We start from the raw sequence: 66,571 nt of genomic DNA, 5'->3' as shown, positions 1-66,571 counted from the left end.
ATGCAAAGAAATGAGAGATTGTGATCAAAAAAGATAAAATCCAGCAAACCAACATCCAATTGAATGTACACTACCTTCGGAATAGGAATTTGTTAGGAATTTTAAGTTGAATAATACTTTCCTATTGAAATCAATTGATCTGATTAATTTCACAAGTCAACCAAATCATACTAGCAGATCAACAAAGTAATAAAGAACACCAGATTTACGTGGAAAACCCTCTCAACACGGAGGGTAAAAAACCACGGGGCAAAACCAACAGATTTCACTAATCAGTAAGAAACCGATACAATTGTTCTTCTCAACTTTAAACCTAAAGTTGAGGTATACATATAGAGAAACTAATTTCATTCAAACCCAAACAAATCTAGGTTTGAGAAAACATGAAATTCCCTTTACAAATAAGAGAGAAATGAACCTGAGGGTAATCAAGACAAAGAAGGTGATACTCTGTTCTCCTTCTCTTCTTCTTCCTCTATATCTTCTTCTCTTATTCTTCCTCTGTATTTTCTTCACTCTGTTTCTCTTGATCTCTTCACAGAACTCTCACTGAAAATTGTGGTAGAGAGAGAAACAAAATTAGGGTTTATTTGGTTTTTATATTGCCTAATTGGGCTGAACCCATAAGGCCCAACAATATCCCCCTCTAGCCCACGGAGAGAGGCACACCGATCTTCAAGTCATCACTTGGTATTCACGCCGAAAAGCCGACAACAAAGCTCAAACTTGTCTTTTGGAACTATCTTCGTAAACATGTCTGATGGATTCTTATCAGTGTGAATTTTCTTCAGCTTCATCTGCTGACTTTCTATTGCATCTCTTAACCAATGAAATCTCACATTAATATGCTTAGTTCTGGAATGATATGTAGCATTCTTGCTCAAATCTATAGCACTCTGGCTATCACAGAAAACAACTGCATCTTCTTGTTGCATACCAAGCTCCAAGAGAAATCTAATCAACCACAATAGCTCTTTACCAGCTTCAGTGGCTGCAATGTATTCTGCTTCTGTGGTTGACAAAGCCACACATTTCTGCAATTTGGATTGCCATGACACGGCTCCCCCTGCAAAAGTAAACACATAACCTGAAGTGGATTTTCTGTGATCCAGATCTCCAGCCATATCAGAATTAGTGTAACCTTCTAGCACATGTTCACCATTTCTAAAACTCAAACACAAATTGGAAGTGCCTCTTAGATATCTAAGAATCCATTTCACTACTTCCCAATGTTGTTTTCCTGGATTAGAAAGGAATCTGCTTACCACACCGACTGCATAAGCTATATCTGGCCTAGTGCAAACCATTGGATACATCAAACTCCCTACAGTTGAGGATTATGGCACACTTGACATTTCATCCTTTTCTTTTTCTGTTGATGGACACAACTTCTTGCTCAATTTCAAATGGCTAGGAAGTGGACAACTTACTTTCTTTGCTCCTTGCATGTTGAATCTTTCAAGCACCCTTTCAATGTACTTCTCTTGTGACATCCAAAGTCTCTTAGCCTTTCTGTCACGAGTAATCTTCATGCCCAATATCTGGCGTGCTTGACCCATGTCTTTCATTTCAAATGTCTTGGACATCTCTTTCTTCAACATAGCTATAAACAGAGCATCCTATCCTGTAATCAATATATCATCAACATAAAGTAAAAGGATTACAAATTTTCCATTAGGAAATCTTTTGAAGAAAACACATGGATCTGCCTTGGTTTCTGGTACCCATGACTCATCATAAAGGAGTCAAATTTCTTGTACCATTGTCTCGGGGCTTGTTTCAAACCATATAGACTCTTCTTCAATTTGCAAACCATGTTCTCTTTTTCTTTCACTTCAAATCCCTCTGGTTGCACCATATAGATCTCTTCTTCAAGGTTACCATGAAGGAATGCAGTTTTTACATCAAGTTGTTCAAGTTCAAGATCTAGGCCAGATACTAGACCTAACACTGCACGAATGGAAGTCATCTTTACCACTGGTGAGAAAATTTCCTCAAAGTCGATGCCTTGTTTCTGTCCAAAACCCTTTACAACCAGTCGGGCTTTGTACTTCATAAGTTCTCCATTTTCATCTCTCTTTAGCTTGAACACCCATTTATTTCTCAAGGTCTTTCTGCCCTTAGGAAGCTCCACAAGCTCATATGTGTCATTTTCTTGCAATGACTTCATCTCGTCTTTCATTGTATCCTGCCACTTAACTTTGTCTTTATGAGCTTGTGCCTCCTGAAAACTTTCTGGCTCTCCTTCTTCTGTCAACAGGATATACTCTTAAGAAGGGTATCTTTTAGAAGGTTTGTGCTCTCTTTCTAATCTTCTTACTTGGGGCTCTTCTGGCTCCACTTGATGATGTTGCTCCATTTTGGATTTCCAAATTTGCCAGTTATTGTTTGTCAGCCTGATCATAGTGCTACTGCCTTCCATCTGAACCTGAGAAAAACACTCTTCAATAGAAAGTAAACCTAACAGCTCTGATACCACTTGTTAGGAATTTCAAGTTGAATAATACTTTCCTATTGAAATCAATTGATCTGATTAATTTCACAAGTCAACCAAATCATACTAGCAGATCAGCAAAGTAATAAAGAACATCAGATTTACGTGGAAAACCCTCTCAACACGGAGGGTAAAAAACCACGGGGCAAAACCAACAGATTTCACTAATTAGTAAGAAACCGATATAATTGTTCTTCTCAACTTTAAACCTAAAGTTGAGGTATACATACAGAGAAACTAATTTCATTCAAACCCAAACAAATCTAGGTTTGAGAAAACATGAAATTCCCTTTACAAATAAGAGAGAAATGAACCTGAGGGTAATCAAGACAAAGAAGGTGATACTCTGTTCTCCTTCTCTTCTTCTTCCTCTATATCTTCTTCTCTTCTTCTTCCTTTATATTTTCTTCACTCTGTTTCTCTTGATCTCTTCACAGAACTCTCACTGGAAATTGTGGTAGAGAAAAAAACAAAATTATGGTTTATTTGGTTTTTATATTGCCTAATTGGGTTGGGTATAACAAAAGAATAAATCTATTCGGACTTAAAAATTAAATCATAAAGTTACTAATGCATGCAAAGAAATGAGAGATTGTGATCAAAAAAGATAAAATCCAGCAAACCAACATCCAATTGAATGTACACTACCTTCGGAATAGGAATTTACTGAAGAAGGAATAATATGAAAAAGATAATTAACTGGTTTGTGAAAATAATGAGAGAGCTGATGAAGTCCCCAATCAAAGACCTATACTATCAAAATCAATTCCAACTGAAAGGTAAATAAAGAATGAAAAAAGAAAAGATCACGCATACTATTGGGATCGGTGTTAACAATAGAGATTGGGGTTTGACTATTATGAACAGCTTACGATAAACGATTCGATAATAATCATGTGAGGGATTAGTATATGTTTCTATTCTTCGCAAATCTTCACAAACTCTTGAAACAGATTCAAGTGCGGAACTGTTTGTTGGATTTAAAGCTTTAGACAAATGAATGCAAATGTCAGAAAGTAAAGAACACAAGGAGTTTTATGGATGTTCGGAGATAAAACTCCTACGTCACCCTTCTTCCACAACCGGAAGGATATCCACTAAGACTTAGATTCAGATACAACTCACTGAACTAGTTAACTCTCTGTTGAATAGAACAACCTCTGTTCAACTTACAACACTGAGGTTACTCACAAAAAAGACAGTATGCAATTACAATATGATCACAGCTAAGCAGTGAGAGATTTTTCTTTTGCTTAAAAGACTTTCTTGAAGCGAATGTGTGAAGCAAAAAGTCAATAGGTGTCACGGGCAGTTTGAAAAACCTATGTTCAAAAAAGTTTTGTTCGACCTTTTTCCTTTGGCTTCTATATATGGTTAAAGTGCACTAACGATCGAATATTCTTTGTCGACACGTGGTATGTGTCCGTTGGACGGCCTCCTATAGTATGAGAGTACAACAGACTCTGAGTATTTGGATCGTGATTGTACCGAACAGGTAGTGCGTCGAATATCCTCTAATCTTGTCTTGTATTGGGAATGCAATTGAGAGATATCCGCGTACGTGGCAATTATTCAATTGATAGAATCAGCTAGCTTGTTAGATTGCTGAAGACAGGACAGTTGAGTGAACGTGGTTAGACGGATGCTTCCTTCAGACGGCTGATAAAGCAAGACATCAGACGTTCTTCTTTAGACAACATCTAAATGAGTTAGACAACCTTGTCTAACTACGCTTCCCTTTAGATTGCGTCTAAAGGATTTAGACATCCTCATCTTAACTATGTTTCCCTTTAGACTGCGTCTAAAGGAGATAGACGTCCTCGTCTAACTACAATTCCCTTTAGACTGCGTTTAAAGGAGTTAGACGACCTCGTCTAACTACGCTTCCCTTTACATCGCGTCTAAATGAGTTAGACGTCCTTGTCTAACCACGCTTCCCTTTAGACCGCGTCTAAAGGAATTATATGACCTCGTCTAACTACGCTTCCCTTTAAACTGCGTCTAAAGGAGTTAGACGTCCTCGGCTAACTACGCTTCCCTTTAAACTGCGTCTAAAGGAGTTAAACGTCCTTGTTTAACTACGCTTCTCTTTAGACTGCGTCTAAAGAAGTTAGATGTCCTTGTCTAACTACGCTTCCCTTTAGACTGCGTTTAAAGGAGTTAGACATCCTCGTCTAACTACGATTCCCTTTAGACCGCGTCTAAAGGAGTTAGACGTCCTCGTCTAACTACGCTTCCCTTTAGACCGTGTCTAAAGGAGTTAGACGTCCTCGTCTAACTACGCTTCCCTTTAGATCGCGTCTAAAGGAGTTAGACGTCCTCGTCTAACTATGCTTCCCTTTAGATCGCGTCTAAAGGAGTTAGACGTACTCGTCTAACTACGTTTCCGTTTAGACCGCATCTAAAGGAGTTAGATGATCTCGTCTAACTACGCTTCCCTTTAAACAACGTCTAAAAGAGTTAGACGTCCTCATCTAACTACGTAAGCCGTCTATGATTGCCTGCTTCAGAGTGCGTCTAAAGTAGCAAAGTCTTTTAGATTTGTGCATACACAAAACAAGTAGACAACTTAGTCTTATTCAAACTACATCATCAAAATTACCTTTCCCAATTTGGGTTACTTATCATTAAACAAGGAAGTACTTTTACTTTATTTTTAATTTTTTTAATTGAATTTGTATGATGACTTGACCATGGTTTTGGTTTTTTCTTCAGCCTATCATATAAGATTGATGTATCTTCTGTTAGTTTTTATAGTACAGAGCCACATAATTGAGGCTGCCTAAAAATCTTTGTAACTGTGTTTTATCAGTGATTATATTCGGGAATTTTTCCGCAAATTCTATATTTCTATTAATAGAAATAATGTTTCTCTTTTCAATGATATGACCTAAAAACCTTATTCTTGTTTTGAAAAGATCCATTTTTGGTTTAAAAATTACTAATACATTCTGAGTTATTATTCTTTTAAACATATTTAAATGTTTAAAGTGAGTTTCAATTGTTTTTGAATAGACAAGTATATCATCAATGTAAACAATTATAAATGTGCTATAAGAATTGAAGATATTATTCATAATTTTTAAAAATTCGGATGGAGCATTTTTTAATCCAAATGACATCACATTCCATTCATAATGTCCTATAGGGACATTGAATGTTGTTTTATATCTATCAGATTTTTCAATCTGAATTTGCCAATATCCCGATTTCAAGTCAAACTTTGAGAATATTAAACTATCATATAGTCTATCTAATAGATCATTTTTATTAGGAATTGGATGTCTAATCCATTTTAATACATTGTTGAGGGGTTTATAGTTGATTACTAACCTTGGTACGCCTCTTTCGATTTCTAAATTTTTATTTACATAGAAAGCCGTACATGACCAGGTGATTGTGATGGACTTATTAACCCCTTCTGTAATAGAATGTCTATCTCCTTTTTGTATAATTCTAGATATTCTGAATTCATTTAGCAAGGTCTTGCCTTTGTAGGAATATTCTTTTCATTAAAAGATTCCTCATAGGGTAGTGAAACTATATGTTTCTTTCTATCCCAGAATGCATTAGGATGTTCATTACAAATATCTATTGAAAGTTGGTCTCTTAGTAGAGCCATTTTTTCTTGTAATTTGAGATTTTCTAGTTGTTCATCTATTGTTATAAGACTTATTTCTTATTTTAGAAAATATATTTGATCTTGTTTTGCTTTGATATTATCATATATACTATGTAACATTTTAGTAAGTGGCTCCACAATAAATTCTAGAAAAATATCATGTTTATGAAAAGTTTCTGTAATACCTTTATTATCAATCACCTTAATTGGGTAAATGATGTTTAAAAATGGGGTTCCAAGTATGACATGATTTGATATATCTTTAGCAAGTATAAAACTTTGAGGAATGCACTTATTATCAGTGCATATGTAGGCTTTTGGAAGCTTATATTGGATTTGGATTTTATCTCCACCTGCATGCCACAGGGTATGGCTCGTTTTATGAAAATACCTAGTGGGAATTAGTCCTTCTTGAATAACATTTAAATTTGCTCCGCTATCAACAAGAGTAGTAAATGACCTTGTATAATGATTATCTATTAGGAGATATATTCTTATGTGCTAATTTTAGGATTTAACCATTTCTATTGTGGATAAAAAAAATTCTAAGAAGATATTTTCTTCAATTTCTGTTTTGTTGTCATTAGATTGATTATTTTCGTGCGGTTTATCCCCAAGCTTAGTTATTCTTGATTCTTGTATAATATTCTTCCTTTTCAATATCTTAATTTCTTCTTTTAAATTATTAATTTCTTTGTAAAGATTTTTGAGAGTTGTATTCTCCTCTTTGTTTTGACTTTGTGCATAAGTTGGTTCATTACTTCACTCATAGTATAAGATTTATTATAATTTAATCTCTTATCCTCTGCTTCTTCTTCTTTAGAGGATGAAGTTTCTTCTTCAGAATTGAACTGATCTATGACCTGCATTCTTAATTCTGGGTCTCTAATGGCTTTTAATAATTCAAAAGCATTATTTGAGGTTAAACATTAACTTTCATATCTGAGATATGAGATATGATTTTATATAATTCTGATTTGTCAATATTTTGATTTTGATCTAGGTTATTTGTTTTTTTTAGGACAATTTAATCCTGATAGACAAGGCTCACATTCAGCGTCTTCTGAGCTTAATTCAAAAATGTTTTCATTATTTAGATCATCTATTTCAGAATTACTACTTATTGAATATAAATCAAGTTCTTCAGATTCTGAGTTTTGTAAAGTTTGGATTATTAATCTTTTTGTGTCTTCTGGGATTTCAAGATTATTAATTTTTTTCTTTACCCAACAGTATTTTGATGCGTGTCCAAATTTTCCACAGTTGTGGCATTACATATTATTTTTGAAATTTTTTGACTTGATTTTATATTTTTCTTCCCTCCTCTTATTTTTCATGTCTGAGTATTTTTTGGATGTTTTTCTATATTTATGAAACTTATTATATTTTACCCTTCTCTCCTTTCTAGATGTTGGGTTATCTATACCAAATTGTTGGCAGAATTGACCTAATTTTTGTCTTTCGCTTTGACTTTGTCTTTTAATTTGTTGGTTTAGCCTTATTTTATTACATAAGGCTACCCCTTCTTGTATACAAGTATCTATTAATACACCATATGTATAGGTTTCATATGGTATCATTGAATGACTCTTGTTGAGATTCCTTCTAACTCTTTCAGCAAACAGGCTAGGAAGGCCGTCAATAAATTTTAATTTCCAATGTACATTATTGCATTCTGGGAGTTCCATAACTCTACTTAGAAAGGTATCTTTATACCATCTAAAATCTGAAAGCGTTTTACACCTTAGATTTTGTAATAATATTCTAATTGTATCACTATTATCACTGAACCTTCCCGTGAAGTGTTCAATAATATTTATCGCTAGTGTATAAACCGCATGTTCAGTTAGACTATTTTTTTTCTTGTTTTACAGTGTTAAGAATAGAATCTATATCATCTTGGGAAAAATAATTATCCCACCAACCCTTTAATTGGTCAGTAAACCCAGCAACAATCATTATTACTATTGTTTTATCAGTATTTTTACTATTTTTACAAACTGTTGAGTACATCAACATTCTATGTACTATATTATAAATTTGTTTGTTTGAATATCCATCAATATTCTATTCATATATTTTGTTTCCTGAATAACTAATATCAATTGTATTTGTGTATTCTTCATGTAAAACATCCATTGGTGTTGGTCTGTTATAGTAAAATTTACTTTATATAGGTTTATCAACCCATTTATTAATTTTATTAATCTGGTCTTTGTTTTCATTCCACTGGAATTCTTTGTCTAAGGTTTTGATACTTAGTTTGCTAAAATTTTCTTCAAGAATTTTTTCAAATTCTTGCATTGGCCTTAGTTTGAAGTCAGATATTATCAGAGGTGGTTGGAAGCTTGGTGAAGCTTCTTTTTCTTTTGGAATTATTTTTAATGCACCTGGTTTAATTTCATTTATTGATTTTATTAATTTTTCAATTTTGTTTTCTATGAATTGTAATTATTCTCCTAGAATATTTAGGAACAGACTTGTGTAATTTTGTTGTTCAAATATATTATTAATATGTTTGCAAGTTATTGGGAGTGTATCATTTTCAACTAATGTTCTTTATGGCGTGAAATTTATTATTTTTCCACCTTTTTCAATATGGAAGGGTTGTTGAGGTGGATATGTTCCTAGATAGGTTTTCCCTATTTCTAACCTTAAATTTCTTTCAATTACAGATATATAATTTTTTACATAAATGCTTATGAACCATGAGGTGAAAGGGATTAAAACATTTTTTTCTTTGCAGAATTTATAAAATTCTTTTTCAAATTGTTTTATTTCTGAAATGCAAAAATTTTCAAAAAACCATTTTCTGAATTGGGTATAACCTGGATTTTTAAATTCATTGGAAATTATTTTTCTAGCTGGAGAACCGGTATTGAAATCTATTTTGGGTGTACTATTCATCTAAATAGAAAAGTCCATTTCCGACATTGTCGGTTCTATTCCATTTAGGGTTTGTGTATTATTTTCCATAACAATATTTTGTCTATTAATATATAATTTTTTTATAATTGGAGTTGAATCTTTTGAAAACGTTGTTTCCCTTATTTGAGAGGTGGATGCCCTTGAAGGGTATTCGACTTTGTAGTCTAATGGTGAGATATATGATCTAACAGAGTTATGTCTTTGTGATATCTTTAGGCTCGTGTCAAATCTTACTTCGACACTTCCCTCATCATTTTGAGAAATATCTAATATATTATTATAATTCTTGACCTGTGGTTGTACAGGTACAACTTGTTCTATTTTCCAGTTATCTGGGAATGATATTTCTTCCCATTTAATTAGTCGTAATGTTTGATTTAGCAAAATTTGTTTGTATTAGAATTTTTTCATTATTGGGTTTATCCATTTTCCTACATAGTGGATTTAAAGTGAATAAGGGTTTATAGTATATTCTATAACAAACACACATTACTTCCGATCCGAGAGCATAATTATATCCATGTGTTTTAACATATAATGTTAGGGAGTCAGTTATATTAACATCAAATAAAGATAATTGTAAGTTTGGGAAAACATTAAAATAAACTGGTCCCTGAGCTAAACTAGATTGTATTATTTCCATTAGGGATTGTTTCCAATTTAGATTTCTTCCATCTCTTAAAATTGCCATAAAACTTTCTGGTAAACCCTCTAAAGTAAAAGGTTTAAATGCAACATGTAGTAGTCCTATATGTAGAAATTTATAGGTTTGTTTATAATATGCTATATCCATATCCGATAGCAATTTTATTATTATATCACTATTATCTAGTGAAACTGACTCTTCAATAGTTTTTACTACTTGTTTTAGACTCATTTTTTCAAATGTCTAGTTGATATATTAATCTAGGTTCCACTTTTGGAATTGTCCACTTATTTAGGAGATCTAAGTCTTTTGGAATATCATATTCCTCTTTTTTAATATTCTTTATGTTATTTCTTTTTGAGATCATGTTCATTATATTCATGATTAGTATGGTGTGTTCACTTAGCACAACTTATACCATTTTTTTATAGAGAGTATATATATATATATATATATATATATATATATATATATATATACTCTCTATAAAGTAATAATCAGGAATGACAACGGGTACCTTACTCGACGGGTAGTTAAGTACCCATCCCCAAATCCGATTTTTATTTGACTACCCGACCCTGACCCTGAACCCGATGGGTATCTCTATCTATCCCCATCCCCGATTCGTCGGGTACTCGATCCCCGACGAATACCCCATTACCTGATTAAAAAATATAAAGATTGAAAAAAAACACAACTTTAATAAATAATTTTAAAATTAGTAATATATAAATGTTAAGAATACAAATAAAAATATTACTTGCCTACATACTTATAAAATCTTGAAAAGATAAACTAGAGTGGAGAAAAATTAGAATGAAAATCGAAAAATAATTGAAATTGAACATGAGATAAGTAATATTTTGTTATTAAAATAAAAGTTGAAGATTAATATAAAAAATATTCTTTTGGGGAATATAAAAAATTTTAAAGTTGAAATGTAGTGTATTTATGACGATGTGGATAAGATCAAATTAAATGATAATGATATAATTGTAATGATAAAGCATTTGAAAAGTCACACATTAAACTTTAATAAAAAAAAATTAATATTAATATAATCGGGTATTGGGTTTGGGTTTCGCACACTCCTCATCCTTGACCCCGTACCCGACCGGGTATCTTCTCGCCCTCCACATGTCCGACCCCGAACTCGATTTATAATACCCGAACCTGACTATCGGGTACCCACGGGTATCAGACATACGGGTACCCATTGTCATCTTTAGTAATAACATTGGGCCAGCTAAAAAATTTATTTATTGAAATATAATTTATTTATTGAAATATTAATCGATAAAATAATAATTTATTATTTTACATGTATAATAATAAAATATAATTTTATTGAATGTTGTTAAATTTTAAAATTCAAATTCTATATAGTGGGGTTCATTTATTGTATAAGTTGTTAAAGTATAATCAATAGTAAAACCTTTTCTATTCTCAAAGTCATTTAATATGTATTGTAAATGGTGTAATATCCTATGTTGTAAGATGATTTTCATCTCAAAAAATTTATCTTTAAGTACATACAAACAATACACAATCTTCTACTACTCTTCTTTCTTCTCTTCTTCTCTAATCAATCTTATACTACTCTTTTCTTTCTTGTTGTATTAATCTCTAATGTTTTCACATCTCAAAGGGGTGAATAATACAACCATGACATGTGAAATGCGTAAAGCATTGTGAGAGTATGAAAGCGAAGAATCCAGCTTCGCCTCAAAAAGAGCTACAAAAATGGATTTCTGAAAAATTTAACATCTAGATTAGTCGAACGACAATATCGAATATAATTAAGCGGTCATGAGAATATCTCTCGGCTGATTTGACGAAACCTGATGTCAAAAACCAAAAATCCGCAAAGTTTCCAAATCTAGGAAAGACTTTGTATCAGTGCTGGACCTGAGATTTCGAGGCCTGAGGCGAGCACAAAACTTGGTGCCCTCAAAGCTTAATATTCATACATATATTTTTATCGATTTAAATATAATAGTATCTGTAACATGAATTCTATAAATAAAATATCATCAAAACAATATGTCATAAGTAAATACTAAAAAAACAAAAAAGATAAAAAAAAATATAAAATTCATGTTCCGAACTAGTACATAGTCACTTGAATATTACTCTTCTCGCATTTTTTGAAGCGAAATTATTGATCAAGTTTGCATAATCAACTTTCTCAATATTTTTTTCTCGATAGATAACATAGCTAACCCATTTAGTCTTTCTTGAGACATAGTTGATCGAAGATAAGTTTTAATCAACTTTAATTTGGAAAAACTTCTTTCTGCAGATACAACAGTAACTGGTATAGTCAGCAAAACTCGATATGTGATATAGGAATTTGGATAACAACCATCCATTGTTTTGCCATGGTTCTTTGAGTTTTGAATAATTGCAACAAAAATATAAGATCTTGTCCATAGAAATAGAGTACACTAACCATCTTCTGTCACTTTTCTCACCATTTGTCAATTGTCTAGATGGATTGAAATGTCTTCCAGTGTTATCAAGAGGAAACAAAATATCATCATATCTTTTAGGACCTCTTTCAACCAAAAAGTCCCTAATATTTTGCATTTTGTCCCAATTTCCTAGATCATCAACATTTAAAGGAAACAAAATCTTTTGATTTATATCTCCATCAGTGTCACTTTTAGGCATACTTACAGCGTTCTCATTTTCAGACTGTTTTGGGTCTTCATTGCGAAGTTCATTCAATTCACCATGTTCCCGATCATTCAACTTATCATCGATGTCATTTTGGTTCACTTGCTTTACTATTTGATCGCTTGTGAAATACTTATTAAGGCTTCCTACTTGGCTTTGAATTAAAACATCTCCCTTTTGTTTTTCTTTCTTTTTTCTGCCCCAGACAATTGTTTTCTTATAGGAGGCATGCTTGATAAAACTCTAAATGCTAATCTGCATTAAAAATTTATAGATTAACCAGCATTCTATGAATTTATGATTAACCACAATGTTGCACTTCCGCTATGCAATAATGCAAGATACAGATTGTGAATCCACCATTCCACCAGACAAGTCTTCAACAACCAAAAATAATCAAGTAAATCGAACTAAAATCTCACCGAAATCGGAGGAACAACTCTAGTGGACAGTGGCGTAGTGCCGAGAAATAAGGCTGGAAAGAGCGAAAAAGGCCCAAGAGCTCGGGGAAGGAGACAACCGAGTTTTCTGCTCCGATTCCGGCAAGCAGGAGGATCGACGACAGACTTGGGGTTTGGGGAAAGTGCTTCTTTTTCTTTTTCCAGAATACTTGTTCTTATTTTTTTCTTTTTCCTTGATTTTGTTGATAAATGGGAATCGTGCGATTCTTTTCTCCAAGTAAGATAGTGTTTTTTATTTTTATTTTTTTGGATACAAATTAAGTTAGGGCTTATCATTGATAGGTTATCAATTATTATTTATGGGCTTTTTAAAAATAATCCCATGAACATGTCATTATAATTTTTTTTGAAGATTTTGGTGCCCCAAAAATATTTGGGCCTAAGACAATTGCCTCACTTATTACAAAGGAGGTCCGGGCCTGCTTTGTATGAATGGATTCTTCAACATCAAGAGTGAGTAAATATATCGGGAGATTTAATTCAAGAGAAGACAAAAGATATTATGAAAATATTGTATGGTGCTAATGGTCCAGAATTTGATTACTCTCTTGGTTGGGTGGAGAGGTATAAATCACAGCATGGTATCAAGTCCTTTAGGCGTTTTGGCAAAAGCGGGTCTGTCAATATGGGAGATGTGGATAGTAACTTGCCAACAATAAGAGAGAAACTAGGGTTTTTTACCACGAAAGATATTTTCAACATGGATGAAATTGGGTTGTTTTATAGATTATAAGATGATCATTCATTGGCTACAAAACAACTTGAGGGAATAAAAAATGACAAAGAAAGAATGACAGTAGTCATTTGTTGAATTGAAGATGGGTTAGAGAAATTGCCATTATGGATCATCGATAAGTCTGTGAAACCACGTTTGCTTCAAAAATGTTAATATATAAAATTTAAATTGCCAATATCGTATCAATAAACGAACGTGGATGACTGGAGTATTGTTTGAAGAATGTGCTCGATGATTCGACAAAAAGATGGATGAACGAAAGGTTTTATTGGTTATTGACAATTGTCCTACCCATCCAAAGGTAATTCAAGTGTTACAAAATTTTGAATTGTTCTTCTTACCACCCAATACAACTTAAAAAATTCATCCATGTGATGTAGGAGTTATAAGAGCATTTAAGATGCATTATCGTTGCAGATTTTGTCATTCTATTTTAGAGGGTTTTGAGGCTGGAGAAACAAATCCAGAGAAGATCAATGTTCTAGATGCAATTAATATTGCTATCTCATCTTGGATAAACGATGTTAAGAATACCACAACTGCAAATTAATTTCAACATTACAAACTTTGTTTGGTAGAAAATGTGGTTTCAAAGCCTTTAGAAGAAGAAGGCAATAAGGAGTTAGAGTCAACAATAAAGGAGTTACACTATCGTAACGCAGTGAATGTGGATCAACTCTTGGATTATCCGGGTGAAAACGACATGACTGAGATTTTAACTAATGAAGAAATCATTGAGGGTCTTAGATAAAAAAATCAAGATGAAGACAATGAGGATGATGGTCGTGTTTTGGAGCCTGTTTCTCGTAAAGAAATAATTAGAGCAGCAATGAAACTTAGTGATTTTCTCCTACAATATGATAAAAGCACTCCATAACTTTATAAATCTTTGCAAAAAGTGAAGGATGAGATTCAAATGGATATAAATTTTCATACAAAGCAGACAACGATAAACTCATATTTCACTAAGACACTCTGAATTATAAAAAAAATAGTATATTATTACTTTATATATCAGTTGGGACCTATATGCACAAAAAAATAATATTACTTAATAAATTTATCGAAATTATTACTTTATCTATTCGACCCGAGTTGGGACTATACTAATTTATTACTTTATCGAGGTTATAATTTTATGAATATTATTTTATCGAGAGTCTACTAATTTTTATATTAACTCATAATTTATTAACCATAATTGTTTTCCAATTTCAAAAGAATTTATTCTAATGTTAAGTTTGAAAGGTGCGTCTTTATAATAGTTAGATAACTTACCAAATGAAAAGTCTTCCATTTTTTCGTTTGAAGCTTCAGCTCCATAACCATTCTCTCTTTGCATATTCTTAATCAACTTTTGGATGATCTTGTATTCATGTATGCTAATCTCAATTGGCCCATCACTCGAGAGTAGATTAGTTGCAACATATATAATTTATGTTTTATTCTTTTTTGGATGTGTACACCATTCAGGATAAACAATTAGTTTGAAGCATTGATCTTTTGAGTGACCCTTCATCCTAAATTTTGTACCTGTCACATTAGCATTTAGTTTTCCCATATCTCCGATAGTGTTTCTCTAATCTTAATTTTTGAAGCGTTTTACTGATGTTTTATCATTGAACTTCACATGAATTGTTGAATTATAATCAACACTTTGGTTATTAATTCTCAATATTCAAGAGTAGAGTGAGTGCTTTGTATACACTAAGCACTAGATCCATAACAAGAATAAAGGTCTTCATATGTTCTCATATGAATCATCCATCATCCAGTCCCATTATGAACAATAACAATTTTTTCCCATGTTTTGTTAAAATTTACTTCTCGAGTTTATATCATACGCATGAATCCATATTAGTCTTGTCACACGAACAAGTTGGATGTTGACTTAAAATTGTTCATCATCTCAATATAGTTTGATCTTTGAATAATATTTGTCTTGCATTTCATATATTTTTATTAAGCTTATTCTACATAAGAAAATTATTGATTTTGTATCTTGTTTTGATTTCTTTTTAGAGTCGTTATGAAGTTATCATACTCTGAAAGTGTACATTGTATTTCTTATCAATTGTGTTCATTATTCATGACCTAAACTTCACATCTATCATCTTCTAGAGGTTCGCTTCTTTTGGATCGACAAGAATTTTACATAATCCATCTAGAAATCCAATTTTCTTATTGACTAACAATTCTAGTTGAATACTCGTACTTTACTCCAAATAGTTATATCTAGTAATTGCAATAGAAGTAAGGATGTTTTCTTAAACCTCACCCCAAAATTAGGGATTTTATTAATAGTCAAGAATGTAGTAAACTTATTTCATTCTTTACATTGGGTATTATATCCCGTTCTTCTAACTAAAATATAAAACATAATAAAATAACCCTAATACTCTATGGTTGTGTCTAGTATACACCTCAACTTTAATTATTGTTTAAACTATAACTTGTAAAATAATAATTGAACAAGTTGTGTGCATAGTCCATAAAACACACAAATTAGTCCAAAATTAAAATATATAATTGTAGTTAATATATAGTTATAATGAGAAGTTTGACGAAATGACCCCAATAAGAGGTCAAATTTGAAAATAACCCTGGGTTGATAATGTTAGCAAAAATGACATTTTGAGCATGTGAAATATTCTTTATTCACATATTCTTTTTGTGAAAGTTTGAGAACTTTTTCATCCTGAAAATTCTCATCCCAAGGATTTGTTTTGCAATACCCAAATCCTTCATTTCAAACTTTTCAGACAACTCTTTTTTGAGCTTGTTAATCTCATACAATTTTGTTCCAGCAATCAACGTGTCATCAACGTAGAGAATAAGAATAATGTATGATTTATCAAACCTCTTGATATAACAACAATGATCAGCTTTACACCTCAAAAATTGTTACTTTTCATGAAGCTATCGAACTTCTTGTAACATTGCCTTGGAGCCTGTTTAAACCTATACATACTCTTCTGAAGTTTACACACAAGCTCATCTTTTCCTTCTATTTCAAATCTTCCTGGTTATCGCATATAAATCTCTTCATCTAAATCACCATGAATAAAAACAATTTTGACATCCATTTGTTGAAGATGAATGTATTTTTTCACAACTAAACTCAAAATAGTTCTGATTGTCATCAATTTAACTATTTTCGATTTTTTGACGATCTTCTCAACTATATAACCGATGTTTACTAATTTGCATTTAGGGCCACGTTTTCAACGATTTTATCTTCAACCACACATTGGTCTTCTTCGATAGTCGGTATATATTTAGCTGAAAATTCTCTCAAATCGACCATACTAGTCTCTTTCAACTTGGAATCACCATTTGATGTCTTCCCAACACAATCTTTGTAGAGAACCTGTTTATTGAAGATAACATTTATGCTACGAATGATCTTCCAATTTTGATTATCCCAGAAACGATAACCAAACTCGATATCACCATAACCAATGAAAACATTTATTAGCCTTTGGATAAAACTTGCTTCTATCACATTCATTAATATGAACATATGATAAACAACCAAACACTTTCAAATAAGAAAAGTTTACCTTTTTATTGCTCTTTTTATTGCTCTGGACTTCTTTAGAAATTTTGAATTCAAGAGGAACAGTGGGTCCCCTATTTATCAATTAGGTAGCAATATTAATAGCTTGTGCCTAGGCCCGGCCCGGAGGGGTAGGTAGCCTAGGCCACGACCTAGGGCCTAAAACCAAAAAGGGGCCCATTTTTTTTATATATGCTAGGTATTAGTAAAGATTTTTAGTTTCTTATTCTTTAATTTTTTTTATTATGTTAGATTTTTGGCCCATGGCTCTATAGCCCCAATAGAGAAACAAACTAACACTATCAGAACAAAAATTTACAACCCTACTATCTGTCTCACTGTCTGTCTCTCTCAGTCTTTATATCCTACATCGACAACGAAACTCACAAAGAAACCGAGAACGAAACCGACAACAAAATAATTTCGGCGGTGGCTCTGTTTCGCTGGGTTGAGCCTTGATGTAAGGTTTAACCATTAAAAGTGAAAATTCAACATCAGGGTTTGATTGTTATTTATTTTTATGCTTTGTTTTAAGATTGTGTATTTGTGTGGTTAAGCCGTAAAGATCTTTGAAAATGGCTAGTTCTTGTGTTACGGCCGTTAACTTTTTTGGAATTGTACAACGCATATTTGTATAATATTCTAATTCTACCAAGCGATGGAAAGTTTTACTTGATAATGTTCCTAATATGACTGTAAAGTCTCTATCTAACACTCGATGGGAGGCTCGTGTTAAAAGCATTAAAGTACTCAAATTTCAAGCTCCTCAGGTAAGGAAATCTTTGCTTGAATTGTATAATATTTGTGATGATGCTAAATCAAAGAGTGAATCTAAAAGTTTGGCATCAATGATTGAAAGTTTTGAATTTATACTTGGTATGGTTATTTGGTATGAAATCTTGTTTGCTATAAATATGGTTAGTAAGAAAATGCAGTCCTCATCTATGTGTATTGATTCTGCCATTAATCAATTGGAAAGCTTAATTGCATTTTTTTAGAAGTTTCGAATAGATGGGTTTGTCTCTAGTTTAATTATTGCAAATGATATTGCATGTGAAATGGACATAGATCTTGTTTTTTCGACTAAACGTGTTAAAAAGATCCCTAGAAAATATTTTGATGATAATACTTCTAATGTTGAACAACAATCGCCAGAAGAATCTTTTAGGATCAACTATTTTTTAGTATTGGTTGATATGTCTCTTGCATCCCTAAAACATAGGTTTGAACAATTGAATGAGTTTAATGCCTTATTTGGGTTCCTTATGAATTCTGGAAAGTTGAAGACATTGAATGAAAGCAAATTGAAAGAAAAGTGTAGCACATTTTGTAATGTATTTTCTCATGAAGGTACGTGTGATGTTAATTTGAGTGATTTGTTTTCTGAACTAAAAATACTACAAGTTGCTTTACCTAGTTTGGATATGCCCGCTGCTGAAATTCTTGATTTTGTAATGTCAATAGATTGTTATCATAATGTCTCTATTGTATATCGAATTTTACTAACATTTCCTGTTACGGTAGCTTCTGCTGAAAGAAGTTTTTCTAAGTTAAAATTATTGAAAAATTATCTAAGATCTTCGATGTCTCAAGATAGATTGAATGAACTTGCTATTTTATGTATTCAAAAAGATTTTTTGGAATATATTGATTACGATACAATTATCAATGATTTTGTATCTAAAAATGCAAGAAGAAGTCACTTTCGTTGACAATTTATGTTGCATCTTTGTAGATATTGGAAGGTTATTGAAGATCAACGGTGAAACACAAGTGAAGTTTATGCGTAGGGCCCCAATTTCGTGCTTTCGCCTAAGGACTAAAAAATCTCAGGAACGGCACTGCTTGTGCCTAGAAGGTTTTAGGCAGCCATGCATGTAATCTTATGCTCCTAGCACATTCGTTCAATATTCGATTCATCCGTTCAGCTACTCCATTATCTTGAGGCATTCAGGAAACAGTCTTCACCATACTGATCTCATTTACATCACAATATTCTTTGAAATCTGAACTGATGTACTCGTCTCCGTTGTCGGATCTCAAACATTTAACCTTCTGATTTGTTTCATTTTCAACCAAAGCCTTCAATTTTTTGAAAACCACAAATACATCAAATTTGTTCTTCATAAAATATACACATACCTTTCTCTTCGAATCATCTATAAATTTCACGTAGTAGTGTGATCCGCCAATAGAAGAAACAGGTGCAAATCCCAACACATTAGTGTGTACCAACTCTACCCTTTCTTTCTTGAGCTCCTTCCCAATCTTTAATAAACTCACCCATTTCTGTTTTCCAAGAATGCAGTTTTCACATAACTGATGTTCAACAGACTTCAGTTCTGGAATCTGTCCATTCTTCAAAAGAATTTTCATCCCTTCTTCGCTCATATGGCCCAACCTGCAATGCCACAGCTCACTACTCTTCGAGTCATCAACTACAACATCAACTGTTTCTCTACAAGCTGAAGTCGTGTATAATGTTTTAGTTTTGTGACCTCGAGCAACAACTATTACTCATTTAGTCACCTTCTACGCACCATTTCCACAACTAAAATTGAGACATTTTTCATCAAGTTGTGTAATAAAAATTAGATTGTGCGTTAAACCTGGAATGTGTCTCACCTTATTAATCTTCCAAACAGAACCATTTGCCATATTCAATTTGATGTCCCCATGCCAACAATATCTAGTGGCTCACCATCTGCGAGATAAACTTTCCCACAATTTCCATCCACATAATTCTCCATTAATTCTTTGTGGGCAGTGGTGTGGAAAGACGCTCCCGAGTCCAAAACTCATGAATCTATCGGGCTATCAACAGATAGAAGTAATGCATTAGTGACAGATTTTATAACAACGTTGGCTGCATCATTTTTATCATCACCGTTTCTCTTCAGTGCTTTGCAGTTCCTCTTCAAATGACCCTGTTTATCGCAATTTCAGCACTCAAATGTCTGCCTAAACTTGGACTGACTCCTCCTACTCCTCGACATAGATCCACTCTTACCTCGGTTGAAATTTCTATCATTACCTCTACCCCTGTTTTCCATATTCAGAGCAGAACCTTTGAACGTTTAACTAGAATCAATTTTACGAATCTCTTCAACAAGGATACGATAAATTTCAGTTTAGTATTTCCAAATGAATTATTAATTGCTGTCATCATAGGTTCCAAGCTATTTGGTAGAGATGCTAACAAAATCAGGGCACTAACTTCATCCTCAAAATCAATCTCAACAGATAACAGTTGATTCACAATTGTATTGAATTCATTCAAATGAGAAGTGACAGAAGTACCATCAACCATTCTTAAGTAAAAGAGTCTTTTCATTAGATGTACCTTATTGTCAGTAAATGGTTTCTCATAAATATCAGAAAGAGCTTTTATCAGACCCGTGGTGGTCTTCTCCTTTGCTACATTGTGAGAAACTGTTTTGGCTAGCATCAATCGGACAACTCTCAAAACTTGTCATCAAGGAGTTTCCATTCAACTTCATCCATTTTCTCTGGTTTTTCACTCAAAGGAACATGAAGCTTCTTTCCATAGAGATAATCTTCAAGATGCATCCTCTAGAAGGCATAATCTGTCCCATAAAATATTCCAATGCTGTGTCCTAAACTGTTCTCGCTTGCCATCGTTTCCAATACTCAAATCTAGCCTAGCTGCTCTGATACAAGTTGTTAGGATTTGTATCTCCCAAATCCGACCTATTTAAAACAATCTGTAAAAACGCAAGAAAGAAGAACATAAGAAGACATAAATTTATAGTGGTTCACTCAAATTGAACTACGTCCACTTCAACCGTCACCAGATTTCATTATGAAGAAGAAGGAATACAAAGTTTTTGCCTCACACTTTATCTCTCTAGAATTCTGTCTTAACCATGTAAACCCTTAATAATCACATATTTATAGGGTAAATATTCAAATAATAAACCTAAATAACTCTTAGTCAGGCCCAAACGCAAAATCAAATACAAACCCAATAAACTCTAATTAATAATGTAGAGTTTATTATAAGTGTAGGCTCCATAACTCAACCGTCCTCACATAGCATATGTGAACATATTCTTACCGCCCAAGATGACACAACCAGTGGAATATAGACTTCAAGGAAGTGACGACTATTTCAAATAGTAGGATAGATTCGTTCGATCTAATAAATAAAAACCTAAATTTGAATTTTTAAAATAAAAAAACGAGTTTGTTGTTCTTAGGTTAATTATGTTGAATCACAGCCTAGAAAGCTTCCCAACCTAATTGTAAACATGTTGGGCACTCATTTGGATCATGAATCATGTTTGATCAAAATCAAAATTTTCAAATAAAAAAGAAATTTTTTTATGTTCTTGAATTGATCAAAACGAATAGTCAGTGTTTTTATTTTGGTACCAATCAAATATATGTGATATAGGGAGGCTATTAGATAGCTCATTTCACTTCAAAGTAAATTTTAAATCAAAAACTCAATTTTTGATCATAAACTGTTTTGAATTGTGAAGCTACACAAGTTCTTGGATCAAAGAATCAAAGCTAAAAAAAATAAAATTTAAAAATTGAACCTTTGTGTTTTTGAGGACCGAGGCCTATGAGCCTAGGACCGAGAGATTCGACAAAGGATCCTCGGTCCTGGCCGAGACCAAGGACCGAGAAAATCGACCTAGGACCGAAACCAATGACCGATGATCTTGAGTTAGGACCGAGTCCCAGGACCGGTGTTCTTGAGATAAGACCGATAAATCTAACCGATGATTCTCACCTGGTGAGAGGTCTGACTTAGGACCGAGACTCTCAGGACCCACAATCGAAAAATCTAGATTTGGAATCGAGACTCCTGAACCCCAAGACCGAGACTCCCAGACGTAGGCTCAATCTACACGATCGATAAATCATGAGCAATGTATATTCTAAACAAAGTCGAATTGTCAACAGGTGGATGATAAATGAACTTTGAAGAATGTAGAGTAATTATACGAGTCTATGAGAGACTCGTCAGGCTTGTTCTCTTTTCATTCAACGCATCCGAAATAAACTACAAATTTGGGAATTTCAAAACGCAATGTCTATTTCAAGCTTATACATGCATTTTTTCAAATCGAGTGATTTATACAAATTTTGTTCAAAATGACATTTTATAGATACTCATTATTCACCTCAAATTTTTATAGTTTATAAACAACTATTTTTTAGATAATTGAATTTTCAAGAATAGTTAATATCATATTTCAATAAATTAAGGTGATAATTGACCTAAATTATAAAAACACAAGGATTTTGTTATGCTTAATATATTTAAGGGGTTTTATCATTTAATATCCCTTAAATAATAAAATAAGTCTTTAAAAAAAGAAAATTGTTTTTTTTTTATGATTAACTAAATTTTGAATTTTTGTTTAAATAACTTGTTTAATTAATTTTTTATTAAATAAGTTATTATGTAAAGAGTTTTATCCTATAATTAAAATATCTTAAATATAAGATAAAACAACAATAATAATTTTTTTTACATTAAAAAACATTTTTTTATTTTCCTATTAATGAATTTATTAAATTTATTATTTTGATTAATTAGATTATGTTTAATTTAAATAAAATCCTTTTTGATATAAGAGGTGACCAATCTTTTCTTCACCTTTTTTTTTCAACAAATTCAACAAATGACATGATCATCTCTTCTCCCCCAAAAATTCACCAATTATTAAAAACTTTTTATTTAAGTAATCAATGTATCACTCTTTTATAATATGCAATTTATGTAAAAGAAAAGTAAATACAACAAATCTAAGGTATCTAACGTAAAAAATAAAATAAAAAAAAACCGCCAAGAACTCAGTTTAGGGTTTATCATTCGTCCATGGACTCTGTTCTCACTTTCTCAGTCACTCATTAGCTCAATCTGTATAACCCATAGACTGATTTTCAAGTTCCATGAAACCTGAAAATGTTGAATTCCAGTTCATTGTCTGTCCTTCAATTTTATCTTCTTCTTCTGCAACTTTTGAACAGCTTAGCGCCTTCGTTTTCCTCGTCCGGTCCTCACATAGCAGATGTGAACATATTGTTACCACCCAAGATGACACGCCCAGTGGAATATAGACTTCAAGGAAGTGACGGCTGTTTCAAATGGTATGGTCCACTGATCTTTAGTGTTTGATTCTATGAAGATTTGATTGACCCAAAAAAAATGCTCAGTTCAGGACAATGCTTGATGGGTTTAATTTATCATTTCCAGAATCGGAACTGCACTAACATGGATTACTACATTTTTATCATCTGGGTTTGTTTTCTTTGGTTTATTAATTAATGTTGTGGATTTTGCTAGGTCATGGGATCATCATGATATTTTGTCTGTCCATCCGGAGTATAATGCAAGTAATCATTGCTCAACAAGTGCCCGTTTGAGGTCAATTGCCCCATATAGTGGTAGGAAAGAGACAGCTGTTTATGCTACTGATGTACGTACTGGAATAGTTATTCGATGTAAAGTCTATATCGATAACTTCTCCAGTATAAAGATATTTCACAACTCTATCAAACTTGACTTGGATGGTTTAGCTACCCTACGGATGCGGGCCTTTGATGATGAAGGTTCGAATGAAACGCAATGACTGATCATTTGTTTTTAATTTTTGTTTTGCGAGAAGTAACTGATAACTCTTGATTGACACTGCATACAACTTTTTTATCCATGCTGTTAGCTAATATTGGCATTTTTCTTTTCATCTGCTTTGGAAAAATAGGAGTTTAATTTATATTGAATTAATAATGTGACAATTTTAACAACTTTGTTTATGATGTAAGAAGATGGATAACCTGGATAAAGGAATTTTAAAATGTTGACTACGCCAAGGATTTATGTTTTTATCTCAATAGTTTCAATGAGGTCACTGGATAGAAAAGTTATCAAGAAAATGATTGATAACATGGATAAAGGTAGTTAATTATTCTTTTGTCTATGCCAGGAATTTATGATTTCATCTCAAACTGTTCCAGTGAAGTCACTGAATAGGAATATTAAGAGATTCCACTACTCCATTTGCTTTTCTCCTTTATGTTTTTTTCTTAAAATTTAAAATTTTGTTTTTTATAGTTTCTATGGAAGGGAAAGTTTCAGAGAGAAGGGCCAATTTAGACAGCTTCCACTTTATTATGTACTAAGATGTTAGTAAAAATGTACTGTAGGGGATCTTCTAATGGTTGACAAAGAATTGAAGCTTACTGCCTACATAGTTGATGGAAGTTCAGATGTGGTGTACTAATTTATCTAGGGCTATAGATAAACTTGGATATATTCATAGTAATGTTTCTGGATTAACAATCCCTATCTAGCGCAAAATCTATAACTATTTTGTAGATGATTATCTAAGAGATTTGATTTGATTAGAAATGTCTATAATTATGGAAACTACTTCACTTATTAGGCGGTTTGTGTATATATTGATAAACATTTCTCTAGATTTAATTTTCACAATAATATTTGTACATGTATGTTGTCTCTTTTGCAGATAATGTATTTTCATCATTGGTTGGATTACAGTTCATGTGGCAACTAGTCCCAGAAGCTGATGGCATGCCTCATCACCTTGTTCATGTTCCTCTTAAGGACTCTCCTATGAGTGATTGTGGTGGTTTGTGTGGTGACCTAGATATCCAAATAAACCTTGAAGATAGTGTATGTTTATATTAGTATATGTATGATATGTTTGATGGATGATTGTATATGCTTATTCTGTTTTTTTTGTGACTGACTAGGTATATTCATATTTGCAGGGTGTGTTTTCAGATTTGTATGTTGTAAAAGGAATTGAAATTGGTCATGAGGACGTTTTTGTGAACTTGGCTGAGCCCCATTTCGAACACTTGTCAGATAAGATTGCCCTAACTGTAGCTGAAGCCATGTCTTTGGAACCTTCCTCACCACTTTTTGTTCTTCCTGGTTCTACTATCCGCTACTGTCTTAAAGTTATTCGTGGTGGCATACCACAAGGTATTTTACAATAAAAATCTTTCTGTTCAATGTTCCACATCTAGTTTATACTTGCTACATTTATAGCTCAACTCGATCTGAATATTTGGCAGAGTTTATCCTAAGTGAGAGTGGATGTACCTGGCCAGAAATAAAAACATGTAAACTGTTTATATAGTCTCTACTAGGAGCTATCTGCTTCTCATATAATAATCTCTTAGATAATATTCAGATATTGTCAAAACAATCATAGTAAAATTCTCTAAAAATGCTAACCCAAAAAAGATGATCTTAATAAGTGGCGAAGAAAGAATTCAGTGGGTGATTCATAGATCTCTCCTTATTAAATATTTTACATTCATGACTAAATATGTACAGATGCATTATTTATATTTTTGCTGGTATCTAATCAAGTTAACATCTATCATCTTTGACCCCGTTTTGCTCTTCTCATTAGCCATAGTTTACTTTGATTGAAAACATTTTGGTACTATGATAATGATTTTTACATCACATTAACAGTGGTAAATTTGCCATCCCCATATCATCACTGGTCTGTTTCAAACTCCTCCGTTGCTAGAGTGGATATGAAGATGGGTTTTGCTAAGGCAGTTAATTTAGGGATAACATCTATCACAGTAGAGGATTCCAGAGTAACTGGTCATTTACAAATATCGTCCCTCCATGTCGTGACTCCTGAGAGTATACATTTGTACTTGCTGCCATTGTCTTCTACTGGTGATCTTATTGATGGCGTAAAACATATTCCATCTGTTTCACGTTGGAATGTTGTATCTGGTAGACAATATCTTATACAAATGAAGGTTTTCTCACAAGGACCTGGTGCCCAAGAAATCTATTTGACGGAGGTATCTATATTGACTTTGCAGTTTATGTTTGTACATGGTCCATGTTCTTATATTTCATATTGTGACATCCTTAGTTGTCAGTCAGATTGGAGATTCTCATGGAAGAGGGCCTCTAATTCCTGCACAACAATTTTTTTCGGTGGTAAACTAGATAAAATGAATGAGAAAATGCCACACATGTCTTGCGTTTGCACCTTCCAAGTATTTTCCTTGTTCTGCTCGTAGATTTTGAGGACATTCTTAAATTTCACTTAGGATGTCTTAGATAATTATTTTGAAAAGGATGTGTCTTAGACAATGTCACAATAAAGTTCAATATTTTGGAAAATCAGCTTATGAGTTTTATGTAATAGATAAGCCTGTTATTCTCTGTTTAGCTTTAAAAAAGTGTCCGGTGCATATGTTTCTGCATTTATAAGTAGAATTTCTCGTTATTTTTGTTTTGTGTCGATTTTTCTCTTAAAATGTACACTAACTTCATGTCTCAAATGATTTTAGTTGTTGACATGAACTTGGGGTTTTCTCATTGCAGAGTGATGATATTAATTTGCTAGGTGAGCAGTCTGACTATTGGAGTGTCCGTCCAGTATCAGGTTATCCTTCTGTTAGGGAGTGGTTGTTGAATTCCAAAATGCTCTTGCCATTGTCATTTGGGCGGGGAAAATTGATGGCAAGTCTAACTCATAGCACAGGAAATGATGAAAAGGAGGTGATGATGTTTTGTATTTGTTTTTTTCTGCAGTCTCACTCTTCTTTAACATCTTAAATGCCTTTTTTTTGGGTAGGCTATGCTGTATAGTTTTATAATTTTTGTTTATTCTTAACTATTTGTTTGTACAGACGCTCAAGATAGTGCAGGAATTATTGTTCTGTGATGAAGTGAAATTGAGCATTGTTAAAAGCAGTAACATCTCTCCAAGTATTTTGTTGCCTTGGGCCCCTGGTATTTATCAGGAGTTGGAACTAAAGGTGATAGGAGGTATAACCTTTTCTGCTTAGATTAGTATTATATAACGCACTTGGATTTGTAGCTGTTGTATATTGATGTTTTAATTTGTGCAGGATGTGGAAAAGTAGCCAGTGACTATAAATGGTTTTCTTCTGATGTGGATATTGTATCAGTATCTGCCTATGGGGTTCTGCAGGCAAAAAAGCCTGGTAAAGCAGTTATAAAAGTAGTTTCCATAATTGATCAGCTAAACTTCGATGAGGTAATTGTAGCTGTTAATTTATAGTTTATTTTTCCTTACACAATGTGAATTCGTACTCATTGTTTGAAGTGAAAACAACACGCTTACCTGAATATTTATGTGGGTGGGTTTTCAGTTGCATTTTCCAGTAGTATCACATCCCTGTATTTTATTGACTCTTAATAGGTGGCCACTGAAGTTTCTGTTCCGTATTCAATGACTATGCTGCCGGAATTTTCTGTGGAGACAATTGTGGGGTCACATATTGAAGCTGCTGTCACTATGAAATCTATAAATGGTGATGCTTTGATTAGATATCTTGATTTTTTTTTTCAGAGAAGCTGTCTACTTTTAAATTTGTATGCTGATCCTTTGTCTTCATCAGGTGCCTTTTTTGATAGATGTGATGCTTTTTACTCAGCCATAAAGTGGAAACTTGAAGGTCAATCTTTCAAGATTTTGAACACAAGTAGGGAATCAATTATTACAAACACACTTGCTGGTCCTCCATGTGCCTGGGCTAATGCTTATGCTGCTAGTCCTGGTCGCGCTTTGCTTTGCGCCACTCTGTCCAAAGAATTTGAACATTTTGATCGCCCTTTACCTGAAAATATTATGCTTAAGGCTTCCTCACGAATTGCTGCATATTCACCGCTCATTGTGCATCAGGCAGGTAATGGGAATCAATATGGTGGTTATTGGTTTGATCAGGTTGAGGCTGAGGTGGGAAATGAGATGGAGAACTTGAAGGATTTGTATCTTGTTCCCGGTACTTGTATGGATGTTATGCTTCGAGGAGGCCCAGAGCCATGGGATCAGGGTGTCGATTTCATTGAAAGTGTGGAAATTTTCTCAGAGGATTCTGAATTATCTGATGGAATTCTTCTTTATCAAATTCCAAGTAGCTATGGGCAATACAGAATCTCTTGCCAAAAACTTGGGGCCTTTGTACGTACTTCCTCATTTTTCTTTCATAAAGACATGTTAAATTTGCGTGCCTTGATATATCATAATGTTGTTTTACATGACATAGAAAATTGTTTTCAAACGCGGGAACATGGTTAGGGTGGATCATCCAAAGCCTGCGATAGCAGAAGTTTTGCTTTTACTCAGCTGCAACTTTCCATCCACCCTTGTTCTGATAATAGACAGTCCTGGTGAGATAATTCTATTGAGTTTTCATTTGATGTTAAGGCATATATCATGCTTGATCCTCTTTACGTCTATTTCCAAGCTCTATTGCAGTCAACCTTGCTCTTACCTTTGTGGTTTTCTGCTGCGGTAATAGAGAATACATTCGATGTTATATTGGCTGCAAGTCAAGCTGGTCGTGGGCCAGGGAGAATGCGTGAGAGTCCTGTGACTGTTGCAAATGGACGAACTTTAAGAATATCAGCTGTTGGTCTAAGTGACTCTGGTAAACCTTTTGGAAACTCGTCTTTCCTCCATTTGAAATGGGAGCTCTCCAATTGTGATGGTCTGGCATCTTGGGATAACGCCATTGATTTAACAAGTTCTAAGTTCATATGGGACAAATCATTGATCTTGCACAATGATTCAGGAATGGTAATCTTTTTCGATTCTTCTTATATTTTCTTTAAATGATAATTGATGTGGACCTCCTCTTGGGAAGAACTGACTCAAAACCCTTGAAGTTAGTTTTTCTGGGTTGTTGGATATTTTTGACTTCATTAGATCTGTTTGGTTGATTGATAGAAATTTATGTAATACAAAGATGGAGGAACTAAACAAATAAGTATCATGTTCATTTGACTCAGGTATCGTATTGCTAATTTGAGATCAACTATCTAATATATTTTTTGGCACAAAATTAGGCCACTTTCTGTTTTAGTTTTTGTGTTGTTAATGAGTATTTATGAAGTATAGTGGAAGATCATGAATTCAGGAAATCATGATAGTAGAAGGAATTTGGGGATTCTTGCATAAAGATATTATATCCTTTGCATAATTTGTTTTGTAACACTTTTTATATTTACTTTTCTAGTGAACAGACTGCAGATTTTAATATCAGTTGTGTTTGCTTATATGGACATTCTATTTTCCAGTGTACTGTTCGTGCTAGCGCAACTGGTTACTTTGATGCCATAGGTGATCACCAATTTGCCTTGCCATTTCAAAGTGTGAAGAGTAATCTCACTGATGCTATATATTTGCAGGTATATTATTGTCCAGTTTCTGCTTAAGTGGAATAACTGCTTTGTTTTAGCCAAGGATAGGCAATAATGATTTTCCTTGTTCCTTTTCTCCATTGGTATAAAATCTTAGTCAATATCTTTAATGACAGTTTTTCTCTTTGTTATTGCTAACATGCATTTGCTAGGATAATATGTGATTTAACGCTTTCTACTATTTCATTCTTCTGGAGGGTAGGTCTCATCCTGTTGAAATTATTAGTAAAATATGTCATAACATTAATTTGATGCAAATGCCCTTTATACAGTAATTACAATATACACTATCCCAAGAATTATGAGATATGTAAGGCAGGGATTGTATTCTACAATATACACTAGCTTAGCATTGCCTATTATGTTAAGAGGGGAAGAGTTAGGCTAATGTCCTAGTGTTGAATACAAGTTAGTAACGGATAGTGGTGGTTACAAATAGTATAAATACATTAATAGTAGTTATGTTGATACTGTTGAAAAGTCTTGTTAGAGTTTCTATCTCTCATCCCAATTGTATTCTCCCTAGAAGGTAGGGTTTTATCTTCCTCCATTAGTTCTTCTCATCTCAATACAATTCTCTTTGATTCAATGTATTGTTTCATTAATTATAGTCTTCTATTCTGGATATTAATTCTAATTTTAGTTCAAGGGTCATTGGTATCTGCTCATTGTTCCCACGCATGTAGAGTTGAATCGTTGTTGATTGATTGCGTACTAGTTGTTGCAGATCCAGAACCCCATTTATCAGAAATTATGGAATCGACCAGTAAGGGTGTTCAACCGGTTAATAATCGGTTTCGGTTAAGTCCGATTTTGCCCTTTATTTTACAAACCGGTTAACCTACCGGTACTGGTATCAGTTTTACCGGTTCTGGTTCTACTGGTTCCGATCGGTTAATCGAAAGCAGTACTTTAATTTTTTAAATTAAGTATTAAATTTATTTCAGTTGTTTTTTAATTTATTTTTATATAAATTATAATTTATTTTTTAAAAACAATTTTATACAAATTATAATTTAAAATTTAAAAATAACTAATATATATAGATTATTAAATATTATAATTTATTTAATATTTACAAAATAATTAATATAAATTATAAATATATAATTAAATTATTACCGATAAGTAAAAAAATAGTTAAACCGAAAACAGAACCGTTTAACCGTTAAAAATCGGTTAATCGGAACCACTAAAACCGATTAACTGATAAACTGGCAAAATGAAACCAGTAAATTATCGGTTCGGTTATCGGTTATCCGTTTTTTTTGCACAGCCCTATCGACAAGAGAGTTGATTGAAGTTTCACCGGATTATCAGAAGTGAGGAATGAAGACAAGCCAAAAATTTGTGCGGAGTCTTTCAGGACAGTTGAAGAAGATTCGGCGCTGCTTTCGTGGAAAGAATAAAAACGAATTGTTGGAAATGTTTTGTTATTGACGTTATTGTGATCTTAGTGATTGTGATCCTGTGCATTTGGTGAGCCGACGAAATAACCTACGACCTAGAGAGAACCATTCCGATTTGAAATAACCGATATTGGTTGTGATTCTGTTCCAGATTCTAGCTGTGGAAATGGTGGAATCAAAATTTTGCATTGTAGAACATCTTCTGATAATTCTTGTTCTTTTGCAAAGAGATAAGCCGACCAGAAGAGCTAGTAAAGCATTGACATCCCCCTCCTCTTCGACCTTGCTAGTGACATGTGGACTCTTCTCTTCTGTAGAACATTCTTATAGAACATTCTTAAGTTTCAATGGGACATGTCTCTTAAAGTGGTGGACTTCTAATACAAATGGATTACTTGGGGAGCGAACATTATTGCGGATTATTGAAAACCTATCCCTCTCATCATGTTATGGACGATTGGAAAGATAAGAACTATAGAACTTTCAACGAGAAAAGCTATAGCATTGGAAGAATTGAGGGCTTCATACATTTGCTTGTATTAGGAAAAAAAGTTTTGTGCGGGATAAGAATTCTTTGATCTTATTGGCATCAAACCCTTCTATTTTGTTTTCTAGTTTTGCTTTCCTAACCCTTCTCTTTAATGTTAACTTTTTTTTGCATTTTTTTCCAATTAAAAGTTGACATTTTCAAAAATGGCCGGAAGTGATACCGTTAGAAGCTTTATCTGAAGGAACTCAAGGCCGATGGAGATTCAAGAAATGATACAAACAGAAACTCTAATGTACGATTCGGATAGATTCAAAATCTGACTTTGAGTCGCAAAAGAATTAGAGAGATTAAATTGTGAGGATTCAATTTCATAAAGCTTTTATGGAAGTGACAAGATGAGACTGAGCTCGAGAGCTTCAAACGAGTGATGCATGAAGCCAATCAAAATCTTCTAAATTGGTAAGTCTATCAAAATTTGCTAAGGTAAGTTGATAAATCCAGTGTTGAAGGCTTGTTATTTGATAAGAACTTGATTGATAGTAAGTCTTATCTGAACAGGGAATAAAGTATAATTTTAAAGCAATTTATTTGATATTAAAGATCTGAAGTAGACAAACTAATTGTTATTAGAAAAACTGTCAACCCTCCGCTGGCCATTGCCGGATAGAAGCTGTCTTTGAAGTAGTTTTTGTTATAAGTCGATGATAGTTGCAAATACTTCCTATGGTTTGAAGAACCACTCGATTGCTTAAGGAAGCAATTTAAACGATTCATATGGTTCGAGGAGTTACCAGATGCCTTTGAGTTTCAGTTTTTATTGTTGTTGGCAGACAAACAAATTTAAGGGATATGCAATCTTACAAGTGAAAAAGATTGAGGTCTAATGTTCCAGTGTTGAATATTAGTTAGGAAATAGTGGAGTGTTGAATATTAGTTAGGAAAGATTGAGGTCTAATATTCTGATAATCTATGAATTAGAATTCAGTAATGTTTAGATTTAAGGCAGGACAATACCTTAGTAAGAGATTGAGATTTGATAGAATGAGAAGAGATAAGAAGATAATTGTGATTACAGATTCTGCAATCAGATAGATTGAATTAGAATTGTAGAGGAGAATAGGAATTGAGGAGAGAGAGTTAAGACTAACCTTAGATTGAAATATTGGTTGAATGAATTACATTCTCAGATTGCTGCCTTCTTAATCATTCAAATGTTATAACTTCTTTTCCCTCCAAGTTTTCCCGCCAAAACCAATTACAGCTGTCCAACCAAACTTCTTTTCCCTCCAAAACCAATTACAGCTGTCCAACCTAACTTCTTTTTCCATTTTTTATCTAACTACTAAAATATAAAATACTTGCTGATAAAACAACTTATTTGTAAAATAACTGCTGACGATTATACCTGTTAGCTTATTCAAGGCTTACAGCCCTAATTCTCAATTCCTTTCGTAACATATTCTAGTGTTGAATATTTTTTTGGGATTAAAATGGAACTAGCATGACACCCCACAGCCATGGCTTCCCCGCTTAAACTCAAAACGCTTTTAGAAAAATGTGGTCACAAAGGGGTTGAGCACATAGCCCGCAAACACACTTAACCATTTAACTAGGCGCATAACTTGATACCCGACGAGCTCGAACTCATGACCTCTCAAGAAGGATGGGGATATCCACCTCTTTTTGCCGCTAGGCTAGAAGAGGGATAAAAAAATGTGGCCACATGGGATTAAACATATAGTCCGTAAACACATTTAACCATTTAACTAGGCGCAAAATTGCTGCCTAACGGACTTGAATTCAGGACTTTTCAAGGAGGCTGAGATATCAATCTCTTGTTGCTGCTAGGCTAGAAGAGGGGATTCTAGTGTTGAATATTAATTAGTAGTGGATAGTGGCGGTTATAAATAAAAGAGTTAAATGCTGAATAGTCTTGAAGGTTTGAATATTAGACTACTTGGTCCCTGAACCAAAATAATAGAACCCGTTAGTCCCTGCCGTCTAAAACTGTTAGTCAAAAGTCTTTTGACTGTTAAATAATGACCATTTTGTCCTTACATTTTTTTAAATTAAAAACAAATTAAATTAAAACTTAACCTAACCTAAATCTAATCTAACCTAACCACAGTGCAAGCGATCGGGATTTAAAACCAAACATCTCTCCCGTCGAAGCCATTCGAACCCCTTCTCCCAAATCGGGATTTGAAGACGAATCCACAGTGCAAACGATTGACGACGACCTGGGCGACCTCGACTGGGCGACTGAGGTAAACGAACGAGCGATTGAGGCGAGCGACGAAATCCACAGTGCAGGCGGCGAGCGAACTAGCGACGGAATCTGCATTTTACTGTTACAGAGCTCGTAACTGTTACAGAGCTCGTGGACCTGTACATCCTTATACCAAAGGCTGCTCCGCCATCACTCGCTGCCAGAGGTAATTGATTATTTAGATTGTCTGTTTGTTTGTTGAAGTAAATCTGCATTTTGCTGTAACTGATTCAAAGTAGAATGCGTTTATCTGTTAAGTATGATATCTTCATTTGTTATCGAATTCATTCGGATCTTCATTTATGATGTTAAAATCTCCTTTAAATGTTATAGTTTGTATTGTTTCAACTATCACAACATCTGCCAGTTGAAGTTGAAGGACCACCATTTTGACAAGTTGAAGTTAAATGTGGGTACAACCCAAAAACTCAAGTGAAGGGGAATTAAGACCCAACCCAAAAAATGGTGGTCCTTCAACTTGTCAAAATGGTGGTCCTTCAACTTCAACTGGCAGATGTTGTGATAGTTGAAACAATACAAACTATAACATTTAAAGGAGATTTTTAACATCATAAATGAAGATCCGAATGAATTCGACAACAGATGAAATATCATACTTAACAGATAAACGTATTCTACCTTGAATCAGTTCCAGCAAAATGCAAATTTATTTCAACAAACAAACAGACAATCTAAATAATCAATTACCTCCGGCAGCGAGTGATGGCGGAGCAGCCTCTAGTATAAGGATGTACAGGTCCACGAGCTCTGTAACAGTTACGAGCTCTGTAACAGCAAAATGCAGATTCCGTCGCTCGTTCGCTCGCCGCCTGCAGTGTGGATTCCGTCGCTCGCCTCAGTCGCTCGTTCGCTTGCCTCAGTCGAAGTCGCCCAAGTCGTCGTCAATCGTTTGCACTGTGGATTCGTTTTCAAATCCCGATTTGAGAGAAAGGTTCGACTGACTTCGACGGGAGATCTCTTCGACTGTGGATTTAGGTTAGGTTTTATTTAATTTGTTTTTAATTTAAAAAAAGGTAAGGGCAAAATGGTCATTATTTAACAGTTAAAAGGATTTTGTCAAAAGGCTTTTGACTAACAGTTTTGGACGGTAGGGACTAACGGGTTCTATTATTTTGGTTCAGGAATCAAGTAGTCTAATATCCAAACCTTCATGGACTATTCAGCCTTTAACTCTAAATAAAATAGTATAAATAGATTTTAGTGGTTATGTTGTAGTTAAGAAATAAATTAATTGAATAGTCTTGTCAGTGTTTCTTTCTTATCTCATTTGAATTCTCTGATCATTTAGGATTCTATCTTTCTCCATTAATTTTAATTTTTTATTTTAATACAATTCTCTTTGAACAATTATACTCTTCTAATCTAGATATTAAACATAATTCTAGTTCAAGATATATCACAATCTTTCTCCCCGCATCCATCTGCTGAAAGATGCTCAACAAATATTGAACTTAGCAACACATTTATAACTGATTGAAGATTGCATGCTAATTTTTCAACCAATATAATTTTTTTGAAGGTAATTTCGTCTTAGTTAATCCTTCTCCTAACTCAATAGTTGTTGTTCCATCAATAATTGTAACACACTTTAACATTTTTGAGGTGTGATAGTTGTGTACAAAATTAGGGTTACCCGTCAGTAAGCTCCTGAGTCAATAATGCAACTAATGTTTTGACCTTGGACAGAAAACAAATTAGTAAAAATATTACCTTGTTCTATTAGTCCAACCTTAGGTTGATTTGGGAGTGAGCTTAAGGAACATCAGAACAACCTTTGGAGGGTGGTTAGTTCCTCTTTGCTGAAGCTTCCTTGGTCATTATCTTCCAGACCCATGCTTTCCCTTCCCTTAGGTATCTAATCAGCTGGCTTACCATGGATTTTCCAGCATTTTTCTCTAGTATGTCCTTCCTCTTGTAGTGATCACCCAAAATCTTTCCTTGTGGTGCTCTTTTAGTCTCGAACTTTGGATATTGGGCTAGTAGGGCAGACCCTTTAGTGGATTGAGTATTTAGTTTGTCCCTGAATAGCCTTTTAGTTTCTTTCCTCATTTTTTACTTCAAGCATCACTTCTCAAAGACTAGGAAGAATGCTCGGTAGCCATTATCCTTCATTTTACCATTTCCTATGCTTTGTTGAGCCATAGTAAGAATTTAAGAATTCTTCTTTGTTCTAACTTCTTTATTGTATATTGCTGCAACATTAGATGCTTCCATCAATAGATCTTGATCATGTCAAGCTGCTACTACCAGAATCGATTCAAGCTTGTACTAGAATTGAGTTACAACCCTATCTCATTGCTTTAACTCATGGAGGGGTGCTTCAATGTGAAACACTTCAGTTGTGTTATTAGATTTTGAATGGACATCTTTGACAGCATCCCATATTTCTTTAACAGTTCCTTTAGCAGTTCCATATAGTAGGACATTTTTTCCTATCTCAGTGGTCATAGAATTTACTAACCATGACATAATAGTCTGGTTGTCTATTTCCACGCATTGTAGGTCTTCTTTAGCACATATCTTCATCTCCTCCAATAGGTATTAATTCTTTCCCTTTTCAAACACGAACATTAACATCAACTGAGACCATTTTAAGTAGTTTCTTCATTAAGTTTGTAGCGGGTGAAAGGATTTTGGATGAATCCATAGTGGATTGAGAAGGATTGAGAAGAGTAGGGTGGACACACTTCAGAAGCTAAGTTTTGAGAACTCCCCCAAGTCTAGCAATGTTCTTGGTAGGCAATGGATGGGTTAGGTGGATTTAGGGTTTTTCTGGAAATTATGAATAAAAAATTTGATAACTTCATTGTGAGTGTAATACCGTTTATATAAAGTTATTACAATATACACTCTCCTGGAAATGATTGGAAATGTTAGGCAGGAATTTATTATAGAATTGTGGTATTTTATGTTATTTTAGGCAGTGATTATAACCTAAAATGAAGGTACCAAAGTAAAATAATATTTAAGTATAATTATCTATCAATTTATAAACAATTATTAATTAAATTTATCTTTATATATTAAAATATATTGGTTTATTAATTCAATTTCCTTAACTCTAATAATCTGCCTACTTATCTCAATTTGGCACTTCAAATGAAATTTGATCTTCTTCTTTTTGGTAACAAAATATGATCCTATATCTATTTAGTATCATTTGCATGACTTTATGACTATTGTTTTTGTCTTTTTGAATATGCAGTTGGTTTCTACCTTACGGCTTGACCCAACATTCAGTTTATTGTTCTTCAGTCCTGATGCTCTGGTAAACATTTGACCATCTAACTTACTAGCAATGATTGTACAAAGATTGGTTGCATGTTGTGTATGTTTTTGTATTCTCTAATGAAATTATACTTTCTTTGATTAATTAGTTGTTTCCCTGAAATTGTAGTTAAATATTTCTGTTGCTGGAGGGAGCTGTTTTTTGAAGGTTCTAGTGAATGATTCTCAAGTTGCAGAAGTAATTAAACCACCTTCAAGTTTACAGTGCTCACAACTGGTGCTGGCTCCCAAAGGATTGGGTACCGCCATAGTTTCAGTAAAAGATATTGGGCTTTCTCCTCCTCTTGCTGCGTCATCAGTGGTAATTTAATCATCAACTCTTACCTTGCATCTTAATTTCTGTAGAAATGTTAATACATGTAATTAGTGGTAGTTAATGCTAGTAGTGGACAGTGCTAGTAGTAGTGGCAACCTCCACACCACCGCCACTGTCACGTTCTTTCATTCTTCTGTATATATGTACCCTATCTGTAACTGTTTCATTTTCTCAAGAATTATAGAATTTCCTCTCAAATTCTATGAAAACAACATGGTATCAGTGCGGTAATTGCTCATATGTTTTCTTCAACAATTACTTCGTCTTTCTTCTTCCGCTTGCAATTCTTTGTTCCTTCACCTCTCTGAAGCTGATCCAATGGCGTCACAATCAAATACATGATATAGCTCGAATTAGATTTAAACTGATATAGCTCGTTATAGAGTGAGATACCTTGATTTAGAGTAGAGAATATAATAGAATTGATGGTGAGAATGAGATTCACAATTGCAATCTGCAATAGAGAGTATTAGGTGAGTGAGGTAAGAGATTAACGATTAAGAAAGAAGGAGATAGAAGATAGAGAGAAGTTGACCTTAAGAGGTTTTTGAAAAAATGTCTATTTTCTCTGCAAATCAGGATCTCTTCCTTATATACCCTCCCGCTGTCATAATCAATTTCCCAACTAATCCCACATTTTTGGTTTCTACCTTATTAATAATTATTTATTTTCATATTAATAATTATTTATTTATTGTCAATTAACTATCCCATATTTTAGCTGATTGTCTTATTAATAACTATTTATTGTGCAGAATTAAATAGAACTGCTGACATTAGTTACGTCTACCCGTCTTCTTATTCTAGGGTTAGGTTTCCTTAATACTAACAATCCCTCTGTAACACTACCACAATGATTAATATTGGACAAGAATATGGTCAATACATCACTTCCTATAAACTCATTGGGCTCAACTATCTAGCCTGGTCAAACTCAATTCGAATTTTCATATGCAGCGTAGAGAAGGAGAATCTCATCCATTGTTGTCAATAGCCCCGTAGCGCTAGCTATAGCGAATAGCGTAGCGATCATATGTGGCTATAAGGCGCAATAGGCTACGCACCTTCAAATAGCCCCGCTTTTTTCGCTATAGCTCATATATCGCTGAAAGTTATTACCCCAAAAAGCAACGTTTTTTTAAAAAAAAAAATATTAATTGTTTGACTTTTCATCTTCCCAAAATTTTCTTACTTATTTAAATAAGAAAAAATAGTCAGTAGGTTATTAAGTTAATGATAATGTATTGGCTACTCACTTTCAAATAGTCCCGCTTTTGTTGCTATAGTGCCGAAAGCTATTGCCCCAAAAAACAACGCTTTTTTAAAAAAAAATAATATTAATTGTTTGACTTTTCATCTTCCCAAAATTTTTACACTTATTTAAATTAAAAAAAAATGTCAATAAGTTATTAAGTTAATGATAATGTAGTGTTTATTTGAATTTAATAGATACTATTACAAATTCAGTGTGGCTATAGTTGAGTTGTTAGGGTCACAGACATTTGTTACATACACTATTTGTATTATTTGAAACGTCACAGACAACTCTCCTGTTGCAAACTCATCACTTAAAAAAATTCTCATTAGCTATTATCATATTATGTGTGTAAATTGTCATTATGAGACGTTCTCATCTCCAATTTTCCCTTTTTCTCACCCGCTTTCTCTAAAATTTTCTTCACAGTTCTTGCCCTAGAAAAATGATTTCAATCACATTTTCATCAAATTTTCTAATACGGATAATTCCATTGCTCATGTGCCACAGATTGTAGTTGCTGATGTGGACTGGATTAAGATTACTTTGCCAGAGGAATTGAGACTTATGGTATAAGACAGTGAGCCTAGTCCAGTTGTAATTATTTTTGCTCTGTGCTTATTGGGATATTTTGCAGGAAGGAGGTATACAGTCCATTCATGTTTCTGCTGGAACTGATAGTGGAAGAACTTTTGATACTTCTCAGGTCTGAACACAAAGCACATATTACAATTCTAAGCACAAATTCCTACTATAGATTTTTCCTTATTAGAACCCATTGAACGGTACCTTTTACAAATTTGGGTACATTTGAGGTGCTAATTTGGGTGTTGTTATCCTGGAGCTATCTGTTTATAGGCCTTCTCTAGTTGTTTTTTATAGTCCCATGTGTAATTTCAGAAGTTTATGAGGCAGTCATCTTTAGCTAAAAACATTTTGTTCCTGCAGCTGGTGTATATGAACATGCAGATCCATTTTGAGGACCAAATTATTGAGCTTGTTGACGATGATAGTTTTCTGGGTCAGATGGATGGATATGCGAACAGCAGAGTTTTTACTGTTCGCGCTAGGCATATTGGGATTACAAATCTATATGTAAGTTTCCACACTGTTGCCTGAAGTAGAATTCATTAGTTTACTTCTTCTTACACGTGTGAGATTCCTGTTTATCTGTACATAGGTCAGCACAAGACAACTGTCTGGTCGAGAATTATTGAGTCAACCAATTAGGGTTGAGGTTTATATTCCACCAAAAATACATCCCAGTGATATTTTTTTGGTTCCAGGTGCTTCTTACACAGTATGTTTCTTAACACCTTCATTCTTTTGACTGTCAACTTATTGAATGCCTGATAGTGATGATGAAATTCATCTCTGATGCTGGTGTACTCTTTTTACAATGAAATTTCACTTTTCTTTTACTTTCAGCTATAATATTATGTTCATGATTTTTCTTCCATGCAGGTTACTGTTAAAGGAGGACCAATTATTGCTGCATATGTTGAGTATGATAGCCTGAATGACAGGACAGCAACGATTCACAGATCTGCAGGCCGTCTGTTTGCTGTTTCACCAGGGAACACTGTGAGATTTTGTTGATAGAACATGTTTAAATAAGCATTCTAAACAACTGATAATGTTAGTATAGACATCATTGGATAGATTAATTCTTACTGTGTCAACCAATTTCAGATAACTATTATCTAATCTTTTAAGACACTTATCTTTGGGATTGCCATAGCTCCATCCAATCAAGGCTAATCTTTTAATTCTCTCTGATGGCCGTCTGTTTTCTGTTTCACCAGGGAACACTGTGAGATTTTGTTGATAGAACGTGTTTAAAAGCATTCTAAATGCTATTCAACTGATAATGTTAGTATAGACATCATTGGATAGATTAATTCTTAGTGTCAACCAATTTATGAGTATTTATTACCTAATCTTTTAAGACAGTTATCTTTGGGATTGCCATAGCTCCATCCAATCAAGGCTAATCTTTTAAGTCTCTCTGTTATCAAACCTTCATTCAATTATCTTTGTAGCAATTTTTCACCTTCTCCTTTTTCTCTCCTTATACTCTCTAAGTCTCCACATTCTTATTCTTGTACCCTCATCTCTCTCTTATATTAGTAAACTTTAACCACTATCAATAAAATACTTTCTAAAATTTCTCATCCAATCTATGTGAGTTTCAAGATTTGTGTTCGGGGTCTATAAATCATACAAGGTAGCTCGACACTTTAACCACCACGCTCCAACTATCCCTTTATTGCTTTCAATTCTAATTCCAACAAAAATGATGAAATTATGTTATGACATTCTAGACTAGGACATCCCAACTTAATGTATTTATCTAAAATATTTCCCGAGTTGTTTATTAATGAAAAAGTTTCTTCATCTCAATGTGAACCTTGTCAACTTGCCACACACTGAGTACGTCTTTCCCATGTTTAAACTATAATGCTTCTAAACCATTCACGTTATTTCATAGTGATGTATGAGGTCCTTCTCGATTGAAAACTCCCAATAGCCATGGGTGGTTTGTATCACTTGTTGATGATCATACATGTCCACCTTAGTCAGTTTCTCACTTCAAAATGCATTATTCATTTTAGTTCATGCGTTGATATCTCACAACAAAACAAGGTTACTGAACACAAGAATGGTCATCTACTTAAACTCACTCGTTCACTCCTGTTCTCTTCAAATGTGCCTAAATATTTATGGGAGATGCCTTAACTACTGCCAAACCCATTGATCGCATGCCTTCTCGAGTATTGAAATTCCAAAGTCCCGTTCAGATCCTACTTCATACCTTTCCTCACACCAAAACCATTTATCACAATCTACCTTTAAAGGTATTCGGTTGATCATGTTTTGTTTATATACACTTTCACAATCGAAGTAAGCTTGATCCCAAGTCCTTATGGTGTATATTCATTGGGTATACACTCCATTCCAAAAAGGATATAAGTGTTACTCTCCTACCACTAAAAGAACATTTAAATATGTATGTCAACTTCTTTGGAAACCAATCTTGTATCCACCTACTGATATTTGGGGGATATCCATTGAATATCAATATTCAAAATCTTCCTCATTACCATTTCTTTTTCAACCCTTCTCTAGTGATACTCCAGCTGTGACAACACCAATTCCTTCATCTCCCAAAATCAGTGAGCTACGTGTTATTGATTATTAAGAAACCTTTGCTCCATTTGCCAAACTAAACACTATCAGAATTCTTTTCTTATTAGCAACAAACAAAGATTGACCTGACATCTATACATCAGTTAGTTGTGAAGAAAGCTGATAAGCTTAGTAAGAGCTTCATATTGGATAGGATGAGAAGAGATAAGATTCATAAGAAGAGAATTGTGATTACAGATTTTTAGATTGAAATATTGGTTGAATGAATTCAATTATCAGATTGCTGCCTTTTTAATCATTCAATTGCTGTAACTTCTTTTCCCTCCAAGTTTTCCCGCCAAAACCAATTACAACTGTCCAACTCAACTTCTTTTCCCTCCAAAACCAATTACAGCTGTCCAACCCAACTTCTTTTCCCACCTTTTATTTAACTACTAAAATATAAAAGACTTGCTGTTAAAACAGCTTATTTGTAAAATAACTGCCGACGATTATACCCGCCAGCTTATTCTAGGGCTTACAGCCCTAATTCTGAATTCCTTTCGTAACAAAAGCTTCTTAAACTATAATTTCCCAAAACACAATGTTCGTAATTTGCACAAGTCATTGTGTGGTCTTAAAATCAATCTCCTCGGGCATGATTTGAAAATTTTCATATTCTTTCATAAAATTCGGGTATTCTCAATGTTAGGCTAATCATTTTGTAGAATTATCTTTCTATCTTCCTTGGAAGGAAATATGGAAAGTCAAACAATTCCGAGAATGAAATGTTATCAGTAGCAAAAGTAGCAAATCTATGAGACTAATTGATTTGCTAATTGATTGAAGATTTGTTGCTGTTTGTCAAATCAATTATAATTCATATGATTTTATTTAATTCATTGTTTAAATTATTTTCTTTCCTGCAAATGTAAATTTTATTATTTAACACTAGACTTCTTATGTAAAGAATAAAAGCAATACAATTCTCTACATATTTTTTCTCTCTCAAAATTCTACACATTTAATGTTTATAAAGACATCAAGATTAAAGAAGATGACAATTCTGAGTGTATGTTGATGATATCTTGATGGTGATGATGAAAAAGAACTCTCAATTCTTAAAGCTCTTATAGCAAGAGAATATGATACCAGAGATCTTGTTCATCTGCTGTTTTTTTCTCAGAATGGAGATTAAAAGTTCAAAACGTGGGATATTAATGTTCCATTGCAAGTTGTCCTTAAATCTTGAATATTAGGTTGTAAGCCAGTTACTACTCTGATAGATCCTTATAACAAGATTGGATCAAGGATGACACTTAACTGACAAAGGCAGATATGAACGATTAGTAGGTCGACTTGAATACTGATCTTTCAGCATCTCTCTCTCTATTTCATATTTTCTCTAAATCTATGAAAACTAACAATAAGCCTATAATACCTTATCTTCTGTCATGTTTGGATAAATGATGGACCAAGGCACTTTGGCTTGCTTTCTTAGTTCCTTCTTTAGACCCCATTTGTGTTTCTTGATGTTAATTTGATATTTGGAAGGTCAGCTGTTGTTTTGTAATACACTTCTTGAAATTGCCAACTTTTGTTCTGACTACTTACATGACATGTTTATTGTTTCCTTTTACTTCATTTTCAGACTGTAGTAGCCAGAATTTACGGAGGAGAAGGGAGCATCATATGTACAACATACGGTCAAGTTAAAGTTGGAATTCCTTCCTTAGTGGGGCTTACTACGCAAAGTGACCGCCTAGCTGTTGGCAGCGAGATGCCAATATATCCTCATCCGTTGGAGGCAAGAACCTGTATTGTTATGCTTCCACATCATTATGGTTCCTTTTTGTTTGTTAGTGTTTATACATATCAATTCAGTAAAATATTCAACAATCTTTGGGTTACATATATCTTCCCTAGTGTTTTTGCTGGTGAACGACTGAATAACTTGGTTTAGTTCCAGGGAAATTTGTTTTCCTTTTACGAGCTCTGCAAGGATTACAAGTGGAGTGTAGAAAATTATGAGGCAAGATTGTTTTGTCATGACACACTTCCGTTTTTGCATTTAATTTAAATAACGTCTAATCTTTGGCTGCATTGTTTTAGGTGTTAAGCTTCACAGGTACTGAAAATTTATTTGATGAGAAAACTGCTCTTCCAAACTCCAGTAAAAAAGAGGAAACATCAAGTGCCTACTTGGGAAAAGACCTTGGTTTCATTGCATTGCTTTATGGAAGGTATCTTCTACTTCATGAAGAAATTTACAGGATGCCATATATTTTGTTTTATAAATGCCTTTAAGATTAAGTCTCATGCTCATCTATGGATATGTTTCAGATCTGGCGGAAGGACAGAAGTTTCCATATCATTCTCTTGTGACTTCAACTCTTCTGGCTCATTCTCACACTCAAGATCCTATAATTCATCTTTATCCATATGGGTGGTGTCTAATCTCCCTCTTTCTCTTGGAGCACCACTAACTTGGCTTCTTCCTCCTCATTATACATCATCAGATCTTTTGCCTTCATCTTCGAAATCAAAGATATTATATTCCTTGTTAAGACAATGTGGTGAAAATAATGAAGAGCTGCATAGAGAAGCTATATCAATAGATGGGAACAGAGTTGTAACTACAGAAAGTGATATTCTGGGATGCATTCAAGCAAAAGATCGATTAACTGGAAGAATTGAAGTTGCATCATGCATTAGGGTTGCCGAGGTACTTAATGTACTTTCTTTACTATATTGCATTCATTTTTACCTTCAAAATGATCATATAGAATTTCTATTGAACAACTTGAACTTTTAATTGTGATAATATCAAAATTTTAATTCTAGTCCAGAATTATGTTTGCTGAGTAAATTTCAATAGAATAATATGTCAAAATCTGTTTCCCTTAGGTGGAATTAAGATGTATCCGATACATGTTAGGGTATGATGAAGATAGTTGGGACTCGAGTTAGCTTCTAGAGGAAATTGGTTGTTGGGCTGAGTAGTTAGGATTAGAGCAAAGAATAAAGAGAATAGAAGACTTGCATGAGAAATTAGCAAAATTAGGTGAGAATAGAATTGAATGAACTGAGAATAGAATGTTTTATGTTAGTTTTTCTTTTGCCTAAAAATATTTATTTGGTTGTTTTTAAGATTAAAAGGGGGGAAAATAATGAGTTTGATAAAAAAAAAGGTTAACAGGGTTTGTCAAAAACATAATGGTGTAGGCGATTTGTTGAGTTACATTTGCAAGTTCGACGAGTATATTGAGCCCATAGATAGATGAGTGGTCATTTTGAACCTTTTGTGCTAATTTAGTGGGTAAAGTGATGTTTTGATCTTTTTTATATTTTATTATTTTTTGTCTTTATAGTTACATTATACCTTTCGAGGTTTTGTTGGATATATATATAAACTTTCTTTTTTGTTTATGTAACTTTCAGGTCGCTCAAATTAGGATAATAACTAGCCCCTTATCTTCCCGCTCAATTGATCTTGCTCTGGGCACTGAAATCGATCTTCCTATAAGTTATCATGATGATCTGGGTACCTTATTTGTATTTCTTAATACTGTTTAAAATTTCCAATTTATGTAATTTTGTTAGTCAAAACTCCTTTTGAGGCATACAAATTTCAATGGAATATATATTGTATTTGTGTTAGGGATGCCTTTTCGGGAGGCTTATGGTGCTGTCACATTCAGCATTGAAAGCAACTATCCTGATATTATTACTATTAATGGAACCAGTGATGGCAATGGAATTATTCATGTCAAGGTTTCTGATACTTAATTGTATCATCTGAATCTCTCTTTACATTTCAGTTTCCACTTCTTTTCATCTACTTTTGTTTTGGTGTAATACTTCTTAATTTAGCTTTTTATTCCTTGTTGAAGGCACTGAAGAATGGAAGAGCTCTTCTGCGGATATCATTCAATAATAATCCCCCAAAATCAGATTATGTGATGGTAATTTTATTGTCATGTTAATTTGAATATATTTAGATTGGTACAGATCTGTCAGCTGCCTGAATTTAGAGCTGCAACCCCTAATAGGTAGTCCATTGATTAGTGTGGGCCAGAATTTTATAGGCAAAGACTTTACAAGCTAATTTTTCAAAGTAAGTCTCTTTTAAGGATGAAATCTTTCATCATTCTATCACACCCTTATCCCATGTCTGCAAATAATGTTACATCATCAATCTTAACACAAATTTTAGTCCAGCAATACATAAGTTGAATAAAAATTTGGAACTACATCTTATTCCATTCCAATAATACTTTCTGATTTCCTCAATAATTATCCTTTAACACTTATTTTCTTTTCTTCTTCTGTTCTTTTGTGTTGTAATTTGAGAGAGAGAAAATTGTAGAAGATATTATTGCTTGTGTATTGCTTGTTGTTTCTTACATAAGAAGTCTAGTGCTTAAATAGTGAAAATTACATTTGCAGGAAAGGAAAAATGATTTAAACAATAAATCAAATCAAATCATATGAATTGTAATTAATTTGTCAATCAGCAGTAGATCTTCAATCAATTAGTCTAATTGATTTGCTACTGATTAATATTCCATTTTCAGTCAATTAACAATTCAATTAGACCAATTGATTTGACTTTTGGTATTTCCTTCCAAGGAAGATTGAGAGATAATTCTACATTTTGTTTTTGTTTTTGTTTGTCTTCAACCTTCCATCTGTAATTCATTACACGCATCTTAAGTTGATCTTTTTCAAAATCCTTAAGTTAGCCTTATTATACCCAAATCATTTCTAATTCTAATACTCTTCTAGTTAATTGGGACTTTTATCTATATCTATATTTAACTAATGAAATTTTAAATTTTGTATGCATTTTCTGTTTGTAGTAGGATATAAAAGTTTAAGTTCAAAACAAGGTTGTTGGATTTGTGCTTTCTAGTTGCTGTTTATACACTGCAATATGATTGATTCACTTTGCTAATTAATTGTGGTGCTCATTTGAATGTTTAGGTTCCTTCTGCTAGTATCACCAAGTGTTTTGTACATATTTATACTCATTTTCAACTTTGATAGGATGCTAACTTTACTTAGACACTTTTCTACAGATTTCTGTTGGGGCTCATTTATATCCTCAGAATGCCTTGCTTCATATCGGAGCTCAGCTAAACTTCAGTGTGGAAGGTTAGTATATTATTAGCAATATTCTTTAAATTTTTATTTTGTTACATCTCATATCGAACTCCTTTTGGTCCCATACAGAATATTGTCTGGTTGTTTTTTATGAGTTCCATTCCCCAATTTAACAATTAAAAATGAATATTGTACTTCATTTACTTGATTAGATAACTGAATAAAGTACAACATGTTACAAGAGAAGAAATAATTTTCATATCTTTTCAAGCTGGAAATGTTGAGCTCGTTAGCTGAATGGAGATAAACGTTAACTTTAGGTAAAACTTATAATATTGCTCCATGAAAATCAGATGTAAAATTATTGTGGCCATACTTAAGAAGGAGCATAATGGAAGCTTACATTTTTTCCTATACAACAATGTGATGTGACAGAAGCTTAACATATCCTGCTGTATAATGGTTGTATACAAGTAGGAGGATGGGTGTAGGTAGTGATAACAAATGGTTGGTATACTTTTGTCAAGCTTAACTTACAACAGGTACTTCATTATTTTGTTTTTTCATGGCAGGATTGGATGCTCAAATACATGGCCATTGGTTAAGTGCCAATAAGAGTATTGTATTTGTGGACCAGTTTTCTGGGAAAGCTGAAGCGACAGGGGAAGGTGCCACAGAAGGTACATTTGAACAAATATATCCTGTGGGTATAGCTTCCTGGACAGTTGGTGATTTATCTTTTATTGTGCAGTTATATTTGAATATTCAGGAATGAAACTGAAAACTGCAGTTAGAGTGTTAAAGGGAACCAATGTTTTGGTTACTGCTCCAAAAGGAACTTTGACAAATGCCCCTTTTCCAGCAAAAGGATATGGGTTCCTTGTAAACTTCAGGTGTGTCAAATAATCTTTTTCTAAATGGTGTTATTTGTCTTCCATCAACTGTTCAGGTTAGGATAAGGCTAAGAAATTAACCAAAAGTTGCTGTCTATATGTATGTCATCATCTATCCGAATTAATATTAGCTTTAACTGTATGCGGATGTGTACCACTATTTCACAAACATTTGAGGATCAGTTCCATCAACGACATTAATTTCATGTAGGTTAATTTGTACCAACTAACTCAACATTTCCATCCTTGTGGACCCAACTTAAAATATCATCTTTGTTCATAACATCCTATTTTTTCTTCCATATATTATCAACAAATTTTCTATTTTGCCCATCTACCATATTTTCTTTGCATGCTTAGTGGTAAATCTGTTCTACTTATCTGTCTGCATGGCACATTTTGTTTGTATTTCCTCTTCCCACAAACGATTCATTATTTTCCAGTGGAAGTGGCTCTCATAGTCACAAGTATGAATCTCCCGAGAAGAGCTTGGAATTTTCATATGACTGCAGAGTGGAACCTCCATATGTTGGGTTTGTATCCATCTGAACTGTTCTTTTCTTTAAAATATTCCTTTTGCAATCTAATAATTCACTACCAATCATAGGTACGTGAAACCATGGAAAGATCTTGATGCAGGTGCTTCTTATTGCCTCTTTTTCCCCTACTCTCCAGAGCATTTGGTGTATTCTATGCCCGTTTCAAAAGACGTGAAAAGGCAATTGGCCATCTATGTCATTGCTTCACTCAAAGAAGCTAACCATATCTCTGGATCTGCATCAGCTATCTTTATTAGCGGTTTCTCCATTCTTGAAATGGACAAGGTAATGAATTCTGGCATATGGGGTCATTCAAAAAATTAGCTTTAGAATTGATTATTACTTAAAAATGGTCTTTTATGTTACAGAAGGTAATGAATGTCATGCAATTTAAGATTCTGCTCCTAGTGATTTTTTAAGGCACTCCCTCAAATGTTGCAATTAAAAATTCTTCTGCTTATTGATTATTTGATGATTTGAAGTTTCATATATTTGTTCAGATTTTCATTGGAAAGGGTTCTTTTTACAGTGAAGCTTAATATGCTGTAAATTTTTTGAACAGGCACTTATTAGAAATTGTTATTTTTCTTATGTTTTTTGTCAGTTAAATCTTAATGGAGATTCAAAGAGCACTACCATAAACATTGTGGGCAATACAGGTGATTTTAACCCATTTTACTATTTTGTGGGCGACTGTCGGTCTAAGTGATTATTATCAAGGTCCATGCATAAAATGACACACAAGCTTATGACAACAAATATGTTTTTTTTGAGAAAACACAATAATTTAACTAAACTACACACAAATAGGTATCGCTGTAACTTCACAAAATGTTAATTCTACGAACATTACATTGTCCAGCTTCAAATTGGCTATAAAATGTGCATTTATAAATCATCATCACATCTATGATATTGATAGGTGGTAATTCTTGGTGTTTCAGATGTTGAAGTCCATTCGCATGAGAAGGATCAACTGCTAATCATCCCCATCCATAATAAGAATTTTGGCGTTAGTGGGCATGCACAGTATGAGGTAGACACTAACAGACGATGTCACACAAAATCAATTTTGCACTTGCATCATCAGAATGTGGATCCTACAAAACCACAAACTGTTGCTAACATATTTCTTCTGCTTGATTCACATGTGCATACATTATTGATTAGTACAACACTTTAGAGCAAAATGCTTATATGTATAGTGAAGATGATGACAAATAAATGGGCAAATCACTTACTAATCTGGATCGTGTCATGCGAATAAATGAAAAACTATTAAGGGTATTTTTATTGTATTTTTGGAAAACGGGGAACCATTTATTAGGATAATAAACCCAAAAGCCTTTACATAAGTAAGTAAAAAAATTGGAAAGCCAAACTGTTTCCAAGCAACCAAACAATTAACAAATAAAAAAATCAACCTCTTTAGAAAAACCAACCAAAGAACAAACTCATGTCTTGGGATGATTTTAGTTGACTTATGTGCCTCTACTTTTGCTACGGTCTCATGCTTAGCTAATGAGAAAGGAGTTTATCTACAAAATTTTCCATTTCCAACTATTATATATTTCTTTATTTGTCATCATATTCATCACAACTCCCAAAACTCTAGCTCCCTCACTAATAGTTTGAAGAATATTATTATGTCATTCCCCATTTCAGACATCAACAATCCAACTCTCCCCCGATCTACATCTTAAATTTATATGCCTAAATTTTGGCTTCAGGATAAGAGAAATTTCCTCAAACCATGGATCATGCCATAATATGATACTCTTTTCATTTCCAGTTTAGAATTTAAAAAGCTTCCAAGCAAGCTTTCTTAGCTTCAGAAACTTTTTTAAGGACCATCCTATGCATGAATTGATATGTCCATAGGTACTTCCCCTAATGAAGTAAGTATAGAACCACTTAATCTAAAGGGAGTCATGTTTTTTGGACAATGCACACAAATGCTTTATCATTAATGTTTGATTCCTTTCACACAATTATTGAGTCCCCACATTCACTCTTTTGCTTGCAAACAAGCCACATTTAATCGTAAACAATTTCCCTACATGAAATCAAAAGCTGGTCCAATATTTTTGATTGCCTAATAGTGTAATTGTGGTAAGCTCCAACTTGCCTGCATATGAAAGTTTCTTTGTGGCACACCCTATAATTCTATTATTTACTTGTTAATAAGGGTCTTCAATGAGATGAGTGCCGACAAGCTGAAATGAGAGTCACACCAAGATACCTGACTGGGAGAATACCTTCACTGATTCCGATAACACTCTTCAATCTTTCTTTGCATTCTTCTGTGACACCTACATAGTTTGCATGGCTCTTTTCATCATTTATCTCAAGTCCCATGATACTAAAAATTAGGGTAAGCGTTTTCTTCAATTTTCTAATAGACTTCTCATGAGCTCTCACAACTAAAAACATGTCCGTTGCAAAACAAATATTAGTGATCCTCTCATGTATGCATTAACGGTGAAATTTGAAAGGAAGGGATCTTAATATATAAAAATACAACTCAAAATCTCCATAATAAAGGAATAGGTAGAAAGAGAGGATCTCTTTGCACAACCCCTCGTCCCTCAACACTGCTATCAGAACCTCTTTATTTCTTTTAGTAAGATTGATGCCCCCATCTTCATTGCCCTCTGTTTCACTATTAATCTTTTATTTAGTGTATGTTAGCTTAGCTTGATTTGACTTGAAATTTTAATTGGAATTGAATTACAATAAATTCATGTGTAAATGAATCACTAAAATTTTAGTTGTTGAGGAAAAATTCTAAATTTTTTGTTGTCTTATTTTTTTCCTACATGTATTTCTTCTTCAATTCTTTGTGCTAAACCAGATCATGAGAAAAAAATGTGGGATTAACACCTCTACAAGACCTTGTTGATTATGTTACTTATACTACATTAGTCATTGATGCTATTTTGGCCTAATTGTTGTTGGGAAGTTCTAGGATGAAAAATATGGGCCAAATATGGTACAAACGTACACTAACCGTGTTGACGGGTCACAAGTGATTGACCTGGAATAACCGGGCTTAAACTAGGCCTGTACTAACTAATGTATGTTAAACCTGGTAAAATCATGCCTAACACGATACAAGACCACACTAACTAACTGTTTTGTTCATGAGCCAAGCTTGAATTGAGCTTCTTCTAAAGTGAAATTTGTGGAAGAAAGGTTCTTGCAAATTAAAGTAGGTGAATTTGATATAATTGATTCCATTGGTCTTATGCATATATATTGATAATTGTATTCTAATTTGCATTTATTTATTCAATTCATCATATCAAATAATACAACTTTTATCATGACAATATTTTTTTGTGAATCTCACATCCATAAACAAAAATATAGTATAGTTTTAAAGAAAAACAAATCCTTGATAGTCTAGCTTGCTTGCTGATGGCATATATTATTGAAGGCTGCGAATCGATACAAATGGGAAGGTATCATTCATTCAGCTAATAACCTAATATAGTTTTGCATTTTGGCGCTTGTAGGTCAAAGTACTCAGAAGAGACGAGAAGTTCAAGGACAAAATTATTATTACACTCCCTGCGAATGGTATGTTTCAATTTTATTTTTTTGAAAGTGATACCACCTTATAATTATTTCCATGGATGATGATTTACAGAGCAACGAGTGGAAATTGATGTTAACTATGAAGGTGGTGGAGGAAGAGAAATGACAGCAGGAAGATTTGCTAGTAATTATTATAATGTGACAAGCATGATAGGGTGCTTTGTACTGTTGATATTGACAGTTGGGTTGTATATAATTTACCTTGACAAACCAGAAAGAAGAAGAAGAGATCATGCACCGATAACACCATTGACAGGAGAAGCTAATACAAGTACCCCCAACAACAACAGAAGAAGAGATCATTCCAGTAGTAGTAGTCCATTAAAGAATGATCAGTCTCCTCGTACACCACCTGCTTTCATGGAATATGTGAGAAGGACAATCGACGAAACTCCATACTACAGAAGAGATGGAAGGAGATTCGATCTACAAAATACTTTCTAGTTTTTCCTCGGCTCATGACTGGTTCTTGATGAGCCTGGTTCTTGTAATCATGATATAATAATACCTCTTTGCGGACTACATAATTAATCCGTTGTCCCATTTTTTTATATAATAATACCTCTCTACAATGTTTCTTGTGCTCATGGATCGACTGTAGTAGATCTCTACAATGTTTCTTGTGCTCATGGATCGACTGTAGTCTGTAGTAGATCTTTCTCTAGAATGTTTCTACATCAACTGTTTTCATTTTTTTTTCCTACTTTGTATATTGTTATTGTTAAAAGGGTTGGAATATAATATTATTTCAGTACTTCTGTATACCTCTCTACAATGTTTCTTAGCAGGAATGGAATGGATCTATGCTGTAATGGTTAAAAAAAATATTATTTACTAAATTTTATGTTTTCAAATCTTTTACAATATATAATATACTATTAGTTTAGTGGTTTTAAAATATATTATGTATATTCTGGGTTTAAATTCTTTAAGATATATTTTTATTTTTAAAATTAAGTTCGAGCCCTTTTAAATTTTTTTATTTATATCTCTGAATGTTTTTTTACCTTTTTTACTAACTGTTTTTATTTATTTTTTATTTATTTTTATTTAATTAACATATAAATATTTTTAAAATAAATAATAATGTTATATGATAATATAATTATATATAATATTTTATTTTTTATTTCCTATGATTAAATAAATATCTATCAATAATTAATTTATTAAATATATAATAATTAATTTATAAATAAATTAATGAACTTGAATTCCATTTTTTTATATTATAATATATATTTAAAATAAATTCCATTTTTTTATATTATAATATATAATTAAAATAAATAATACAAAATGAATTTGGTTTTGGTTTAAGTCTTCGAGTTTAAATCTCGACTTGAAAACTAATTTGAAAACCATATTTAAATTCGAATTAATTTACAACTCAATTCAAAAATAAAAAATAAAATTTGAATTTGATAAATATAATTTGGTTAAAACTAAATATTACTAAGATAAATAAGAATGCAAGCCGAAAATAAGAATATTTAAACCAAAATTCAATAAAAGCTAATTTGTTATATTTAATTTAAGTTAATGTAATAAAAAGAAATTAAAAAAATGCAGATAATTAAAAAGACATATCAAATAAATAAGTTTAAAAGGGGAAAGAAAAAAATATAATTTTTTATAATAGGTCATACCGGTTACAATTTTATACCTGAACAGTACAAGTTATACCTTAAATTACTTTGTATATATATTTTGTAAGCAAACATTAATTGAAATTAACTGTAGATTATATGATAATATCTATAGTTTTTTTCATCTAACCGGAGGCTTATTAAATTGAGAATTATTTTCATTATGAATAGTTTGAACTTTGAGCTTATTTTTATCTATAAGTTTTGGGGGACGTGTTACAGGAAAAAAAAAGAAAATTGGATCCAGAAGAGATGAACACAAGTCGATCGGATCTAACTGGGATAATCTAGAATTAAGAAATCAATATCATGCACGTCCAACAATCCCAAAATTAAATAATCGGTACAAACGGAAAAAAATAAATAAATGAGTAAAGCTAACACTTCATCAATTCAACAATGCTATATAATTTTAAAAAACCTATAGATTAGTAGGTACTCACACCACATCCATTTTATGAGACAAAATATTCCGGATAATAAAATTCGTTAACCCGCAATCATAAAAATAATTTATGAAATAATATAAAAGTCACAAACTAAAAAATTAAATTTAGAAATATAAGAGATAGATTATTAGTTTTCACTTTTCATATTTATTAATTTTTTATTTATTTTAGTTATTATATATATATATATATATATATATATATATATATATATATATATATATATATATATTTCTCTCCATATTTATTATATTCATTATTATTTAAACTATTTTTTAATTATATATTAAATTTTAAAAATATTTTATATCTTATTCTTTATTTAAAACTTTTAAATAATTAAAATTTTTTAATACCTTATATAATTAATTAAAAACATTTATTCATTAAATTTTTTTTTATCTATTATTCTATTATTTTAATTTTTTTTATAAATTTAATATAATTATATATTAAATTTAAAAAAATATTAATTTAGTTTTTAATTTAAATTTTCAAATAATTTATTAAAAAATTATTTTTATAACTTATATTTATATTTATTATTTATACAATTAATTATTTTTAATAATTATATATTTTTATCTATTATTCATTAACAATAGTTATATATATTATTATTATTTTTATATTTATTATATACATTATTATTTTTCACTTTTATTTTTAATATAACTATATATTAAATTTCAAAAATAATTTTAACTTAGTATTTAATTAAAATTTATAAATAATTTATACATTCTCTATATTTATTATTTATATAATTAATTTTCTTTTATTAAATATATCTTTTATCTATTATAATATTATTTTAATCTTTTTATTAATTTAATATAATTATAAATTAAATTTTAATAATATTTTACTTTAGTCTTTAATTTAAATTTTCCAAATAATTTATTAATAAATTGTTTATATATCTTTTCTATGCATATTTATTATTTATATAATTAATTAATTTTTTTATTCATTATATATTTTTATTTATTATTAATTAACAATGATTAAATATTTATATATATATAAAATTTTAAATTAAATTTAACAAATAAAAGTAATTTAGTGGTTAAAGTGTTCATATTTCATATTTGAAAGTAGAGTTCGAGTCTCAATTGATGCGAATTTATAAATATTAAAATTAATGTGATGGTGCATGTGTGTGAATTATAAATTTGAGGGATGAAAAAATGATGGTCCGTATGATGCATGTGTGTGTGAATTTCAAATTTAAGGGATGAGAGAATGATGGTTCGTATTGAGAGTAAATGCATACATGTGATGACATATGTGAGTCCATACATAAATGTGTATGTGAATTTTTGGTCGATGAGGATGTCCAAACTTAATTAGAGCACTTTATGAGACAAAACTAATCGGGTTAAAGAAATTGTTAACTCATGAATCATACAAAAGGGTTATGAAATAATACTAGCAGTCACAAACTAAAAATTTAAATGAGATAGACAATTTTTTTTTAATTTAGTCTCCATATTTATTAAATTAATTAAAAATAATATTTTAATTTTGGTTAAAATATATATATTTTTTATTTTTCTCCACATTTATTACATATACCATTATCTTAACTTTTATTAATTTAATATTAATATATATTAAATTAAAAAAATATTTTTTTTATCTTAGTCTTTAAATAAAATTTCTAAATAATTTATTAAAAAATTAATTTTATACCTTATATAATTAATTAATTTTCATTCATTCTATGTTTTTATCTAATATTCCATTATTTTAACTTTTTTTTTATTAATTTAATATAATTATATATTAAATTTTAAATATATTTTTACTTTAAATTTTAATTAAAATTTTCAAATAATTTATTAAAAAATTATTTTTATAAATTCTATTCATATTTATTATTTATACAATTAATTAATTTTCTTTTATTTATCATATATTTGATCTATTATTTATTAACAATGATTAAATATATATATATATATATATATATATATATATTATATTTACCATTATTTTAACTATTTTTGTTTTAATTTAATATAATTATATATTATATATTAATTTTTTTTACCTTAGTTTTTAATTAAAATGTCTAAAATACTATTATAAAAATAATTTTTTATATATTTATTATTTATATAAATAATTTTCTTTTATTCATTATAGCTTTGATGTATTATTCCATTATTTTAATTAATTTAATATAATTATATATTAAATTAAAAAAATATTTTTACTTTAATTTTTAATTAATTTTTTATTTATTTATCGTATATTTTTTTTTTATCTATTATTCATTAACATTTATTAAATATATACAAAAACATAAAATTTTAAATTAAATTCAACAATCACAAGTGATCAAATGGTTAAAGTGTTCAAATTTCATATATGAAACTAGAGTTCGAGTCTCAATTGATCCAAATTTATATATATTAAAATAATGTATACTTGATGTTATGACATATGTAAGTCCCTACGTAAATGTGTGTGAATTTGTGATCGATGAGAAGGCCAAAAGTAAGGGTAATATGTCATATTTGAGTCCTTACGTAAATGCGTGTGAATTTGTGATCGATGAGAATGCCAAAAGTAAGGGTAATATAACATATGTGAGTCCTTACGTAAATGCGTGTGTGAATTTGTGGTGAATGGGAAGGCAAAAAGTAAGGGTAATATGACATATTTTAGTCCTTACGTAAATGCGTGTGAATTTGTGATCGATGAAGAATGCCAAAAGTAAGGTTAAGATGTTATATGTGAGTCCCTACGTAAATGCGTGTGTAAATTTGTGGTTGATGAGGAAGGTAAAAATAAGGGTAAGATCTGTATAAATTAGTCGAAGGGATGTATATAATGAGAGATCAATTAAAAAATGCTTAAAGTGAGGTAACAATATTAGTAAGTCGAAGTTTATTTGGGTGGAATATTAGTTGTTTTAAATTAAAATTTTAAATATATTTTATTTTGTGTTAGTCACGAGATTAAAGAGGTCGAATGGAGAATGTCAAAAGTAAATGTAAGTTCAGTACAAAATGCTCGAAGTGAAGCCTAATAAGAGATCAAGTAAAGAATGTTTAAAGCGAGGTCACAATATTAGTAAGTTAGAAATTTATTTTGGTAGAATATTAGTTATTTTTAAATTAAAATTAAACTATATTTTTTATGTAACCATTATCAATATTATTTTTAAAAGATAGGATATAATAGTATGTGTGATTCGGAATTTGAGGGACGAGGGAATTATGGTTCGAATTGAGAAAATGACCGTTAATCACAAGATTAATAATACGAGAGTTCGATTGGGGAAAACCAAAAGTAAGAATAAGATATGTACAAAATGCTCGAAGTGAACGAGGTCACAAATAAGTCAATTTATTTTGATTGAATATTAGTTTTTTAAAAATAAAAATTTAACTATAATTTTGTTTAATCATATTATTACTATTATTTTTTATAAAATGATAAAATATTTAATAAAAAAATTATTAATTAACTAAAATCTTAAAAACCCGGATATTAGTAATAAGCAAGGGTAAAATGTCATTACAAAATGTTCGAAGTAAAATAATGAGTAATATGAGGTTAATTGAGAAATGTTTAAAATGATGTCACATGATTAGTAAATCTTGAATTTATTTTGGGTGATAAAAAATGATCAATATTATTTTTTTAGAGTAAGATGAATATTAGATTTTTTTTTAACTAATTCTATCTAAAATAAAAAAATAATTATTTTTTAAACATTATTAACATTATTAGTTTATAACACGATAATATATTTATAATAAAAATTTAATAGGTAAAATAATATTTTCAATAACCCTAAAATTAGTAATGAGATAGGGTAATATGTCGGTACAAAATGTTATAAAGTGATGTAGGCAAATTAATAATGAAGTCAATTGGAGAATGTTTGAATTAAAGTCATAAAATTAATAGGTTGAAACTTAATTTGGGTGAAAAAAAATGATCAATTAATTTTTAAATACGAAAGAATATTAGTTTTTTTTAAATTAAAATTTAACTATTTTTTTAATCATTATTAATATTTATTTTTAATCAGATAATAAAATATTTTATAATAAAAATCTAATAAGTAAAATGATATTTTAAAGGACTCGAAGATTAATTATAAACGATGATAAGAGTTCATTTTAAAATAGTCGAAAAAATGTAACAATATTATGAATGAGAGTTCAATCGAGGATTTATTGTAGTTAGATCGTATCATTACAATTAATAAGTCTAAGTTTATTTTTGGTGAAAAAAATCAATATTAATTTAAAAAACATTAGTTTTCTAATATTTTTTTTTAAATGAAAAATTAATTATTTTTTTATTTATACATTATTTATTTAATATTTCCATAACACAACTTAATAAGATATTTTATAAGTAAATTGTATTTTAAAGAATAATATTAATATTTTAATTATATATATATAATTAATACACAAATTATAATAAATAGATTATATATATATATATATATATATATATATATTCAAATAATAAAAAATATATTTAACTCTATATATATTTTGACATATTATAAATAATTGATAAATAATTATCATTTTAATTTATAATATTATTATAAATATAATTATTTTACACAAAATATTATAAAATTGAATTATTATTGTTTTAATGGTATCATTTAACAAAAATAAATAAAAATTATATATATATAATAACACTTATGTAAAAGATAACACTTACGCGTCCTTTTCTATCTCTCGGGATCAAAATGTTCTAATTTAAAAGTTAGACCGGACTATGCTGGTTAAAGGTATAAAAATATAGTCTCGATTTACACGCTAAATATTTCTTTAAAAACATTATTTAAGAAAATAATTTGTACAAACATGTAGCATTGGTGCTTGAATTGGAGTTTTAAAATAAATTATTTGGTGTACGTGTATAAACGTAATATCACTAGAGTTTTCATAAAATGGTATGCTGTTTAGTTACACTAGGGAAAGAGTTTTCGTGCTATGTCCTCCGTGCCCATTAAAGAACGATTTTATTTTTCAAAAGCCTAACTAGTAAAAGATTTATTTATAACATTTATTTTCTCAAATTATTGGTCCGAGGGTCCTAAATAAGGGTAGGTTCGAATAATGTAAATAATTGAATAAAATTATTAAACGGGCGTACATACGATTGCGTGTAGTACAAGATTAAGTAAGAACCTGATAAATATCAGAAAAAGATGTTAGGGTTTAGAAATAAACACCAAAAAGGGTCGGAAGGGCTTGGTCTAGACCGAAGGAGCTCTCGATCGAGGCTCGGGGTTCTCGGTCGAAGGACCAGAGGGTCTTAGTCCGTGGTATTGGGATGCTCGATCCCAAGGTTGGACCTCTTAGTCGAGGGACGGGAGGGGCTCGGTCCTGGGTTCGGGAGTCTCCGTCCTAAACTCGGATCTCTTGGTCCTAGGACCTGGGTGTCTCGGTCCAATATCGAATTTCTCAGTCCTAGGTGAAAATCCTCTATCGGATTCCTCGGTCCTAGGCTCAAGAACATCAGTCCTCAGACTTGGTCTTAACTCAAGAACATTGGTCATTGGTCTCGGTCAGGACCAAAGGCTCTCGGTCCTTGATTCTGCAGGACTCGGTCCTCTTGGACCGAGTATTCTTCATTTGATATGAAGATAGCAGGTTTGTATCTTTTGATACAGATCATGAAAACATGATTTGTAAGCTTCTAACAACTCATATGAATGGGATCATAATCCTTAACCCTATAATCGATCAATTAATCCCTAAGAAGATCAAATTTCGAATTGAATTCTAGGGCCAAATTAGGAAACTTTTGAACTAGACAATCTCAAGGTCTAATTATTGTTCCAACCGCTTCTAATATTGTTTATAATCGAACACAAACAAAACAAGAACATCATACAAGCTCTGTAATAACTTTACAAACTGAAATTTAAACTTTATTTTTCAAAAATTTCAATTGAATGAGAAAACGAAGACAAAAAGGAAGGAATTGCTTCTTAAGCAGTTTCCATAGTTTCAAGGAAAAAGCATTCTCAGATGGATGTTTTATTGTTTGAAAATTATCCTAACATGTTTACAAACATGTTAGACAACTATTTGAATCAAAATTTGAGCTTAAAAGCTCAAGAACACGAATTTCATTTTTTCTAGATTTTCAAATTGATTTTGATTTTTTTCGATCAAGGTTGATTTGATGAAATCTCTTTCGACAAAAAGTTTAGAAATCATCTAAGAATTGATTTCATCTATAAAAAGAATAAAATTGAGCCCTAAATAAGATCAACCTGATCAAACTTAAAAATTTCCAATTTCAAATCACAATTTGAATTACAGTAGGTCTGGAAGCTTACTAGTGATTAGAGAACACTTTAATAATCTTTAGGAAGATTTCCTGAGCCCTGGATCGAAGATTGGAACGTCGGAGTAGTTTTTTTCCAGAAAAAAGTCGTTGGAGCTCTATGGAAGATCTTCGAATTGGCTGTGTGGATTGGATTTTGTTTGATGGATTAGAAGAAGAACCCCTAGAGAGTATTTATACTCGAGCTAGGTCGACTATTGACATCGAATTCAAGTTCGATTTGGCTTTCAAAATTTTATCCTTCAGTTTTTGCTTTGTCCTTGTCAGCCCAATCTAGGATAAGATTTAAAATATTATCTTAGAGGTAATGATGACGAGGGAGAGACGCGCATGAGGTTAATTTTATGAGGGATAAAGATGGTTGTAGGCGGAGATAAGGTTTCTGGAAGCATCATTGGCGTCGGTCGCGAGCTCCGACGTTCTCCTTGTCTCAGCACAGAAGACGAACAAAATAGTGTCGTTTCATTTAAATGAAACGCGTTGTTGAGTTTCGTTGGAGGTTCGTCTGTTGTTTGAGCATTTGGGCTAACAGGGTTAGCGTCCCGTTAATTGATCATGTGTTGTTTGGGTGCGTGTTTGTTTGGTTACATCCGGCTACATAGAGGTTTCTAGTGCGTTGGATGATGCCCAGACACTCATCTGACGATCACGGACCCAACTGCAAAGATTAAAAATAATTTCTACTACACAAGATCATCAATTTATATTCTTAATAAAATAGTTATTTGAAAATCGAATTTTTAACCCTTTCTTTCGTTTTTTCTTTACAAAAAATTACACAAAAAATATTTTTGGAACATAATAAAAATTATGATCAATATTTTTATTTTGGGGTATTTATTTTTTTTAAGCCAAAAATTATACATAATTTTTTGTCTAAAATCATAAGCAAATAATTTCAACTCATTTTTAGATTTAATTTGGGTAAAATAAATATAATATTTTAACCTCAAATTATTTTGAATTTTTAATTAATTTTTCTTAATTAGGGTTTAATTATTACAATATATATCCCTAATTTGATTTTAAATCCTTCTTTGGATTAGTTTGAATAAAAAAAATCTAAATATTATCTTAAAATTATAATTATTTTAAATTGGGTATATGTTAATTTTTCATGTCTACAGAATACCCATCTCGAGCCGAGTTTGAGTAAACAAACTATGTTTTTGGAAAATGTGGGTTTGAGGTTGTGAGGAATATTTTGAAATTCATACCCTAACTTATAATAAAATAGAGAGATATAACCTGGATGGCAACAGATGCTAAGGATGAATCATAATCATGATTCATAGGTCAGATCGCTACAATGATTATACTTGATTAGTTGAATCTTGTCGGGGATAGACTATCACAATAGTCTTATGTATATGCATGTAAGATGACAGAGCTTTAATTGAGAGTGGATTACTACAACAATCACGAAGGTTGCCTTAGTAGGGCTTCATCATGACAATGATTGATGATGCCTATCACGAGATAGGGCTTAACTGGGGAGTAGTCTTATCGTTTTTAGGTAAGACTTCTTTTGATACCTATCAATAAATAGGATTCTCATAAGGAATAGTGATAATAATCATTGTTCATCAAAAGATGAAAATCTGCTGGAGATTGATCATAATAATGACTTCCATAGATGTCTACCATCAAATAGAACTTTCTTGGGTATAATGATAACAATCACTACTCTGTAGGGATGGTGATAAAAATTATTCTTAGGGGATCAGGATCACTCTACGGGGATGACAATCATCCTGAAGAGGTGGTGATAATAATCACTCTAAAGGGATGATGATAATAATCACTCATTTAGATGCTGTTAGGATCTAGGTCGCGGTTGGAGAACCGGGGTCTGGCCGGTTAACGCGTGTCATTTAACGGTTGGTGATTAATCCGGTTAGAGATTAACACCGGAGTTTCAACACTACACAAACTGTCACAAACCCTTGAACCGAGTTCAAGTGCGGACATGGTTTGTTTCAGGTTGAAGCAGCACACACATAGGATGAATAGAACCAGATTTGGATAAAGTCGGTTTGGAGTTTGGTGGGTCGGTTTTGGGATTCAGTAAATTGGTTTAGGTAGGATCGGTTAGTATGTAAAGCCGGCAGAAAATAAGTAGCAAGACATGTTTTTATGGATGTTCGGAGATAAAACTCCTATGTCACCCCTTTCTCTCGAAACCGCGAGAAGGATATTCACTAAAGAATACACAAACACAATCCGATCGAGACTTATTTGCCGCTCGATAACACTTGTACAATTCTCACCGAAATTGTAATCTCACTTCAAATACACACTTAAGCTCTTTTAATTTAGAGAGATAAAGACCACTTATAACTTGGGTTGGTGTAACTCTTAAATGTTTTCTCTTGTGACTTTGTAACTACATTTACTCCTCTTCAGCTCCTTCTTTTATATGTGAAATGTGCCAACGGTCACATTTTTTTTCCTTGAATCTGATTGGTTGAGCAGAGGTTCAGTGATTCAGACCTGGCGGTCTAGGCTTCCAGTGTATAGGTCAAACCGGCTAGGTTTGTCTTTTACTTAATATGGCAACTGTCGGTTGGACAGTTGCCTGCACTTGGAGGGTTGCGCCTCTGATTTATCCCAGAGTGGGAAGATCTTGTCGGACGATCTTCTGCAGCCTGCAGATTATCCTCAGACTTGTATGAATATGGCAATACTATGATCTGTCTCCTTGGTATCATCTTCAACAGATACTCAAAGTATCTATTTGCACCGATCGGTTGTTTAGGTTAACCAGATGACTTCCGGTTTTTCATAGCTTCCGGTTAACCGGATGACCAACGGTTTTGGCCTTCTTTTCTGACCGGTCTTGTCTTCCTGATCGGTTAGATTCTTGGCCGGTTGTGTTGCTTGACCGGTTGAATTACTTGACCGATCCTGATTCTTTAACCGTTCTCATGCACAAGAAGTTTATTTTGTTAAGTTCTTATTTTAACCGGTCTAATTTATCTAACAGATGCTTATCAAAATAGGGCTTTAAGAGTCATAATAATGATCTGTTGTGCTTAATAATGATCTATTGTGCTTAGCAGTATATAGGGCTTGCTTGGGGATGGCGATAACAATTACTCTGGTGGGGATATGTTATTACAACGACCTATATAGATGCCTATGATATGATATGGCTTTAGTTATCATAACAATGATTTGTTGTGCCTATTAATAGATAGGGCTTTGGTGAGATCATAACGATGATCGTAGATGCCTATTACGAGATACGACTTTTGGAGATGTCTTATACAAAGTGACCTTCACAACTTTTTAAAAATTCATAGCTCAGCTTAGAATTATCCATGAGAGGAGCCTTTCTAATTGCTTATCTCTTTCTGGTTTGACGAAGTGTCCTTCATAACTAGGTGAAATATCAACCGGTCGCGTTTGAGGGGACCTTTGATCTTAAAGTGACAAAATGACCTTCGCGACTAGAGTAAAGTTGTTGAGGTTCAGGAACTTTCATTATTTAGGGAATATTTTAACAAAAAAAATTCCCTTTTTGTTTTGCGAAGTGACCGTTACAAGTGGGAGAAATATCGACTAATGTCTTGTTATCTTCTGTCACAAGGGAGGGATGCATGTTACCTTGTCATTCTTTATGGTGCCTTATTTATCTATGATATGAGGAGTTTTAACAAAAGTTGTTTGGGGATGGACCATTCTCAATCCTATCCTAAATGAAGTATTGAGAATAGAAGAAACTTTGATTCCATCCAAGGAACATGGTGACTTGGACTCAAAGTGTGTTCGGGATTATGCTTTGAGCATTCCTGCATTGACAGAGATTATCTCATTTAATGAGTCGAGCCCCTTTTTCCTCTTATGTTAAGATATGGATGATAAGTTCAATCTCGTGCAGCCGATTATCCAAACTATATATCGTGGGGAAGGGTGGTCGAGAAGTGAGGTCCCATGGGTCATATTTTTGGTTACTTCTAACATGGGCCGCAATCCTTCGAAAGTTTGATTATTCATGGTCTAGTCATAGAGAGAGTTTTGACTTTCTGCTTCGGGAATTCTCTTTCTCTTTTTTGTTTTGTTTTAAGGTATATCTAGAGGAATCAATACGTTTTTCCCTTAAGATAGTCATCGGGATAACCGTTCGAGTGAACATAAACGGTGTTTTCAACCCTCAAACTACACGGGAGTGTTTATTACTTTTTGGCTTCCAGGATATACCTAGATGAATCAATGCATTTTTCCCTTGAGATAGTCATCGGGGCAACCACCTGAGTGGCCATGAACGCTGATTTGAACACCTCTACCTACACAGGAGTGTTTATTATTATTTTTTGAAGCCTTGGATCTAGTTCTCTCAGTTCTCTTGTATAAAAGGGAATGAGTTGTCCATAGAGGGGTTTATTTAGGTTCTTTTTCTTTCAAAAGCCTTCCATAGAGGGTTAATTTCTTGGATAATTGTGTAGCATAAAAACGAGCTTATTAAGGATATTCATCAATTAAAGTTTTCTAGAAACTCGGGGTCATATTCGGTAGATCAATGATTGTTTGACAGAGACGCTCTTTGGCTTTTACCCCTAATTATTTCTTAAAATCTTTGTCACCGGTTGGTGGAAAGAACTAAGGATCCTGCCGTCTTTGGACTTCAGGTGAGACGAAATTAAGGATTTTCCATTCCTTTACTTTTTTGGTTTTTTGTTTAGTTGAGACCGGACATATGTATAGACTGTCTACGTATAATCCTTTTGTTCATTATATTTTTTTTTGAAGAATCAGGTCTCACATAGTTTTCCTTGTGGTGATGACGTAGTTATACAAAACTAGAGGTTGATTAGTCTATTCCAGACTAAAGATTGTTTTATTTTAATCCTGGTAAGGCTGTATTGTGAGCCATCATTTGCACGTATTTGACATTACACATAATATTGTTTTAGCGCGTCTACATTGTTTGGAGCAATAAATTCTTCGCCTTTAACTGTAGATAGATGAACTACACCTCGAGAGTAGGCCTGTAAGCAAACCGACCGAACTGGTCTGAACTGAACCAAACCGGAGCTAACCAAATCGAATACAAGCCGAACTGGTCAAACTAAGAAGCTTGCGGTCTGAAATACCTAGAACCGAATCCATTTGGTTTGGTTGGTCGGTTCTTTGATTGCAAAACCGTACAATCGATCAATCGAACTGGCCGATTGTATTTCAGTTAAATACAACAATTCCTTTATTTACTCTCACTCGTGTTGCTTCGACGCAATAGAGCGGTAGATCAACCAACTAAATAGAGAGACTCTTCGTCTTCGACTGTATTCCTAAGAGACTATTAGTTCGATTAAATGGTGACAATATATCAATTTTGACCTAATATTTCGGTTTCCCGTTTACGATTTTTACTTGTTGTCTACATTCATCTTCCTTATTTGAGCTTTACTTGAGCTTTACGAAGATATAATTAAATTAGGAGGAAGGTTTTATTTTACAACTAGGTCAACGGACATACATAAATGAGTTTCTTTAGATCCATTATTCCTTAGGTTTTACTGTGTTTTATTTTATGTAGAAGCTTTCATTAATTAACAGGAGAAGAAAAGTGATGTTTCAAGTCTTTAAAGTTTAAGCTCCTCATACTTGAATTATTATTATACATGAGTCTGCATTTTATAAGCTTAATTTTCCATCCTACGATTGGTATCGCTACAGGACAAGAGAACTTTATATTAAATGCATTTGACAAAGTTACATAGATTGGTAATCCTTCAGGACAAGGGAGCTTTTTATTAAATGTATTTGACAAAGTTACATAGCTGAAATCAGAATACTTGAACAGTGATACCGACAATAAAGATAATTTTATTGAAGAGGAAAGTGTAAGTTTGAATTGTGAGTTAATTCATTTCAACAATTGTCTGTTAATTGGAGTTGAATTAAGATAGAAAAGTGAAGATTGATATATTATTATTGGTACTCTAGGATTCCACTTGAGCATGTGTTCATAGAAGAGTTGTGTTAATGGAAGGAAGCCTCTCTACAACATTATATATTGTTGTTAAAGATGAAGAATTTCGTAGGGAGATGTGACTAAAGGCTAGTTTGATTCAGCTTATTCTCAGCTTATTAACGCCCGTTTATACAACTTATTTTTAAGGTACGTTTGATATGATATAACTTATTCTTAATGTACGTTTGATATGATCTCAGCTTATTTAATCGTTAAATTTGAGTATATTTGATTCAGTTTATACGGCCAACTTATTTATTTTTATATTTATAATTTTATTTAATAATTAATATTACATATATAATAATATATATATATCTATATATATATATATATTAATTTAATTTTAAATATTAATAAATAATTTAAATTAAAAATAGTATATATTTAAAAATAAATTATATTAATATATTAATTTTTATAAATTTTTTTTAGAGAAATGATTAGGTGAGGGAATTTGGTAAGAGAATTTGGTGAGGGAATGACTT

At 32.3% G+C, this 66,571-nt stretch overlaps 1 protein-coding gene across 1 annotated transcript; it reads left to right on the top strand.

Moving 5' to 3' along the window:
- Nucleotides 1-22,933: 22,933 nt before the first annotated feature.
- Nucleotides 22,934-52,244, top strand: LOC124942118 (nuclear pore complex protein GP210). Its single transcript, XM_047482543.1, has 36 exons — nt 22,934-23,254; nt 23,451-23,716; nt 24,634-24,800; nt 24,899-25,115; nt 25,617-25,963; nt 26,496-26,672; nt 26,804-26,942; nt 27,026-27,174; nt 27,340-27,451; nt 27,539-28,101; nt 28,187-28,310; nt 28,442-28,719; nt 29,220-29,330; nt 36,737-36,799; nt 36,929-37,120; nt 38,901-38,960; nt 39,028-39,096; nt 39,339-39,485; nt 39,571-39,690; nt 39,855-39,974; nt 43,171-43,326; nt 43,489-43,551; nt 43,632-43,762; nt 43,863-44,244; nt 44,961-45,063; nt 45,181-45,293; nt 45,413-45,484; nt 46,601-46,676; nt 47,198-47,305; nt 47,377-47,518; nt 47,962-48,051; nt 48,126-48,342; nt 48,662-48,716; nt 49,002-49,093; nt 51,576-51,639; nt 51,710-52,244. Exons 1-36 carry the CDS (start codon nt 23,070-23,072, stop codon nt 52,099-52,101), a joined length of 5,862 nt encoding a protein of 1,953 aa, XP_047338499.1. The 5' UTR covers nt 22,934-23,069; the 3' UTR covers nt 52,102-52,244.
- Nucleotides 52,245-66,571: the final 14,327 nt, after the last annotated feature.

This window comes from Impatiens glandulifera, chromosome 6, assembly GCF_907164915.1.
Source record: "Impatiens glandulifera chromosome 6, dImpGla2.1, whole genome shotgun sequence".
Classification (NCBI taxonomy): domain Eukaryota; kingdom Viridiplantae; phylum Streptophyta; class Magnoliopsida; order Ericales; family Balsaminaceae; genus Impatiens; species Impatiens glandulifera.
This window is presented reverse-complemented; position numbering and strand designations above follow the sequence as displayed.

What these genes read in the sequence shown, in the direction of transcription:
- LOC124942118 (XM_047482543.1), top strand. Translation starts at nt 23,070, where the DNA reads ATGTTGAATTCCAGTTCATTGTCTGTCCTTCAATTTTATCTTCTTCTT. An exon ending in TCTGATAATAGACAGTCCTG is followed by an intron (nt 28,311 to 28,441) that starts GTGAGATAATTC and finishes CTGCGGTAATAG; the next exon opens with AGAATACATTCGATGTTATA. An exon ending in CATGCATTAGGGTTGCCGAG is followed by an intron (nt 44,245 to 44,960) that starts GTACTTAATGTA and finishes TGTAACTTTCAG; the next exon opens with GTCGCTCAAATTAGGATAAT.